This window comes from Triticum aestivum, chromosome 4A (genome assembly GCF_018294505.1).
Source record: "Triticum aestivum cultivar Chinese Spring chromosome 4A, IWGSC CS RefSeq v2.1, whole genome shotgun sequence".
NCBI lineage: Eukaryota > Viridiplantae > Streptophyta > Magnoliopsida > Poales > Poaceae > Triticum > Triticum aestivum.
The window spans coordinates 2,859,849-2,926,765 of record NC_057803.1 but is presented as its reverse complement, the minus strand read 5'-3'; the positions used below and the strand labels follow the sequence as shown (position 1 = coordinate 2,926,765).

The following is a 66,917-nucleotide window of genomic DNA, read 5'->3' as shown; positions in this document are numbered from 1 at the left end:
GGACTCCGTTTGATATGGATATTCTGCGAAACAAAAACATGCAACAAACAGGAACTGGCACTGGGCACTGGATCAATATGTTAGTCCCCAAAATAGTATAAAAAGTTGCCAAAAGTAAATAAAAGTTTTAGAATATTGGCATGGAACAATAAAAAATTATAGATACGACGGAGACGTATCAGCATCCCCAAGCTTAATTCCTTCTCGTCCTCGAGTAGGTAAATGATAAAAAAGATAATTTTTGATGTGGAATGCTACCTAGCATAATCTTGATCATGCATCTAATCATGGCATAATATTAAGACATGAGTGATTCAAAGCAATAGTCTATCATTTGACATCAAGACAATAATACTTCAAGCATACTAACCAAGCAATTATGTCTTATCAAAATAACATAGTCAAAGAAAGCTCATCCCTACAAAATCATATAGTCTGGCTATGCTCCATCTTCACCACACAAAGCATTCAAATCATGCACAACCCCGATGACAAGCCGAGCAATTGGTTCATACTTTTTAACGCGCTTCAGCTTTTTCAACCCTCACACAATACATGAGCGCAAGCCATGGACATAGCACTATAGGTGAAATAGAATATGATGATGGAGGTTGTGTGGAGAAGACAAAAAGGAAGAAAGTCTCACATCAACGTAGCTAATCAACGGGCTATGGAGATGCCCATCAATTGATGTCAATGTGAGGAGTAGGTATTGCCATGCAATGGATGCACTAAGAGCTATAAGTGTATGAAAGCTCAAACTGGAAACTAAGTGGGTGTGCATCCAACTTGCTTGCTCATGAAGACCTCGGGCGTTTGAGGAAGCCCATCATCGAAATATACAAGCCAAGTTCTATAATGAAAATTCCTACTAGTATATAAAAGTGATAACTCAAGAGACTCTCTATATGAAGAACATGGTGCTACTTTGAAGCACAAGTGTGGTAAAAGGATAGTAACATTGCCCCCTCTTTTTTCCTTTTTTACGGGCTTATTTGGCCCCCTTTTTTTATTTAGGCTTCCTTGGCCTCTCTTTTTTTCATAAGGCAATGCTCTAATAATGATGATCATCACACTTTTATTTACTTACAACTCAATATTACAACTCGATACTAGAACAAAGATATGACTCTATATGAATGCCTCCGGCGGTGTTCCGGGATGTGCAATGATCTAGCATAGCAATGACATCAAAAAACGGACAAGCCATGAAAACATCATGCTAGCTATCTTACGATCATGCAAAGCAATATGACAATAAATGCAAGTCATGTATATGATGATGATGGAAGTTGCATCGCAATATATCTCGGAATGGCTATGGAAATGCCATGATAGGTAGGTATGGTGGCTGTTTTGAGGAAGATATAATGAGGCTTATGTGTGATAGAGTGTATCGTATTACGGGGTTTGGATGTACCGGTGAAGTTTGCACCAACTCTCGAGGTGAGAAAGGGCAATGCACGGTACCGAAGAGGCTAGCAATGATGGAAGGATGAAAGTGCGTATAATCCATGGACTCACATTAGTCATAAAGAACTCATATACTTATTGCAAAAGTTTATTAGCCCTCGAAGCAAAGTACTACTACGCATGCCCCTAGGGGGATAGATTGGTAGGAAAAGACCAGCTCGTCCCCGACCACCACTCATAAGGAAGACAATCAATAAATACCTCATGCTCCAACTTTGTTACATAACGCTTCACCATACATGCATGCTACGGGACTTGCAAACCTCAACACAAGTATTTCTCAATTTCACAATTACTCAACTAGCACGACTCTAATATCACCACCTTTATATCGCAAAACTATTGCAAGGAATCAAACATATCATATTCAGTGATCTACAAGTTTTATGTAGGATTTTATGACTAACCATGTGAATGACCAATTCCTCTCAACTCTCTAAATAGATATAAGTGAAGCAAGAGAGTTTAATTCTTTCTACAAAAGGTATGCCCATGCTCTAACAAATATAAGTGAAGCAAAAGAGCATTCTACAAATGGCGGTTTTCTATGTGAAGAGAAACAGGCAATCTAAACTTCAACTGATATAAGTGAAGCACATGAAGCGTTTATAAAGCCATACTCAAAAGATATAAGTGAAGTGCAAAGAGCATTCTATAAATCAACCATGGACTATCTCATACCAGCATGGTGCATAAAATAAAAGTAAAAACTAAATGCAAAAGACGCTCCAAGATTGCACATATCGCATGAACGAAACGAATCCAAAAACATACCGATACTTGTTGAAAAAAGATGGGATACCTTCTGGGGCATCCCCAAGATTAGACGCTTGAGTCTCCTTGAATATTTACTTGGGGTGCCTTGGGCATCCCCAATCTTGAGCTCTTGCCTCTCCTTCTTATCCTCACATCGAGACCTCCTCGATCTTCCAACACTTCATCCACACAAAACTCAATAGAAAGCTCGGTAAGATCCGTTAGTATAATAAAGCAAATCACTACTTTAAGTATTGTTGCAAACCAATTCATATTTTGTTTTTGCATTATAGCTACTGTAATATAAATTTTCCATGGATTAATCCACTGATATAAATTGATAGTTTCATCAAAACAAGAAAACTATGCATCAAAAACAGAATCTGTCTAAAAGAGAACAGTCTGTAATAATCTGAACATTAACCATACCTCTGGTACTCCAAATTTTCTACCGAAATTAGGAAAAATAAACAACTTGTATAGAATGACAGTGCAAAAAATATCAGAACCGTTTGACGTTCCAATAAAAAATGTAAAATCACGCACTACAGCCAAAGTTTCTATCCTGCACCGCACAAACCAACAAGCAATGTAAACATCCTAAAGGCAAACATTGGCACATTATTTTTACTCTAAACTTTATAAAAGCACATAACGGAAATAAATGACTCTCTAAAACTTCCGGATTGTCTCCCTAGCAGCGCTTTCTTTAAAGCCATTAAGCTAAGCATATAGTGCTCAAGTAATGGATCCACCCGGATCCCAAGGTATATCAAATCCAATTTTAATTAATAATGATTTGTAATTTAGTACTGAGCACAAGTAACATATATCATGTAACAACTAAGTCTAACTCTCTTCCTATGCATCGGCATGTCATAAAAGAACAATTCATGCACACAAAGTAAAGGCCAATGTATAATATAAACAGTTTCTTGCAATTTTATCATGTTGGAAACATAAAGAGGCGGAGATGTAGTTCCTCTCTCATAATAATTGCAAGTAGGAGCAGCAAGCACATGCATATTATATCTATCAAAATCATCATGTGTAATAGTAAAACGCAACCCATCAATATAATCCTTAATGAGGGCAAACTTCTCCAATATAGTGTAGTCGGGAGAATTCAAAAAGATAATAGGACTATCATGCGTGGGTGCAATAGAAAAAATTTCATGTTTAACATAAGGAACTATAGCAAGTTCATCTCCACAAGCATAATTCATATTGGCATCTTGGCCACAAGCATAGTAAGCATCATCAAAAAGGGATATTTCAAGAGAATCAACGGGATCATAACAGTCATCATAGCATTCATCCTTCGGTAAGCACGAAGGGAAATTAAACAATGTATGAGTTGAAGAGTTACTCTCATTAGAAGGTGGGCACGGGTGATCAATCCGCTCTTCCTCCTTTTGTTCTTCGCTCTCCTCATCATCTTTTTTCATCCAATGAGCTCACAGTTTTGTCAATTTCTTTTTTCATAGACTCCTGCAAAATATTAGTCTCTTCTTGGATAGCGAGACTCTCTCAATAAAATCATCAATATCGGAATTGAATTCATAATTCTCATAGCAATATTTAAGGATAGCTAAATTTTCAGGTCTATAAACTGAATCATCAAAATTTTCACACTCTTTAAACAAAGATTCAATTTCATAAGCACCCATAAAAGCAACAAATTCTTCTATTTGTTCCACATCATAGTAATCATATATACCATTAGCATAATAAGCCAAGGTTTTATCATCATTAAATTTGCATGAAAAGGGAAGGTGTGGAGCCTTCATCCTAGAGCAACAAGTATAGTCATATCTCAAGCATAGTTCCCGAGCATACCAATGCAACATATGAATTTGATCCCACAATAGTTTCCCTTTTTGAGTCAAGCGATAATCCCTAAAGTATTCACGTTGATCCAACGTGTCTCCCATTACATAATTGAATGGGGTTTTCTCGGGATTATCAAAGTAGTACATAATATTTTTCACATAACCAGCATCGAGGGTTTTAGGAGGTTCCCCATCTCCATGAGTAACAGGTACACCTAATGTTTTTGGTATTTCATGTTCCATATCCATAACTAAAGATAGAGAACAACTTAGAACAACAAATAAAAATTACTTAATGATAAAGCAAACAAGCACACACGAGAATATTCACCCCACGCTAGTGCTCCCCGGCAACAGCGCCAGAAAAAGGTCTTGATAACCCACAAGTATAGGGGATCAATTGTAGCCTCTTTCGATAAGTAAGAGTGTGGAACCCAACAAGGAGTTAAAGGTAGAACATATATTCCCTCAAGTTCTATCAACCACCGATATAACTCTACGCACGCTTAACGTTTGCTTTACCTAGAACAAGTATGAAACTAAAAGTACTTTGTAGGTGTAACGGGACAGGTTTGCAAGAATATAAAGAGCACACGAATGAAAAGTAGGGGCTGTTTAGGTAAAGAAGCAATAAAGTTAGTATAGCGAGTGTGGAAAAGTGGTGGTAGGAATTGCGAAATTGTCCCTAAGCAATTGACTACTTTACTAGACCGATAGCAAGTTTTATGTGGGAGAGGCCACTGCTAGCATGTCATCCCTGACTTGGAATTCTATGCACTTCTGATTGAAACTATTAGCAAGCATCCGCAACTACTAACATTCATTAAGGTAAAACCCAACCATAGCATTAAGATATATTGGTCCCCCTTCAATCTCGTATGCATCAATTTCTATGCTAGGTTGAAGCTTCTGTCACTCTCGCCCTCCAATACTTAGTCCTATCAACATACAACTAACCCTATGGTGTGATCCACGCGCACGCTCATATGATGGGCACCAAAGGACAGCAACATAACCACAAGCAAATTAAACCAATCATAGCAATTTATCAACCATCGATAGGACAACGAAAATCTACTCAGACATCATAGGATGGCAATACATCATTGGGTAATAATATGAAGCATAAAGCACCATGTTCAAGTAGAGGGTACAGTGGGTTGCGGGAGAGTGGACCGCTGTAGATAGAGGGGGAAGGTGATGGAGATGTTGGTGAAGATGGCGGATGTGTTGGTGATGATTGTGATGATGATGATGGCCCCCGGCGGCATTCCGGCGCCACCGGAAGCGAGGGGGAGAGAGCCCCCCTCCTTCTTCTTCTTCCTTGACGTTCTCCCTAGATGGGAGAAGGGTTTCCCCTCTGGTCCATGGCCTCCATGGCATGGGAGGGGCGAGAGCCCCTCCGAGATTGGATCTGTCTCTCTGTCTCTCTCTGTTTCTGCGTTCTGGGATTCTGCCCTTTCATCATTTCTTATATATCTGGAGATCCGTAACTCCGATTGGATTGAAACCTTCGCCTCAATTTTTTTCGGAAATAGCTTTCTTGCGGCCAAAGAAGAGCAACAACCACCTTACGGGGGGGCACGAGGGTCAGGGGCGCGCCCAGGGGGGCAGGCGCGCCCCCTGCCTCGTGGCCTCCTCGGGCACCTTCTCGCGTTGATTTTTTCCCATATTTCACAAATATTCCAAAAATATTCTTCATCCGTTTTTATTCCGTTTGGGCTCCGTTTGATATGGCTATTCTGCAAAAACAAAAACATGCAACAAACAGGAACTGGCACTGGGCACTGGATCAATATGTTAGTCCCCAAAAATAGTATAAAAAGTTGCCAAAAGTATATAAAAGTTGTAGAATATTGACATGGAATAATAAAAAATTATAGATACAACGGAGACGTATCAGCTACCGGCGCAGGGCTTCACCTAAGCACTACGACGATATGACCGAGGTGGATTATGATGGAGGGGGGCACCGCACACGGCTAAGACAGTTGTTTGTTGTGTGTTCTAGGGTGCCCCCTGCCCCCGTATATAAAGGAGCAAGGGGGAGGCCTGTCGGCCCTAGGGTGCGCCAAGGAGGGGAGGAATCCTCCTCCTAGTAGGAGTAGGATTCCTCCTTTCCTAGGGGGAAGGAAGGAGTGGGAGAGGGGAAGGAAAGGGGGGGCCCCACCCAGTCCAATTCGGACTCAAGGGAGAGGGTGCACGCGGCCTGCCCTGGCAGCCCCTCTCTCTCTCCACTAAGGCCCATCTAGGCCCACTAGTTCCCGAGGGGGGGGGGGTTCCGGTAACCCTCCGGCACTCTGGTTTTCTCCGAAATCACCCGGAACACTTCCGGTGTCCGAATATAACCGTCCAATATATCAATATTTATGTCTCGACCATTTCGAGACTCATCGTCATGTCCGTGATCCTATCCGGGACTCCTAACTATCTTCGGTACATCAAAACACATAAACTCATAATATCGATCGTCACCGAACGTTAAGCGTGCCGACCCCACGGGTTCGAGAACTATGTAGAAATGACCGAGACGCGTCTCCGATCAATAATCAATAGCGGAACTTGGATGTTCATATTGGCTCCTACACATTCTACGAAGATCTTTATTGGTCAAACCGCATAACAACATACGTTGTTCCCTTTGTCATCGGTATGTTACTTGCCTGAGATTCGATCGTCGGTATCTCAATACCTAGTTCAATATCATTACCGGCAAGTCTCTTTACTCGTTCTCTAATGCTACATCCCGTAACTAACTCATTAGTCACATTGCTTGCAAGGCTTATAGTGATGTGCATTACCAAGAGGGCCGAGAGATACCTCTCCGATACACGGAGTGACAAATCCTAATCTCGATCTATGCCAACTCAACAAACACCATCGGAGACACATGTAGAGCATCTTTACAGTCACCCAATTACGCTATGACATTTGATAGCACACTAAGTGTTCCTCCGGTATTCGGGAGTTGCATAATCTCATAGTCATAGGAACATGTATAAGTCATGAAGAAAGCAATAGCAATAAACTAAACAATCATAGTGTTAAGCTAACGGATGGGTCAAGTCAATCACATCATTCTCTAATGATGTGATCACGTTTATCAAATGACAACTCTTGTCCATGGCTAGGAAACTTAACCATCTTTGATTAACGAGCTAGTCAAGTAGAGGCATACTAGTGACACTCTGTTTGTGTATGTATTCACACATGTACTAATTTTCCGGTTAATACAATTCTAGCATGAATAATAAATATTTATCATGATATAAGGAAATATAAATAACAACTTTATTATTGCCTGCAGGGCATATTTCACTCATCCCTACTACCATGTTTATCTTAACATGCAAACTGTCTACATCAGCAACCCAACCACACCAACAATTATAGGAGGGTCTACCAAAGGTTGATAACAAATCGTGTGATCAATTACATGTACCCATCCCATGAACCCTTGTCACCAAAAAGACTATTCAGTTACAACTACAGAACATGCACATCATAAGATGACTAGCGTACTGCACGGCCTTCTCTCTCCCACCATTGATCCCTCTCTCATGTATTTTCCCTATCATCGAGTCCTCCTTTCCTACACAAATTTGTTCCCATGGCTACAACAGCGTGCGGTCCTGATCCCATCTTCGAGTGAAGGCTCTCCTCCGGCATGACCGCCGGTCTGGCTCGCCTCCGCGGTTCTTCGTAATTCTCTTAAACTATATCCCCCTCTGGTGTGGTGATTGCCTTTGTGTAAGTGCATCTAGTGCCACCCCTAGTTGGTTTTGGAGTATTGACGACAAACCTAGTTGAGGGACTAATGTGTTTGTGAGAATTGCAGGATAACACAGGTAGAAGTCCCTCATTGATTCGGTTTTACTACCAGAGATGACCCCTAAAAATGTATGAAGACATTGAAGCCAAAGGTGGTATATGAAGATATTCACATTGAAGTCTATAACAAAAGAAGACACGTTATGAAGCCTATGGAGCTCGAAGACTTAGATCTTTCGTAGTTCTTTTTCTTTTGTGTTGAGTCATAGGAACCACCGTACTGTTAAGTGGGGTCTAGGAGAACCAGTCAGAATGACTGAAGTGATGCCTAAACCAAAAACCTATGTCTTCGAGTGAAGACAATGAGAGCGAATCTTGTCCAGAGCCGAACAAGTCAACTTTGCTTGTAGCCCAAGTAAAGATTGCCATGACAGCTTGAAATCTGACCGTTGAGACACGTGTCAGTTCCTTAGTGACCCAGGGTCATTTCGGACAAATCAGGTTGGGTTGCCAAGTGGCTATAAATAGCCCACCCCCTACAACCATAAACGGTTGGCTGCTCAGATTTTAGTGCACGGCTTTTGTCGTTTGAGAGCAACTCACCTCGAAGCCTTTGAGAGAAAATTCCTAGCGAGGAGAAAAGCCCTAACCACCTAGAGCCAGAGAACATTGGGCATCACTTAAGTCTTCTTGTCTGTGTGATCTGAAGACTTATTACACTTGAGGACTGTGAATCCTCCAGACGGTTAGGCGTCGTGTTCAGAGCATCCAAGAGACATTGTGGATTGCTAGTGAACAAAGTCTGTGAAGGTTTGGGAGTCTACCTTGAAGACTTACCAGAGTGATTGGGCGAGGACTATGTGACCTTAGCTCAAGGAGAATACGGTGAGGACTTGGTGTCCTGAGCTGCGTGTTCAGGACTGGGTGTCCGGGACTGTGTGTTCTAAGGTTTAAATACCTAGCCGCTCCAACCAGACGTACAGTTGTCACAGCAACTGGAACTGGTCCAACACATCATTATCTTCAACGAGTCACCGGTTTCATCTTCACTTCCTTTTTCTTACTGTTACTCATTGTGAAGCCATTGCATGCTTGCTATATCTTTTGTCTTCACAATGTAACTGTATGATTTGTTTGGCTTCATAACTTCTTCCTACCTGATCCTTATTACACTGCAGCTACTTGTCATTGTGCTTTCACTCTATTGAATACTTGACCATGGCTTGCCTAGTGTAATCTAACTTCCGCTGCATAGTGATAGGCATATCTCTACTGTTTGTCTTCATAACTTCCACGTTTTGAAGACTTTCATAAAAATCGCCTATTCACCCCCCTTTAGTCGATATAACGCACTTTCAATTGGTATCAGAGCAAGGTGCTCCCTTGTTTTGTGTGATTCGGTTTAACCACCTGGAGTTTTAGCTATGTCGACTGTAGGGATAATCAAAGTCTCTGTTGCGTGCCCCGTCTTCGATGGAACTGAATATCCCTATTGGAAGAATAAGATGCGTATGCATCTTGAAGCCATTGACGTCGACCTATGGTATGTCGTCGAGAACGGTGTTCCCAAGACTGGAGAAGGTTTCACTGCTGCTGATGTCAAGAAATTCATTCAACTGGACTGTACTGCCAAGAACAACATATGTGGTCATCTGACCAAAGGACAGTATGGTCGTGTGAGTGCTTTGAAGACATCCAAGCTGGTCTGGGACTGGCTCTCCAAGGTCAATGAAGGCATCTCAACCCAGAGAGATCAAAGAATCAGTGTCCTTCGCAATCTCTTCAACCGCTTCAAGCGAAATGACAATGAGAATGTCCAGCACACATTTGACAGACTCACACATCACAAATGAGCTTCAAGCCCTCGGCGCTACTGAGATCACCAAACATGAAGTCGTCAAGACGCTGCTGAGATCACTTGATAGTTCGTTTGACATCCTAGCCCTGATGATTCAAGAACGTCCTGATTTCAAGACACTCGATCCATCTGACATACTTGAGAGGCTCAACACACATGAGTTTCAGCTTTCTGAGAAAAGAGATATCTACGGTCCAAACTATGGGCGAACTCGTGCCTTGAAGGCAAAAGCTGTTTCCTCATCTGAAGAAGAATCTGACAGCTGTTCTGATGATCCTGAAGACATTGAAAGGGAACTTGCAATGCTAGTGAAGAAGTTCCAAAAATTCACCAAGAAGAAAGGCTTCAGAAAGTCTTCACGATCAAGCTCAAGGAATGATGAAGCTTCTGCTCATGACTACAAGAAGAAAACATGCCACAAGTGCAAAAAAACTGGACACTTCATCTCTGAGTGTCCACAGTGGGACAATGAGAACAGAAAGAAGAAGAAGAGCAAGGAATATGACTCTGACGACAAGAAGAAGAAGAAATACACAAAGGCTTCTTCCAAGTCTTCCTCAAAGTCTTCATCACACAAGAAGAGCTCATCTGGCAAGGCACGTGCGTTTGTTGGCAAGGAAATGGATTCAGAGGAGGAGTCCGCTTCTGAGGAGGCAGAGGTGGAGTCTGAGGAGGAGTCTAATTCTGGCATTGCGAGTCTGGCTACAGCATACGTCCCCAAGTCCATCTTCAACACTGAAGACAATGACTTCATCACCGACACCGATGCAAATGACAAGAACGACTCCACTCCTACCTACTGCTTCATGGCACGTGGTGCCAAGGTAAACACACGCACTACTCACTATCAAACATCTAGTGACGATGACTCTGACTGTGATTCAAAACCCAGCTACAAAACACTTGCTAAAATTGCAACTGAACAACAGAAAGCTATGGAACATATTCAAAAACTGTTAGACAGAAGTGATGATCTGTTGGGTGCTGAAATGACTCGATCTGAATCCTTAATTGAAGACATAAAAAATCTTCACGTTAAGTATCAAGAACTTGAAGATCGTCTTGATACTCTCTCAACAACTCATGAAAAGCTTTCCTATGATTATCTTCAAAGGAAGCAAGAACTTGGGAAATTGAGAGCGGCTCATGAAGATCTTCAAAAGGAAAACGAATCACTTCGCGCCGAACAGATCAGTTCCGCTCAGGAAGGATTTGAACCACCATGTCTTAAATGCATTGAGCGTGATAATGCTACTTCTGTTGCTGAATGTTCCACTGCTACTGCTGTTGCAATATCTTCAACTGTTGATGTGGTAACTAACCCCTCTGCTGAGGATACCACTGCTATTGCTAATGAGAATGCTAGGTTGAAGACATTGCTTGAAACAGGGATGTACAAAAGTCTTAAAGGACATCAGACATTATGTGATGTCCTCAAGAAGTAGATTCTGAACCGAAACCCTAGGAAAGAGGGTGTTGGGTTCGTAAGGAAAATAAATGCAGATGGCTCTTACTAGAAACCTGAGCAGTACCCCAAAACCACATGGGTTGCTGCAAAGGAACCTTCAGCAAATCCATCCAATTTATCTGGCTTCACATGTGCTAACCCCATTATTATTGATGAATCCTTTGATGCAAACTATAAACTTTTTAAGAATCAGAATGGTGAAGTGTTTGCCAGGTACATTGGTACTAACTGCAGGAATGGACCGCCTATGAAGAAGATCTGGGTTCCGAAAAAGTGTTTGGAAAATCTTCCTGTGAATGTCTTCATGACACCTCACTTGAAGAAGACAAACCTCAGACCAAAGGCTTCATACGGTCCAAAGGCTTCATACAAACAAAGGACTCACCTGAGTCACACTAACGCAAATGTTTTGCAGGGAAACCATACTCAGGCATATGAATATGAGAGCGGTTCATCGAACCGTCATGTTCATATGACCAAAAATTATTCTGCTTATTCCTATGAGTATTATTGTCCACCTGCAAGACTGTTTGCTAAGGCTTCAAAGCCAAAATCTCAGATGCTGCACTTAGACTTATTGCTTCTAACCCACCCTTGAAGATGTGGGTGGTTAAGAAGGCTTAACTCTCTTTTGCAGGGAAAGGTCTCCAGCAGAAAACCAAAATCTTCTGACGCTATTGCTGGGGACCTTAAAAATCTTGTAGGGCGCAAGATAAAATGCCCGAATGGCATCATTATGTACTTCGTTCCTGAATCGCATGCTACTCTCCCTATTAGTCCTAATCTGGATCTAAGCTTTCATAACCCACTGGTTCGTCAAATGTTTTTGCTTCACAATTCTCTTCGTGAAGCCTATCCCCCTAACTGCACTGTAGGGTACGACATCAGCGTCTTCAAAGTCTTCAGAATGGATTATTGACAGTGGTTGTACAAATCACATGACTGGCAAAAGAAGCCTTCTTATGGACTCAACCTAACGTCCATCCGACAAGAGCCACATCACATTTGCTGACACTGGTAAAAGTAAGGTATTGGGTCTAGGTAGAGTTGCAATCTCAAAGGATCAACACATGGATAAATTCATGCTTGTTGAATCCCTTGGCTTCAACTTAATGTCTGTCTCAATGCTCTGCGATTTGAACATGATCGTAATGTTTGGAAAATATCGTTGTCTTGTACTAATGGAATCTGACAAATCTCTAGTGTTTGAAGGGTATCGAAAAGATGATCTGTACGTGGTAGATTTCTCAGCAGGGCCACAACTTGCAGTATGTCTTCTTGCAAAAGCTTCAGAATGCTGGCTTTGGCATCGGAGGCTTGGGCATGCTGGCATGAGGAACCTCCACACCCTTGCGAAGAAGAAGCATGTCATAGGAATCGAGGGCGTCAAGTTCAAGAAAGATCACTTATGTGGTGCCTGTGAAGCAGGGAAGATGACGAGGGCAAAACATCCCTCGAAGACAATCATGACCACTACTCGACCCTTCAAACTGCTTCACATGAATCTTTTCGGTCCCACTCATTACTTAACTTTTACTACTACTGCTTGCCTCTATGGCTTCATCATTGTTGATGATTACTCTAGATATACTTGGGTGCACATAATCCTTTACAAGACTGAAGTGCAGGATGTCTTCAGACGCTTCGCCAATCGTGCTATGAACAATTTTGGCGCCAAGATAAAGCACATCAGAAGTGACAATGGCACTGAATTCAAGAACACTGGCCTTGATGCATATCTTGATACCTTGGGCATCACACATGAATTCTCAGCTCCGTACACGCCATAGCAGAATGGCGTCGTCGAACGCAAGAACAGAACACTCATTGAGATGGCCAGAACGATGCTAGATGAATACAAGACTCCAAGAAAATTCTGGACTGAAGCCATTGACACTGCATGCCATACAATCAATCGTTTTTATCTTCACAAGCTTTTGAACAAGACATCTTATGAGCTCCTTACTGGCAAAAAGCCTAATGTGAGTTACTTCAGAGTATTTGGCCCAAGGTGCTGGATCAAGGACCCACATCACACCTCAAAATTTGCACCAAAAGCACATGAGGGTTTTATGCTTGGATATGGAAAGGATTCGCACTCCTACAAAGTCTTCAATCTCTTTCATTACAAAGTGATTAAAATAGTGGATGTGCGGTTCGATGAGACAAATGGTTCACAAAGAGAGCAACTGCCAAATGTGCTAGATGAGATTCCAGCTAGTGAATCAATCAAGCTAATGGGAACTGGAGAGATTATACCTTCTGAAGCTCATCCTGAAGAAGAACTTATCATCTCAGCACCTGATCAACATGAAGACAATGCTCAGCCTGAAGACATTCCTCCCAACAACAACACAGATCAGCAAGAGCAAAGTCTTCGCCCTGTACATCCTCGCGTTGCCAATGAAGTGCAGATTGAAAGAATAATTGATAGCATCAATGCACCTGGTCCACTCACTCGTTCAAGGGCAACTCAGCTAGCAAATTTCTGTGGGCACTTCGCATTCGTCTCAATATCAGAACCCAAGAAAGTTGAAGAAGCCTTTATGGAACCTGAATGGATTCAAGCTATGCAAGAAGAGCTTCAACAGTTTGAGCTGAATAATGTATGGGAACTGGTTAAGCGTCCTGATCCACGGAAGCACAACATAATAGGCACCAAATGGATATACCGCAACAAGCAAGATGAGCATGGTCAAGTTGTCAGAAACAAAGCTCGTCTCGTTGCTCAAGGATATACTCAAGTGGAGGGCATTGACTTCGATGAAACATTTGCTCCTGTGGCTAGGCTTGAAGCCATACACATACTGCTGGCCTATGCAAATCATCATAACATACTTCTGTATCAAATGGATGTGAAAAGTGCCTTTCTCAATGGCAAGATTGAAGAAGAAGTGTATGTTGCACAACCGCCTGGCTTTGAAAATCCAAAACATCCTGACATGGTATACAAGCTCAACAAGGCACTGTATGGCCTCAAACAAGCCCCTAGGGCCTGGTATGACACACTCAAATACTTCCTGAAGAGCAAAGGCTTCATACCTGGTTCCCTAGATCCCACTCTTTTCACGAAGACATATGATGGTGAACTGTTTGTGTGCCAAATATATGTGGATGACATTATCTTCGGCTGCACAAATCAGAAGTACAGTGAAGAGTTTGGATATATGATGCAAGAGCAATATCAGATGTCCATGATGGGGGAGCTGAAGTTCTTCCTTGGTCTTCAAATACTACAACAATGCAATGGCATCTTCATATCTCAAGAGAAGTATCTCAAAGATTGCCTGAAGAAGTTCGGTATGCAAGACTGCAAAGGCTTCACAACACCAATGCCAGCCAAACATCATCTGGGTCCCGACGACAATGGTAAAGAGTTCGATCAAAAGGTATACCGCTCCATGATTGGTTCTTTGCTCTATTTATGTGCATCTAGGCCAGATATTATGCTTAGTGTTTGCATGTGTGCTCGATTTCAAGCGGCACCAAAGGAATCGCATCACTTAGCTATGAAGCGAATTCTTCGATATTTGGCTCACACCCCAACTCTAGGATTATGGTATCCAAAGGGCTCAGAGTTTGATTTGGTTGGATTCTCGGATGCTGATTATGCTGGTGATAAAGTTGATCGCAAGTCTACATCAGGCACATGTCACTTTCTGGGACGATCACTTGTATGCTGGTCTTCAAAGAAGCAAAACTGTGTATCTCTCTCCACTGCTGAATCTGAATACATTGCTACTGGATCTTGCTGCGCTCAGCTTCTGTGGATGAAGCAAACACTCAAGGACTATGGCATTCATCTGAAGCAAGTGCCACTTTACTGCGACAATGAAAGCGCCATCAAGATTGCCAACAACCCAGTTCAGCACTCGAAGACAAAGCACATTGAAATTCGTCATCACTTTCTCAAAGATCATGTTGTGAAGGAAGACATTGATATCATACACGTCAACACTGAAGAACAATTGGCAGATATCTTCACCAAGCCCTTGGATGAGAAGAGATTTTGCAAGTTACGGTGTGAGCTAAATATCCTGGAATCCTCAAATGTCCTGTGATCAGGCACACATCCTAACACTTATGCATATGATGACTTAGATGTGCAACGCACAAAGTAAAGTATATCTTCAATCAATGAAGACATACATTCTAAGTGTGAATACATTAATGTGGAATTTGACTTCGGAGCGCCACGATAATTGTGCGCCGTGTCTGGGTCTAATACTTCCTATACGGTGGGTAACGCCACCACCAAACGTTCTATTTTGAAGTGTTTCACTCATGGCGTTACCTTGCAATATCTTCACATTTGGTTTGGCTTCGAACTCAACATGTCTTCATGATTATCTTCACTACGTTGATTATATAGATGTATACATACTAGTGTTCTGTCCTCTACAGCATTCACTTATAGCTATGTCTTCTTGGTTGAATCTTTTGAACTAAGTGAATGTGATCGGACCCTAATCTCTCTATGCTTTCTATCTCAAATTCTATCTCTCCAAGTCATATGCATTCTATTGAAACTGTCGAATGTCTTCACTGCGTCCTTGTCAGCAGAAGATATAGAGACAACCATAAAGTCCGTTTTCAATGCTCATTCCTCCACATAAAATCCAGAGAAGCAGAAACAACCGCCCGACAATCCAGGCGTGCGTGGGACGTGGAACAAACCCCAAACTTCCGCAAACAGGCCACACGTTCCTCAGATGCGAATCGCCAGGGGCACCTGTGTAATAGCACAGTGCCGCCCCTGTGCCTATAAATTCACACTTACCGCGGTCATTACCTCCTTCTTCCACCCTCGCACGAACCCTAGCGCCACCGCTAGCTCTTGACGACGCCGGCAACGAAGCGCTTCGCTGCCGCAACCTCTCCGACGCCGTCCTCACGCCAACCGCGGACATCGTTCTCTCCACCGTCGCCGTAGGTGTCTTCCGTCGCCAAGTTAGGGCACGGAGGACTGAACTGCTCGGCATCATCTCCCACTTCCGTCTAGCAGTTCCAAGTGTGGTAAATAAAACTTCTTTTTACAGCCCCTTTTGATCTCATGGTTCTGTCACTTTCTACCATAAGAAGTTTATCTTCACACAAGTTAGATCTCTCAATCTGCATCTCATAACATGCCTAGTATATTCACTTGTGCTTCATGAAGTAGTTAGATTCCTCACTTGTACTGATCTGTGGGTTCGTACAAATCTGGAACCAACTTCTTATCTATGAGTGAATGTCTTCGCACGATGAGGTCAATGTCTTCTAAACTGATTAATCTTCAAAACCTTCTGAGAATGCATATGACCTCTTCCCCTTCCCTCGCACCTTAATGCTGTCACAGGTACATGTCCATGGGAGAATCCTTCGGTTCTCATAGTCTGCATTCATTTGCAGAATTCCTACAGCATCACATAAATTCTCCTGAAGCCAGTTCCTGTTGGTCCAGCAAAAGAAAGCCTTTGAAGCCTTTGAAAGTTTTGAAGCCTTTCAAGTTAAAGTTTATGGCTTCAGAAGCAGCAGCAAGGAAGGGGGGCAGACAGCGACGTGAAGGAACTTCCAAAGATCTGCCTGAAGACCTGGCAGAAATGTATAAAATAGATCCTGAAGAGAATTATGGGCAGCGCAAGACCCGAATCCAATGAATTTGACGCTATTGGGCTGAACAATGGTTCAAATACCGCTTCACAACCCAAGAGTATGCTGAGAAAAGTTCCATCAAAAGACCGTGGGGAGACATCTTATACAAAAACCTTGTACCCAGGTCCAGAGATGAAGCTATTGACCAAAGCTTCTATCCATGCATGGTTCGTGGGCCACAGCCTGATGATGCACATCCGTCGTCACTACTCTGGTGTCGTGACGACAATCTATTCAAGCGCAACTTCCAGTTTGCCCAACAATCAGCGAAGCAGAACAAGAAGAAGTTGGGGTTAGACTTCAACCCTGGTCCCTCAGCACCAAGGGCAGATGGCACATGCTACGCAGAACCCAATAGCATCGGTCTGTATGCCAATCTTGAGGGCCTCATCACCCGCATCTTAGTCCAAGGGACTGCCGTGAATGACCCTCCAGCTGACTCTGAGTCTGATGAAGCTCCTGCTGTACCAAAGCCAAAGCAGTCGAAGAAGCCAAAAGCTTCAAAGCCAGCCCCTTCATCAAAAAATTCAAGGGCGAAGCCATTGGCAACTGCACCTCCTGAAGACAGTGTGCATTCTGAAGACGTATCCCGCGTCTTCAAGCCCCAGAAGGCCAAGGTGCCTCAGCCACACACCGGCAAAGAGCTCACAGCTGCTGCCATTCTGCGCAGCGAAGCCATTGATCTATCAAGTGATGAAGATCTTGGAGATGACGCTCTAGAGCAGCTCATCAAGAGCAAAGAAGAAGTTGAAATCTTCAACAATTTGCCTCTCTTTGATGTCGCCATCATCCACAACTTCATCGATGAATGGTTTGCCACACCAAACATCAGCTTCGAAGATCTGCAGCTGCCTGTTGGCCTCAGCGTCGCCTTCCAAGGCGCAATTGCTTCAGAACTTGCCATTGCCCAGCGCATTGTTGAACTGAAGCAGAAAATTGATCATGAAAAGGCTCAGTTCAAGAAGAATATGGCCAAGCTCAGCGTGCAAGAAGTGAAGAGCTTCAAGACCATGTTGCATGAGCTCAAGGAAAATTTTCTGAAGAAGCGTGCAGAAGCTCAGGGCTCACGTGAGCGGATGAAGTCTCGGGCTGAAAGATGTGTACAAGCCTACAATGAGGCTGAGAAGCGCAAGGCACTTGGGCATCCTGGCATCGACCCCAAGATGGCCGCGAAGAAGAAGAAGAAGCCTGCTATGGCTGAACCAGAGGCACCTAGGCAAGAAGCAGTTCCAATTGTCTTCCCAACTACAACGACTGGCTCGAAGCCAAAGAGCCGGTCAACAGCTTCAGAGCTCAAGAATACAAGAACTGCTGAGGCTGAAGCCAGGAAGAGGAAAAGCTCTGAAGCCTCTCCTACTGCCCCCAGCAAGAAGAAGCGAAAGATCAAGAAATCTCGGGCTGCTCCCACAGAGCCCTTGATAGTTGAACCTATCTCTATGGTTCACCCCAACACAGAACGACAACTGACAGTTCATGAGCCTGCTTCCACAGAGGCTCCTGAAGCTGAAGACATACCAGCAGCCGACCCCATTGCTGCTAAAGACATTAGTCATCAGGACAATGTACAAGATGATGCATCCCTTCCTCAGTATGAACAAAGCGAGCTCATCAGCATTGGTCGTCCTCTAACGCCAATTGCACAAGATGCGTCATGGGAGGATCGCCCTCAAGAGGAAGAAGACAATGAGGCCCAGCCCACTCCAACCCCACAGGCATCGTCTGCATTCCGCAGGCTTCGCAAAGGTCCAAGGCCTCAAGTCTATGCTGAAGACATTCCGGCTGCATCAGTCGCAGAAGACGCACCACAAGAGCCTACTCCTATGCTCCACCAAGAAGCAGTTCTCCAGGAGAACGTGCTTGTGACTGTCCCTCCAGCTAGTCAAGCGTAGGCTGAAGATGTTGAGGCTGCCACAACCAACACTGAAGCCAATGTGGAGCCCTCCCCACCAAAAGCTTCAGCAGACAGCGAAGCTACCGATCCAGACACTTTTGTTCCTGAGTCTGCTGCAGGTCCTCAATTTGATTACCATGTTGAGCACATGCCTCATGTCCAGAAGCCAGTCCCAAGGCTGCCAAGGTTCCCAGGTCCTGCATCAGCACCTGGCTCCTTTGACATCAATAGCTTCAAGGCAGACAATACGTTCTTCAACAGCTTCAAGAACCCCTATTTAAGGGAAAGGATTTCATCAGATAGGTTCTGGAGCTATCCTCAGCGCAGCTACTATTCATGCATCCTATACAACCAAGGTCGCATCTTCCCGCACAAGCGCCTTGATGTTGAAGCCATTGCTGGTCTGCCCTGCTTAGAGGAAGCGCTGGATTGCTTCAAGCAAGTGGGTCTGCTGCAGTTTATAACTGATGAAGAGCACTGGAATGAAGAGCTTCTGTTGCAATTCTATGCCACCCTACACATCAAAGGATACAACAGAGATCCGAAGACTTGGGCCCTGGAGTGGATGACCGGCAATGTCCATCACGAAGCCAATGCATTCGATATCATTGAGCTCACCGGCCTGCCCACTCCTGGCGAACTCTTCGAGGAAGGCTGTCCACTACACACTGAAGCTCTTGAGAGCATATTCCAGAGGCCTGAACCAAATATGAGTCAGATGCATCCATGATGAAGCCATTGCCCCACGATGCTCCTTATCCAACAGAGTTCTTCGTTGAAGACTTTGAGTACCTGCCCAGAACCATCTATCACATTATCCGGCGGACTCTCTGGCCTATTAAAGGGCACTCTCCAAATGCCAAGATCGAGGGTGCAATGAAGACTCTGATATTCTGTATCCTTCATGGCAAATGCTTCAACGCACAGGATTTCTTCATACGCCAACTCGCTGCATCAGGCTCAGATCTGTTTGGTTTAAAGTTCTATGCTCCTTGGGTAATGAGACTGATCAAGCTTCACTCTGCGATCTCATATCAGCCCTCAGCCCGCAACCATCGGATCTTCTTGCCAGATGTGGATACCTCTGCTGAAGCTATATATCCTGAGCCTGCCAAGCAACCTTTGAGTCTTCAGAATGCAGAACACCAGAGCTTCACTCAAAATGATGAAGGTGTTGAAGCCATCTCTAGGGTGTATCCTTTGGCTGGCATTACACGTGTGCCACACCCTGCTTCAACTGAAGCCACTGATAGTGCAACTGCTTCCAGATCCAAGAAGCGCGCTCGTGTTCTCAATAACCGAGAGCTTCTTGTGGCCCTTCATAAAAAACAAGATAGGCATCACGCCTGGCTAAAGCGTCAGATGAAAAGCCTCTTGGTGGATGTTAATCGTCTTCGAAATCTTGCCACCAAGAATGCTTTCGTCACTCATGAAACCTGTCGTCGTACATGGAAAGGGCTATCAATGATGTGTACTGAAGCTGAACTTGAAGAGGATGGCTTCACTGAGCGATTCAAGTTTGACACCACACCTCCTAGAAGGGATGTGATGCGCAACACACCATCACTTGAAGACTCTGAGTTTTCTTCATCTGCTGCCACAGTCACTGCCAGAATCATTGATGAAGAAGACGATGCTACATCACCGCCACCTGCTTCAGCACCTCCAAGCTCTTCTGCACCGCCAAACACCTCCAACGACCCTGCTGCTCCTGGGAACGAGTAGACACTCTATGTCTTCAAACCTTTTTGGTCCTTGCTGACAAAAGGGGGAGAAGCATATGGATTGATAGTCTTCAAGCGGGTCTATATGGGCGGATGCTTTATGTTTTGCTATATTTTGCTTCGTGCTTACAACTCTTGTTTTACATTTGGTTCTTATGAGTTGTAACACTTAAACCAGATGGTCGTCTGCTACCTGTTTGCCACCCTGTTTTGCGAAGATAAATTCGGCATGTGCGACGATAAATTCCGCACTTATCTCATTCTGCAGACGTCCATTTTCCATTATGCATGTCATTATCTTCATATATCTTCACATGCATAGTGGATTGTCATCATAAGCTGAAGTGGATCTCCACAAGTACAACCTGCCATGTGCATTTGCATTCCAAAAGCAAATTAACTTATATGCACATCTTCAGGGGGAGCCCTTGAAACCTATGAAGACAATTCCTTATCCTTTACAATTTCACAGACTATATTTCCCGTTGAAAACTTCAACTAGTTTGTCATCAATCACCAAAAAGGGGGAGACTGTAAGTGCATCTAGTGCCACCCCTAGTTGGTTTTGGAGTATTGACGACAAACCTAGTTGAGGGACTAATGTGTTTGTGAGAATTGCAGGATAACACAGGTAGAAGTCCCTCATTGATTCGGTTTTACTACCAGAGATGACCCCTAAAAATGTATGAAGACATTGAAGCCAAAGGTGGTATATGAAGATATTCACATTGAAGTCTATGACAAAAGAAGACACGTTATGAAGCCTATGGAGCTCGAAGACTTAGATCTTTCGTAGTTCTTTTTCTTTTGTGTTGAGTCATAGGAACCACCGTACTATTAAGTGGGGTCTAGGAGAACCAGTCAGAATGACTGAAGTGATGCCTAAACCAAAAACCTATGTCTTCGAGTGAAGACAATGAGAGCGAATCTTGTCCAGAGTCGGACAAGTTAGCTTTGCTTGTAGCCCAAGTAAAGTTGCCATGACAGCTTGAAATCTGACCGTTGAGACACGTGTCAGTTCCTTAGTGACCCAGGGTCATTTCGGACAAATCAGGTCGGGTTGCCAAGTGGCTATAAATAGCCCACCCCCTACAACCATAAACGGTTGGCTGCTCGGATTTTAGTGCACGGCTTTTGTCGTTTGAGAGCAACCCACCTCGAAGCCTTTGAGAGAAAATTCCTAGCGAGGAGAAAAGCCCTAACCACCCAGAGTCAGAGAACATTGGGCATCACTTAAGTCTTCTTGTCTATGTGATCTAAAGACTTATTACACTTGAGGACTGTGAATCCTCCAGACGGTTAGGCGTCGCGTTCAGAGCATCCAAGAGACATTGTGGATTGCCAGTGAACGAAGTCTGTGAAGGTTTGGGAGTCTACCTTGAAGACTTACCAGAGTGATTGGGTGAGGACTATGTGACCTTAGCTCAAGGAGAATACGGTGAGGACTTGGTGTCCTGAGCTGCGTGTTCAAGACTGGGTGTTCGGGACTGTGTGTCCTAAGGTTTAAATACCTAGCCGCTCCAACCAGACGTACAGTTGTCACAGCAACTGGAACTGGTCCAACACATCATTATCTTCAACGAGTCACCGGTTTCATCTTCACTTCCTTTTTCTTACTGTTACTCATTGTGAAGCCATTGCATGCTTGCTATATCTTTTGTCTTCACAACGTAACTGTATGATTTGTTTGACTTCATAACTTCTTCCTACCTGATCCTTATTACACTGCAGCTACTTGTCATTGTGCTTTCACTCTATTGAATACTTGACCATGGCTTGCCTAGTGTAATCTAACTTCCGCTGCATAGTGATAGGCATATCTCTACTATTTGTCTTCATAACTTCCACGTTTTGAAGACTTCCATAAAAATCGCCTATTCACCCCCCCTTTAGTCGATATAACGCACTTTCAGTTTGTCAAGATGGTGTCCGTGGTGCGTTGGTCCTCCTCTCCCTTATTTCTCTCCGTTCAAGCCAAGGTACCTCAGGGCTTTAGCGTTGTTCGGGAGGTTGAATCCATTCAGTTCCACCGGATCAGATCGACCGCTGGGGTTCCGGAGTTGGCTTTCTTACCGATCCGGTGATGACGCCGACCTCAACCATGGATTAGACATGACATTGGGCAGGGCCATATCCATAGGGTGTAGTGATTTTCCTTTTGGCCTTGAAGGACCATGCTGGTGGCGATGCCGGATAGGGCCTCCATTATCAGTGATAACTTGGAGGAGTGTTGGCGCGGGTGTCGTCGGAGCTGATTCATAGATGAGCTCCTACTATGGCAATGGGTAGTTTTTTGTAAGTCGGCCTCAAGTCAAATCTTTGATCTCTAATTCCCTATACATGGAGGAGGGGTGGATCCAACTCCTTCCGCGGGTGTCATCCCGGCTGGTTCATAGACGAGCTTCTATTGCGGCAATGGTAGCTTTTTGGAAAGCCGACCTCCACTCTGACCTTTAATCTCTAATTATCTCTACAATATCCCCGGTCCATGGCTCCTGTTGGTACGCCCCCTCCCTCGATGTCATGTGCATCCATCATGATAAACGCCAATATCAGGCTCCCAGCAAGAAACCTTCCCTAAAAGCGGCGTGAGAAGCAATGATCGGCAAACGAGTGGATCTACTATTGAATCTATGCTCCAGCCAACTGGTCCAAAAGTCTAAACTGATGGAGAGAGGCGGGCAATCTATTTCAACACCCCCCTCACGTCTAGACTATTTTAGTCCTTAGACGTGGGATCAATGTACGCCGCAGAATCATTTTATTTAAGGGACTGTCTATTCTACATCCGGATGAAATCTAATTCGTTTTCAACCATATTTTTCAGCCAACTAAAGGATGACAAGTGGCATATGTCTTGTGTCCCTGTTCCTTTGTTCTTTCTGCCCCGCAAATTGCCTCTGTTCCGCAAATCACTTCTAAACAGGTCCATACACTAAACTATAAACGGGCACGCTCTGAGCAATTCAAACCTGTACAGAAAGCAGCTAAAAGGGTTAAAATCTAACAAAAGGTGGACTAAGCTAACTACAGGAGGATGAAAAGGACCAAAACTGATGGCATCTAACCACAAGCCGAATTACAGAAAAATTACAGTTGCTGCTGCTGTGAATCAACTATACAAAGGCCCAAAATTACACTAATAATTACAGTGTAAAAACCATGGAAATACACAGTAATTCCACTAAAAATGCCACTTGCAAATACAGAGCAAAAATCCACTAGAAGTACACTGTAAACCCACTAACATTTACAGTGTAAATTCCACTAACAATTACAGTGCAAATTTCACTGAAAATGCACAGTAATTACACTAAAAGTACACCGTAAATACCACTTAAAACACACAAAAGAATTACACTGCAATTCCACTGAGAAAGTGCTAAATTTACCCCAGAGAAGCGCCACCAGAGAGGGCGATTCCTCCATGATCTAGAGTTCTAGACACAAACGTGGCTGGAGAAGCAAAAAAAAATCACAGGTAACACCCCCCCGGTCTCCTGTGCATTCATCACCTCCTGTCGTCTCTCTCCTGCCTGAACAAATCTGGAAGAAAGAACATACCTCTAGCTAGTGAATCATTACATAGGATAAGTTAAGCACAAAATCTACACAGATCGAAAATAAGAACATAATCACACAAAAGCATGAAACAGGAGAAACCCTAGGAACAACTAGGATATGGTCGCATGAACTAGTTGTCTATGATCACAAGAAAACTGAAAACTACATGCCCAGATCATAGATTTCTGGATCTGCAGAAATAAACACACTACAGGGATCAAAACATGCTCAGGAAGCTAGCAATTCCATTTTGGGAAAACTAGTTAAAACATAAAAGGGGGAGGATTGCTCCAGTTGAGAGAAAATATGACTATTTTCACACCCTTTGGAAACTGAAAAACCAAACACTGTTAAGACACTTTAATCTACTTGTTTTAGACACTTTCTACCTGTTCTTAAATAGTTGTGATTGAAGGACTGAATTTAAGTAACTTTAGAAGTGTAAACTACTACGATCGGATGCTTGCTTACACTGAATATTGACATGCATTAGCATGAGCACTAAAAATTGAAATTAACATGAAAAAGGACAAACACAATCAGGCTAAAAACATTCACACTAGAAGGCACTCACACAAGTAGCAACAAACAAAAAGAATCTATAAAAATGATTACATATTTATAGTTCAGAACTAAAAGGAGAAATTTGTGACTGTTAGATCAAATTACTGGGACCTTCTCTGCAAAATTACTCTGCACTTATTTATAGTTCAAAACTGAATACTTGTTTGCATTAATAGATAATTTACTCAAAATATTGAGTGCAGGTGCCTACAATCAAACCAAATGCAATGAAATCCAGCATCAAAGGACATGCGATGTACCTCAATGAAGATGAAGTTGATTCCTTAACATATGGCTTTCTAGTAGCAGAAAACAATCCTGAAAACAAAAACAAAAACATGCTTTCTTTAACTAGAGTCTTGACAAATAATAGAGTGGATCATACTCTTTTACTGAGCCACTTCAGGTGGTTCATACCGCTTTTAAACAGACCCGCACCAAGATGTTATTGGATCCACACCCCAACTCTTTTCAACCCACATAGGCAAAGCAGCGAGAAAGGAGAAAAAGAACCCGGGCAATACTTTCCCATCTCTAATCTACTAACCACACACAATTAAAATGAAAATGACAAAAACCACTAAAATTACACTATAAAATCAACTAAAATTACACTAAGATTTACACTTTAAATACCGCTGTAAATCCAGTTTGAATCCACTGTAAAATCTACTACACTAAGAAAAACACTGAAAATACGGTAGGAATTACAGTGTAAATCCAGTAGGAATTACAGTATAAATCTACCTAGAATTACACTGTAATTCTACCTAGATTTACAATGTAAAATTGACCTGGAATTACATTGTGAATATAGTAGGAATTACAGTGTAAATCTAGTAGGAATTACAGTGTAAATACCTAGATTTACACTGTAAAATCGACCTAGAATTATAATGTAAATATAGTAGGAATTACAGTGTAAATCCACTTAGAATTTCACTGTAAATCTACCTAGAATTACACTTTAAGAATTGCAGTTTTGAACAAGCCAACAAAAATGAACACTAACCAACAGTAAGGAAGTGCTAAAATTACTATGTAAACTACTTTGTAAATTAGTGTGTGAACCCGCTAAAAATTACTATGTAAGACCAATTAACATACAGTGTAATTCCATTGGGCATTACAGAGCAAAATCAACAAATAATTACACTACAACCCATCAGGGACTACAGTCAAAAGACCGGAAGAGGACATGACCAGAAATAAATCCACTTCATCATAGCAGCACATGCCCTGAGCGGGTAACACCCCATCTTTATCAGAGCCAGACTAGAAAAAAGCAGCTAAAAAGCATAGCATAAGACTTTCTCGAAATCATGATCATCCATTTGACGTTCCTACAGTTAACAGATGAAACAAATGAATGAACTAGAAAACCGGAACAAATAAGCTACCAAACAAGAAATAAAAGAAAATAAAAGAAATAAAAAATCAAATTAGAAATATAACCTCCAAATCTTGAAAAGGATCATCCTCAGCAAAACCACTGGGGACAAAAGGATCCCCATCTGAATCATCACAATCTTGAACACAAGCAGCAGAGGTGCCCTTACCAAAAGCCTTCATGAGTCTCCCCATACTTTAATCTATAACCTAAATATGTACAAACACAAAGAAAAGGACAAAATGACTGAGATGAAATGGCAAAAGGGATAAAACATAACAAAAATATAAAGAAGAAATGCATTGATAGCATTTACTGTCTACATCTCTTTTATTTCACTACATAACCCACTAAGAATTACAGTGAAGAAATCCCATGCGAATTACAGTAGAAACCAACTGAGAATTACATTGTAAATACACAGTAATCACCCACTAAGAAAATACACTGGAACTCCGATGAAGATTACAGTGTACATCCGAATATAATTATAGTCTAAATCCTCAAGAAAATACACTGGAATCAGATGCATCACAAGAACATACAAACTAGCGGTGCATCACAAGAACAGTCACAATTCCTCTGCTACTCAATTAAAGTGTAAATTACACTGAATTTACACAGTAAAACCAGCTATGAATTACACTGTAAATTTGCTGACAAATACACTGTAAATCCAAAACGCAATTCCACTATAAAATTCAAGTGAATTATACTGTAATTCCACTAGCGAATACAGTGCAAATCCATGGCAATTACACTGTAAATCAGCTATCAAATTACACTGTACATCACTGAAAAATACACTGTAATTCCACTAACAAATACAGTGCAACCCCACTGACAAAAATACACTGCAATTAGGACATATACACTATTATTCCACTAGCAAATACAGTGCAAATACATTGAAATTACACTGTAAAATAACCGGGGATTACACTACAAATTGCTTTGGATTTACACTACAAATATACTACCTATCCACAAGAAAATTACAGTGGAAATCCAGTACGGATTACAGTGAAAATCAATGAAAATCCAGTATGAATTACACTGAAAATCACTCTAAAAAACAATAGGGATTGCACTGTAAATCCAAAATAGAAATTACAGAGTAAACCACATACCCACTAAACGATACCAGTGAAGAGAAATGGTCTAGGGATTAAAGGCCAGGGAACAGAATACATCCGTTCGAATTGACTGAATACATCAGAGTGCTACAACTAAGCAAGCCAGCCTCACATGAACAACTCGGACTCCAACATCCAATCAATTATAGATCAGCACATCGAACTGACACACATCCTAGCTACGGCAGCTACCGCGCTTAGCAGAACAATCAAACGCATCCCAGAAACGGTGCAACCTAAACAAATCTACACGGAAAAAAGCTGCGGGGATGGATACAATCATCAAATCAGACAGACAAAACCAACTCCCTACCTAACAGATCACAAGAACAACAAAAAGGGAGGGGGGGGGGCTGAATCCGACGAACAAAATCGCCAACGACGGAAATGGGGACGGATCGGTGCGGGGCCAAGAGATGCTGCAGATCCCGCCGGCAGGAACAGAAGGGAGGCGGAGGAAGCGGGGCAGCACGAGGGAGAGCGCGGACGAGTCACCATCAAAACACTGGATCGAGCGGTGAGGCGGAGCTCCAAATCGCCATGGCTATCTCTCTCTCGCTCGACTGTTCGGGGTTGCGTGTTCGGCTGGGAGGAGGAGGGCGACAGTGTCATCCACACAGACACGCGGGTTGAGATGGAAAAAATAACGGGTCAACCACACGGGCCCGATAAGAGAAACGAGACAAATAACGGGTCACACACACGAATCTCCACGCACAGATCGCAGGGCACAGAAAACGGATGAAGGCGAATTGTTTTCATCCGCATGTAAATTAGCAGATCCGTTATTTAATACTGCATTGGCAGGATCTTGAACTCAAGACCTCTTGACTCGAATACCATATTAAATTCATGCTTCAATCAACTCGTTTAAAAGTCCGAACTAATGGAAAGAGGCAAACATTCCTTCCATATAGACAGTGGTTTTCATGGCTGACTTCAACTCGGGCCTCACGACTACGACCCGGAAGTCCGGGTTAAATATTTTTTGTTTTTGAGCATGCATATATATGGCAATCAAATATTTGTTTCTCCCTTATGGCAGCATGTAGACTGCAGATGTGAGGTCCCATTTCTTATTCAGCTGCAATTCTTTTTTACCAATACCTTGTCCTTTGCTGCTTTTTGTTTTTTATGCAGTACACAGTTTCATACATACTAGTACATATATGTACTCACCCTGTAAACACACACATGTACATCATATCCCTACGAGCACCTCTAAGAGACTGAGCCGACACATCATCTTAAGATTGACGAAGTCACCACAGACGCCTTCATAGTTGACACTAACGCTCGCATTTCCTAAATTTATTTTAAACATTTCGGCGATGTTTTTTCGGTGGGAGGAGACGTTTCTGTCGACTATGAAATGTCTGTGGTGACTTCATCAATCTCAAGATGTTATGTCGGCTCAGTCTCTCGAAGAAGCTCATAGAGATAAGATGTGTGTGTGTGTGTTTCATATGGGTGAGTGCATACTCGTATATGTGACCGACTTTGATTGGGACTTTGATTGTATACTATGTTAAGAAAAAACTGCTTGACAGTTGAACATGGGACGCTGGAACTGGAAGAGACGTGCGCAGCAGGGATGCGTTTGGAACAAAGTCTCCGCCCCGCCGAATCGAACCCAACCGTCCCGGCGGAGATTCGTCGGTCGCGTTCATGCGCCATTTGTCGTGATTCCGTCCGTGCTCACTCCTGTCCGTCGTGTGTCGCGCACTTGCCAGATAATCTAGAGTTGCTGGAAACACCCCCGAGCAAAGGCTCACGCAAAACTGGCTCCTCCTCCTACCCGCGCCCGTGGTTTCTTCCCAGCGGAAGCCTCCCTCAAGCAACCGCCCCCCCTAGCGGCCCCATCTGCCTCCTCCTCTCATCCGCACCAAACCCCACGCCCCCCACCAAACCAGACCCGGCCGCCGCGCTCCAGTCGAGGGAGCGAGTCTGCGGGCGGGCGGGAGATGCTGCTGATGGCCGCGCCCGCCGCCGCCGACGAGCACCAGAGGGGGCGCCGGGGACGGCCGCCGCGCGCCGATCTGCTCCTCAACTGCGACCTGCCCCCTCCGGCCAAGCTCTTCGGCCCGCTCCCGGCTCTGCACCTGCAGAGGTAAGGCAAGGCGCCGTGCTCTTTTCACTGTCGCGCGGCGCGTTCGCCTCGACGGATTTGCGTTGCTCGGACTGAGTGGCCTCTCTCTCCCTCTCTCTCTCTCTCTCTCTATTTTTGCGCAGGGCGGGCCGGACCGACGAGAAGGGTAACGGCGACGGCAAGGACAGCCTGCTGCGGGCGCTGCGGCTGTCGCAGTCGCGGGCGCGGGAGGCGGAGGAGAAGCTGGCCGCCGCGGCCGCGCGCAGCGGAGGCCTCGCGGCGCTGCTCGTGCGCGACGCGGTGGCGCTCTCGGCGCACCGCCGGTGGGTGATGATGCTGGAGGCCGAGAACTCCGCGCTCAGGGCAGGAGGAGGAGGAGGAGGAGCCGCCGGCGCGGAGCCCGAGGAGGAGGAGGAGGATGGCGCGGGGGCCGCCGCGTGGTGGGTCGCGCTGGCGGTCTGCGTCGGCCTCGCCCTCGGCAACCTCCTGCTCTGAAACTAATCATCCTTAATTTGACTTTTGTATAAAAATCACCGGACGATCCACTGCTCCAGGACTTGTTTGAGTCACTCAAAATGTTACTGACATCCAGCCGATGCTTGGCATGGGAAACCTCGTGTTGTTTTGTGGATAAACAGACGAAATCAAGATGGGGAATCCTTGGAGGGTTGGTAGATTGGACCCTGCACGCTATCAGCACATTCGTGCCAGTCAGTTGTAGGTTAATGAGTCAGTTTGTCTGATTCACATCTACTTGCTCCGTTCTTAAATATTTGTCTTTTTCAAATGGTTTGCTTTGTATATGTAAGACACCGTGTAAAATAGCTCAATTTCACTTGTCTAAAACGACTTATAAAAGCGAACGGGGGGAGTATTTAGAAACAGAGGAAGTAGATGTTTTCTAAGGATGTTACATCTAAGCTCCCACAAATAATGCAGCAACAAGGAACAAAAAAAAAACTGGGACAAAAAAATAGACCACAAATATAGTGGAAATCAGGTTAGATGTGACATAACTATTTCACATCTAGATGTGTCCTAGACAGACCCTGTTATAGGGTTTTTTTTGGACGACGATAACTGCCACACGTGTGGCATCTAGGGGGTATGTGCCGCACGCCCCGTGTGGCATCGACACAGGCCCGCCCGCACGAGCACGTCCGCGCGCACCCCACCACAGCCCGCACGTTCGGTGTGCGGCGCAATCGCCCGCACTAGCACGTCCGGCCGAGCGACCTCACGGCCCGCACGACCCGTCTCGGCCCTCGCCCCTCCCCGCCTGCGAGCCACACGCCCCGCGTGGTAGTAACCACGCGTCCCGCCGCGATTGCCATGGTCCGAACCATGTTCCATGTTCGTTTAACTGTACTTGTCATGTTGCTGAACTGCAGTTGCCATGTTTGACAACTACAGTTGCCATGGTTGCTCAACTGCAGTTGCCATCTCAGGTCAAGTGTCGGATGCCATTTTTGGGCAACTGTAGCTGTTGCCATGTATAGTCTGGTCTACTACAGTTGCCATGATTTGAAAACTTTAGGATTTGCCACCTACTAACACTAGACAGTTGCCATATAGCACTACAAAAACATGGCAAAAAACATGTTCGGGTAAAAGAGAGAGTTGCCATCTGCTTATAAGCACACTAGGGCAGTTGCCATGTACCCTGCAAAAACACATGGCAACTGATAGCTTTGGGTGTGTGGGAGAGGAGACGGGCATGTGGGCGACGGTGGTATCTTTAGGAGTTGCCACCTACTAACACTAGACAGTTGCCATGTAGCGCTACAAAACAGACGTGTCAACAATAACATGTTCGGGGTAAAGAGAGTTGCCATCTGCTTATAATCACAAATAGGGCAGTTGCCACGCACTAGCACTGGACAGTTGCCATTTAGCGCTACAAAAACAGACGTGGCAACAATAACATGTTCGGGATAAAGAGAGTTGCCATCTGCTTACAATCACAAATAGGGCAGTTGCCATGTACCCTGCAGAAAACATGGCAAATGACAACTTGGTGTGGGAGAGTGGGAAAAAGGGCAGTCATGGGAGATGGGGAACAGAAGTCGTGCGCGGCGTGCGGGCGCGACAGCAGTTCCACCGCACGCCCTGACTCCCAACCGGTCTCGTCCGAGGGAGAAACAGCGTGCGGGCGAACTACCTACACACCACACACCGGGCTTGTCCTGCGTGGCACACCAAATCCATCTTTTGGTGTCAGGATTCGCGCAAAAAACAACCAACGACAATCCAGGCGTGTGGGCGAGTTGGAGACGTTCCACACATGTGGGCGTTAATGTTTCCGTTTTTTTTAAAGAGTCTGTTCTAGGTTAGTGAGTAGTACTACTAGTAGAGTCCTATCTCCGTCCCATAATGTAATAATAACCTTTTTCAAACTTCTTAGCATGAAAGATATTACTCCCTCGATCCCATAACTTGTTAGTTTGATAGTAAAATAAAATCTTACATTATAGGATGGAGGGAGTACTTGTTAGCTTCAAAAATATTTTTATATTATGAAACAAAGAGAGTACAATTTAGCCTGGTTTGGATGTCTGGGATGCCTTCAAGTCGTGTTTAATATGGGAGATGGTTTGGTCCTGGCTGCTGGCACAACGCTCCATGAGCCATGACCGCGACATTTCAGGTAACCGTGCTAGCTAGTTTTTCGACAATGCTACGAGTCAGCCACGCCATTGATCTTTTGAAAAGAACGGTCCGGTTATGAGCCGTTGGATCCATCGCAGGATGGTCTTGACGAGGTTTGCAACACGGGTCATGTTGCACTTGAAGGTTTGCAACATGACTATGTTTTGTTCGGTCCAATCCACTTGACGAGGTTTGTAACATGGGCCATGTTACGCTCGGAGATTTGCATGAAGAGTGTTTTGCAACATGAATCGTGTTGCTCTCAGGAGGTTTGCAACATGGTTGATGTTGCGGTCGTCGTTGATGTCGGTACATTCTGCGCTTCGATAGAGATTCCAACATGGTTGATGTTACAATGGTCGACTGGAGCATCGCCGATGTTTGCGGACCGTCTTTGCATAGCGCCGTCTCCCCATGCCTCCCTTGTCGTTACATCACTCCTAGATTGTTGGCCCATGTAGCTTGGTGCGTTGCCCCTATAGGCTTGCAACGGTGGGGGATGCGTTGCGGTGCTCGAGGTCAGTCCTCCCGATTTGAAGCGCGGTGGTCTGCCATGGGAGCCATCTCTTTCTTGTCGAGCCTGGTGGTGAGAGAGAGAGGAAGGTAGGGAGGGAGCGAGGAAGGGATGGATGGATGGATGGATGGAGAGGGGGGAGAGAGAGAGAGAGGCACACTCGAGCGAATGAGTGGATGAGAGGAGATAAGGCTGGGAAGGAAAGAAGATAAGGTTGGTGGGCCCATCGTGCATGTGTCGCACTGAGGAGGCGGCATATGCATCATCTTTTTTCAATCGGGTGAATCAAAGCGTTTCCCTTAGTTTTCTTATTCTTTTTAATTCCATCATTGTATCTTTAAAAAGATCTAGCATTTTGACTTTGGAGATCTTCACCTGAGCATTGTTGCCCCCTGTATCCTAACTGAAGAATGTAGTACGGGGATTTATGCCATTTAATTTTTCACGTCAATATGTGCATTGAGTAAGGACGTGTTTGGTTGCTGACAGTACACCCATGCAGGCTCTGGGAGTGCAATTTTTCCTCGTTTGGTTACTTGGTCTCATGGAAGTGGCCCACACAAACCTCAAAACACCCTCATAGCTTGCCCCACGCGGATCTCCCGAATCTGCAGTTTCCATAGAACCAGGATCGACGCATGTAGGGAGGGCTAACCCAACGCCAAATTCATGCGGGCGGGGAGATGGCATGAGCTAGCGTGCGTCCAATAAATATGGCGGGAGTAATTTCGGTCACATCCCATCGATTTGTCACCCTATCTAGCCCCCTTCAACTCACCTCTAAAACCCGTGCCATGCTACCTCTTGAGCTTGCGTTGGTTTTTCCCTTGAAGAGGAAAGGGTGATGCAGCAAAGTAGAGTAAGTATTTCTCTCAGTTATGAAAACCAAGGTATCAATCCAGTAGGAGACAACGCGACAAGCCACTGAATACCTACATGAACAAACACCAACTTGCACCTAACGCGATAAAGGGGTTGTCAATCCCTTCACGGTTATTTGCAAAGTGAGATATGATAGAGATGGATAAACGGTAAAGTAATATTTTTGGTTTATGGAACGGAAAGTAAAAGATTGCAAAGAAAGTAAATCAGAAACTAAAATTATAGATCGGAAACTTATATGATGGAAAATAGACCCGGGGGCCATAGGTTTCACTAGAGGCTTCTCTCAAGATAGAAATTATTACGGTGGGTGAACAAATTACTGCCAAGCAATTGATAGAAAAGCGCAAAGTTATGACGATGTCTAAGGCAATGATCATGAATATAGGCATCACGTCTGTGTCAAGTAGACCGAGATGATTCTGCATCTACTACTATTACTCCACACATCGACCGCTATCCAACATGCATCTAGAGTATTAAGTTCATAAAGAATGGAGTAACGCCTTAAGCAATATGACATGATGTAGAGGAATTAACTCAAGCAATATGATGAAAACCCCATTTTTTATCCTCAATGGCAACAATAGAATACGTGCCTTGCTGCCCCTACTGTCACAAAGAAAGGACACTGCAAGATTGCACCCAAAGCTAAGCACTTATCCCATTGCAAGAAAAACCAATCTAGTTGGCCAAACCAAATCGATAGTTCAAAGAGACTTGTAAAGATATCAAATCATGCATTTAAGAATTCAGAGGAGATTCAAATAATATTCATAGATAAGCTGATCATAAATCCACAATTCATCGGATCTCGGCAAACACACCGCAAAAGAGTATTACATCGAATAAATCCCCAAGAACATCGAGGAGGACATGGTCTTGAGAATCAAAGAGAGAGAAGAAGCCATCTAGCTACTAGCTATGGACCCGTAGGTCTATGGTAAACTACTCGCGCTTCATCGGAGAGGCAATGGTGTTGATGTAGAAGCCCTCCGTGATCGAATCCCCCTCCGGCAAGATGCCGGAAAAGGTCCCTAGATGGGATCTCACGGGTACAGAAGGTTGCGGCGGTGGAAAAGTGGTTTCGTGGCTCCCCTCGAAGTTTTCGGGGTATATGAGAATATATAGGAGGAAGATCTAGGTCAGGGGGAAACTGAGGGGCCCACAAGGTCGGGGGGCGCCCTCCACCCTTGTGGACGCCTGAAAGGATCGAGAAGAGGTGTCTAGAGGGGGGGGGGGTGATTGGACACTAAGTGCTAAAAGTTGCAGTTTTTAATTTTCTTAAGTTGAAGTGGAGTTTAGGCACAAGTTTAACAAACACAATACATATCAAGCAAGCATGCAAACAGTATATGAGCAGTGGAAAGTAAAGCATGCAACTTGCAAGAATGTAAAGAGATGGGATTGGAGTGTGCAAACGCAATTTTGAGACACGGAGATTTTGGAGACGTGGTTCCGATAGGTGGTGCTATCGTACATCCACGTTGATGGAGACTTCAACCCACGAAGGGTAACGGCTACGCGAGTCCACGGAGGGCTCCACCCACGAAGGGTCCATGAAGAAGCAACCTTGTCTATCCCACCATGGTCGTCGCCCACGAAGGACTTGCCTCACTAGCGGTAGATCTTCACGAAGTAGGCGATCTCCTTGCCCTTACAAACTCCTTGGTTCAACTCCACAATCTTGTCGGAGGCTCCCAAGTGACACCTAGCCAATCTAGGAGACACCACTCTCCAAGAAGTAACAAATGGTGTGTTGATGATGAACTCCTTGCTCTTGTGCTTCAAATGATAGTCTCCCCAACACTCAACTCTCTCTCACAGGATATGGATTTGGTGGAAAGAGGATTTGAGTGGAAAGCAACTTGGGGAAGGCTAGAGATCAAGATTCATATGGTAAGAATGGAATATCTTGGCCTCAACACAAGTGTAGGTGGTTCTCTCTCAGAAAAAGGTAAGTTGGAAGTGTAGGTTTGTTCTGATGGCTCTCTCCGCGAATGAAGAGGTGGTGGAGGGGTATATATAGCCTCCACACAAAATCTAACTGTTACACACAACTTTCCAATCTCGGTGGGACTGAATTGATAAACTAGGTCGGACCGATTCAGCAAAGCTAGTGACCGTTAGGGTTTTCGGTGGGACCGACTGGATCAACTCAGTCGGACCGATGTGCTAGGGTTAGGGTAAATCCAAAACTCGGTTTGACCGATTACTCAAGCTCGGTGGGACCGATTTGGGTAATAAGCGAAACAGAGAGTTGGCCAAGCAAACTCGGTGGGGCCGATTGCATATCTCGGTGGGACCGAAAATATTGCAACAGGTAACAGAGAGTTTGCAAGCCCATCTCGGTGAGACCGCGATCCCATCGGTGAGACCGAACTGATTAGGGTTTCTGGCAGTGGCTATGTCAACTGAACTCGGTGGCTCCGGATAGAAAGAATCGGTGGGGTCGAGTTGGATATTTGGCATGGGACATAAGTGAGAAGGTGGTTGAGGGCTTTGGAGCATATCACTAAGCACTTTGAGCAAGCAAGCCATTAAGAAACACCTCATCCCTCCTTGATAGTATTGGCTTTTCCTATAGACGCAATGTGATCTTGGGTCACTAAAATAGAAAATGTAGAGTCTTGAGCTTGGAGCTTGAGCCAATCCTTTGTCCTTAGCATTTTTAAGGGGTTCCACATCCTCTAGTCCATGCCACTTCATTGTTGAACTTATCTGAAACATACTAGGTAAAAGTGTTAGTCCAACAAGAGATATGTTGTCATTAATTACCAAAACCACCTAGGGAGCACTTGTGCTTTCAATTTCCCCCTTTTGGTAATTGATGACAACATACATCAAAGCTTTAGATAAAGATATAGAGAATGGTAAGTAAAGCTTTGGAAAGACATGTAACTTGCATGGGCTCCCCCTACATGTATGCAATCATGTGAATATGGAATATAGAGGCATGCGAATGGATAAACATGACAGAGTAAGCAATGTGTTACATGTATCTTGGCTATATGCATCAGAGCAAATGATGTGAATATGAGAAATGTACCTTCATGCTCATGAGTCCTTCTTGCAAACAGTATGTACATCAGCAAGAATTTCTCATACACATGATTGTGATGCATATACTTACCTTGTGGTCTTGAGTTGGCTTAGGATGGGATGAACCCGCGTAAACAAGGTTAGATAACACAGATACACCTACTGGCCAGAGCAAACAAGAGAAACCACAAGAGTACCAAGACTGGGATGACATGTAGAGTGAGTACTAAGTACCACATTGAATATAGACATGTCCCCAAAGGTAAATATGTGCAATAAATTCAAGGATTTCCTTCACTTAGATGTCTTGCTCCCCCTGAATCTTAGCATGGGATACTGGGAGAAGATAGGGATCATACCAAAGTCAGAGCTCAAAGAAATCTTAGTCAAAGGACATAAAGAGAGCTAATGCAAATGAGCAAATATGAACATGTCTTTCCCCTCTTGAAGACATGTAACTTCTCTCCTCTTGAACACCAAGCATCTGGGGTCCTTGATGATTACTCTTTCCTTCCTTGAGTATTCTCTCCCCCTATAGATATGATTAAGCTTTGATGTGTGATCTCTCTCTCCCCCTTTGACATCAATTTCCAAGAAGGGTTCTTCTGGATTTTTGTCATGATGGGTTTGGTCCTTGTGTCAAAGAACAAGGCAGCAAGTTGAATAGGATGTTGGTCGAGGACAAGATTCATTGAGTGGAGCTGGATCAAAAAGAATGCAGAAACAAGTGGCAAGATGTCTTTCCTGTAGTGAAATCGGCGACACCAAGTTGTATGGTTCGGTTGTACCGAGAGGATTCGGTTGGACCGAAAGCATCAGATCGGTGAGACCGAGTTCATCGCAGAGAAAACACTTGTCACCTCAGCTCACTAGACAAGTAAGATCTCACAAGGATTTGCAAGGAATTAACTGAAAGATTTGCAATGAATTGGATACAAGGAATGTAGAACAGAAAACAAACGAGAAGAAACTAAAAAGAAGTCTAGATGAAGTTGGAAACAAATATGCATGAGATAAATGCAAGAGCACAAAAAGAACACAAGAGAGCTTCATCTAGAAATGGTCGGCGACAAAGTCACCTATGTTAGAGTATATTGACTTAGGAGTCAACTGAGATCACTTGATCTTAGGTCATACTCATCGTTTAAGCTCAAAATGGGGTTACCAATTTTCGCTTAAGCTTTTTGATGTATTCACATCTTGTAGAGTTGCTTTGACTCATGGCTTGGAGTAAAGCTTCTCTAAGATGGAATAACATACCTTGGGTGGTGGTGTTGATCATGATCATGTAGTTGAACTTGTGTGGGTTGCTCAAGGTTGATGTAGCTCATCAAGAGTTGGGAGCACCACTTGGAGTTTGAGTTCATCTACCTACATGGGTTAGTTTTTGCAAGGAAGAGCACTTGTATCCAAAATGACAATCAGGAAACTCAACATAATTTTTTTTCCAAGGATATGTTTAAATGGTTGCGTGCTTCCTTGTCTTCATCCACCGTTGTGTAGAGACTTGGTGATATAGAAATTGCTCAATATGTGAGTGAGTTGCAATCTCATAGATTTATATTCATCCAAGTACCTACACGGGTTAGATAACATGCAAGGTGCAAAAATATCCAAGACATAAGATAGTCAATCACAAGAGAAATATCAAGGATCAGTCATCGGCTCATGCCTTGCATTTATCAAATGGAGTTCCTACTCCAAGTTTGAAGCATCAATGATGTTAAATTCACCTCTTAACCTGCAAAACACTTTCTCATCAAGTGGTTTCGTGAATATATCGGCTAACTGCTTTTCGGTGTGAACATGCTTAAGATTAATGTCCCCTTTGGCAACATGATCTCGAATGAAATGATGACAAACTTCAATATGCTTAGTTCGAGAATGTTGCACGGGATTGTGAGCAATCTTAATGGCACTTTCATTGTCACAAAGTAATGGAACATGTTTCACAGATATCCCATAATCTTTAAGAGTTTGGGACATCCAAAGTAATTGAGCACAACATGATCCAGCGGTAATGTATTTCGCTTCGGCGGTGGATAAAGATACCAAGTTTTGTTTCTTGGAAGACCAAGACACAAGAGATCTACCAAGAAATTGACAAGTGCCCGAAGTGGACTTCCTATCAACCTTGTCACCGGCATAGTCTGAGTCGGAGTAGCCAACAAGATCAAAGGAGGCCCTCTTTGGATACTAAATGCCAAAATTTGGTGTATGGATTAAGTATCTCACTATCCTTTTCACGGCCTTAAGATGACATTCTTTAGGAGCGGCTTGATATCGTGCACACATGCACACACTTAGCATAATATCGGGGCGTGAAGCACATAGATATAACAATGAACCAATCATAGAGCGATAAACCTTTTGATCAACCGGTTCACCATCTTTGGTTAAATCAAGATGTCCACTAGTAGGCATGGGTGTAGTCATACTTTGCATTCTTGCACATTGAACTTCTTGAATAAGTCCTTGGTGTACTTCTTTTGAGAGACAAAGGTACCTTCCTTAGTTTGCTTGATTTCAAACCAAGAAAGAATTTGAGTTCACTCATCATCGACATCTCAAACTTCTCTGACATTAGCTTTCCAAACTTTCACTAAAATGAGGGTTAGTTGATCCAAATATAATATCATCGACATAAATTTGGCACACAAATAGTTCTCCATTAACCCTTTTAGCAAAAAGAGTAGAATCTATTTTTCCAATTTCAAAGCCTTTTTCAATAAGGAATTTGGTCAAGCATTTATACCATGCTCTAGGAGCATGTTTAAGACCATAAAGAGCTTTGTGAAGTTTGTAAACATGATTAGGTTTCTTAGGATTGACAAATCCGGGAGGTTGCTTAACATAAACTTCCTCCTCTATTTCACCATTTAGAAAAAGCACTTTTAATGTCCATTTGGTACAAGGTGATATCATGATGATTAGCATAGGCAAGTAAGATGCGAATGGACTCAAGTCTAGAAACGGGGGCATATGCCTCACCATAGTCCATACCTTCGACTCGAGTGTAGCCTTGGGCGACGAGATGTGCTTTGTTGTGAACTAGTTGTCCATATTCATCTTGCTTGTTGCGAAACACCCATTTGGTATCGATGATGTTGTGGTTGTTGTCGGGCTTCCCAACTAATGTACAAACTTGATTTCTCTCAAAGTTGTGTAGCTCTTCATGCATGGCATTTATCCAATCCGGATCTTCCAAAGCTTCTTCAACCTTCATAGGTTCAATGCTAGAGATAAATGAATAGTGTTCACAAAAGTTAGCTAAACGAGTTTTTGAGCGAGTGATTCTCCCGGTTTGGATATCATTGTAGATTTGCTCAACGGGGTGGTCTTTAGCAATTCTTGCTCGAACTCGTGAAAGCTTTTGCTTGGATCTAGGTTGAACATCTTCTTCATCTTGTTCTTCTTCTTGGCCTTCTTCGTTGTTGACGTTGTCGTTCTCTTGTCGTGGTGGAGAAGGAGATTGTTGGCATTCATCTTGGTGCACTTCCTCGTTTTCTTCATTTTGGCGTGTCCCACTTGTGGATGCTTCCGTATCAACTCTTGGTTCACCTTGTCGTGAGGTAGAAGCTTCCACTTGGATGGACGAGGTACTCTCCTTCACCTCAGTTGGATGAATCTTACCAATAGACAAGTCTTGGATTGCTTCCGAAGGGTCTTTGTCTCCTACATCAATTGGAAATTTCTCTACTTGCGAGCCATTAGAATCATCAAACTTCACATCTACCGTCTCTTCAACCTTTCGGGTGAAATTGTTGTAGACACGGTACGTGTGAGAGTTTGAGCCATAACCAAGTAGGAAACCTTCATGAGACTTAGGAGCAAATTTAGAACGACAATGCTTATCAAGAATGTAGCACTTTGAGCCGAATAATCAAAAGTATCCAACTTGTGGTTTGTTACCGGTGAGGAGCTCGTATGCCGTCTTGCTGAGTAGCTTGTGAAGATACAAGCGATTTGTTGCATGACAAGCTGTCTCAATCGCTTCCACCCAAAAGTGCTTTGGCGTTTTGTACTCATCAAGCATCGTTCTCGCCATTTCGATGAGTGTACGGTTCTTCCTTTCAACAACTCCATTTTGTTGAGGTGTGTACGTAGCCGAGAACTCATGTGAAATCCCTTCTTCGTCAAGAAAGGTGTCCACATTTGCGTTCTTGAACTCCGTTCCGTTGTCGCTGCGAACCTTCTTGATTTTCACTTCAAATTGATTTTGGGCCTTCCTAGAGAAGTTTTTGAAGATCTTTTGGACCTGCGATTTATCATCGAGAAAGAACACCCACGTAAATCTTGAAAAATCATCAACTATAACTAGACCAAAAGAATTTCCACCGAGACTTTTGTAAGCGTTAGGACCAAAAAGATCCATGTGAAGTAGCTCGAGTGGTCTCCTTGTAGTCATGATGTTCTTCACGGGATGCCTTCCTCCAATATGTTTACCTGCTTGACAGGCACCTGCAAAGTCTATCCTTATCAAATATGACATCGTTAACGCCAAGGATATGATTTTCTTTAATAAGCTTGTCAAGGTTTCGCATACCAACATGACCTAATCGTCTATGCCATAACCAACCTTTAGAGGATTTAGCAATTAAGCAAGTTTTAGGTTGAGCCTTTTTAGTGAAATCAACAATGTAAAGATCACCTCTACGTATACCGGTAAATACTATTTTATGATTATCTCTACGAAACACTTGGCAATCTACTTCAGTGAATAGGACATTGAAACCGAAATCAGCAAGTCTAGATACTGAAAGTAAATTGTAGCCAAGAGATTCAACGCGCATGACATTTTGTATGGAGCTATCATGTGAGATGGCCACCTTACCCAGGAAAGCCACCTTACCCTTTGAGTTATCACCAAAGGTGACATACTTTCGAGGGCCATCATTTTCAGCAAGCTCACGGAACATATCTTTATCTCCGGTCATATGATTAGTACATCCACTATCAAGGACCCATTCCTTTCCTCCGCCATGTAGCCGTGAAGATTTTCCATAAGACCAAAATGTCTCATCGCATCATCAAGATCATAGTCACTATTGTCGTGGTTTTGTCACGGCAGATGTCCTAGAGAAAGGACTTAGTCGTGGAGCCATCGCGACGGGTTAGCTTGAAGGAGTTAAACCGGACACAAGGACGCAAGAGAGTTTATACTAGTTCGGCCCCTTCGATGAAGGTAAAAGCCTACGTCTAGTTGTGATGGAATTGATGGGGTTTCGATGACTAGGGAGCAAACAAGCTTCGCCTATGTCTCGAGTTGTTGTCTCTCGTCCCTGAATCGCCGCCGGGGTCGTCCCCTTATATACATGGGTGACGCCCGTCGGTTTACAGAGTCCCAACACCGGCTCATAGATGTGTCCGGTTTGATCTCTACTTATTCCTAACTTACAATACAAGTTACATATTGACGTCGGTTTACGGCTATAGGCTCTCAACCGATTATGGGTCTTGAGCCCTCATCTCCCTTCATGGGCTTTAACATACTTAACTACTGATGAAGTTAACCCGGCCCAGATAGGCCGGTTTATGCCCAGTAGTAATATCCCCAACATTAGGTCCCAGATTGATTTGAACAGGTTCATGCCAATCCTTAGTAAAAACTTCATCTTCAACATCTTCTTGTAGTTTGGTGAACCGCCGTGATGTCATCTTCTCTGATTGCTGTAAGCCGGCATGACGTCATCTGTCATAAAGAAACTATCCATGATACCTTCTTGTTTAATAGATCTGCGATAATCGAGGCGACAACTCTGTTTCCAAACTTGCGGCCCCTTGATTTTCGCGCCTGACCCATGTCCCTTGATATATAAATAGGACCGAAGGGTCATTTCTTTTTCCCCTTCGTGCCCTTCTGCTTCATCTTCCTCGCGCCGCCCAGCTTCGGAGCTCCGCCGCCGCCGTCGACCTATGCATCAACTTTGGCCACTGCGTCACCCTGAGCGTACCAGAGCACCGCGGTGACCTTCCGCTTCTTCCTCAGCTCCGGTAAGTCTTCTATCCTTTTCATCATAGATCTGTTCTAGGGTTTCCATGTTCTCTAGCGTTCATCGCTTGCTTCTTGTTCATATGATAGATCCTTAGAAGAGTCTGTGAATCTTCGCTCTGTGTAGCAGTAGTTTTTATCCTCCGTTTTCACTTTCGCATATTAAGACCATAGATCTTATACGTACCTTCGCTTATTGATTCGGCACTGCTCCTTTTGGGCCTTGAATATTTATCTCCTTTATAAACATGTTCCAGATCCAAAGCTGTAGTATAATCTTGTGAAATCTGTTTTTGTGTACTTACTCATCTGCAGTCTTGACTGTTCAATGCTTAGACCAGGCGGTTTAACTTTGTAGAAAAAATTGATACACCATTAGTCCCCTTGTTGAACCGCCAGATGTTGGTTGCTTCATGAAACTCCGGTTCAGATAGTTCTGTCTCCGGTTTAAAGTGCCCATATCAATGTACCTTGATCAAATGCATTTTTGAACTGGGATCTTCTACCTTGTAGATTCCATCATGGCCAAGTAAGTATATGAGTGCAATTGGGTTCCTTCTCGCGTCACAGAGGATCAACTGGACGATTTAGTCCTGATTGGCGCCTTAAGCAGCAAAGATACCATCCATTGGAGGGCTCCTAGCAAAGAATGCCCTCCCACACCTCGGGAAGGAGAGGTTGTTGTTTTCGTAGATCACTTAGCTCGGGGCTTTAAGCCGCTCGGTTCTAAATTTTACCGGGATGTTTTAGCCGATTTCCAACTCCATCCGCAAGACACCGACCCCAACTTTGTTACAAATATGTGCCACTTCCAAGTGCTCTGTGAGGTGTTCTTTCAAGAGGAGCCCACAGTGGAATTGTTTAGAGATCTTTTCCATCTAAACTGCCGTACTGAGTTTACTGATGGCTCTAATACGGAGTTGGGTGGCATGGCGATTCAGAAAAGGAAAGAGGTCACATACCCTCATGCCAAGCTGCACAGTCACCCCAAGGAGTGGAATCAGACATGGTTCTACTGCAAAGACACCTCCCCTGCTGGTGAGAATCCCTTGCCTGGCTTTCGTCCGGAGCGGTTCAGCAATACACACCCTTTTCCTCAAAGATTGACTACCCAGGAGAGAAGCAAATATGCTCCCCAGCTGTCAAAGCTCAGAGCCTTTATGGCTAACGGTTTAACAGGGGTTGATCTCGCTCGCTGTTGGATATCATGGAGCATACTGCCCCTTAGTCAGCGCTCCGGTTTGATGTGCGAGTATACCGATAGTGTTGATGACCCACTGCGACATTCAAAACTCCAGCTCTCCGGTGAAGAAATCACAGAGGCTGTGCGTAAGATACTGAATGAACCGGAACACGTCTGCACTAGAACCGGTCTGCTTCCCTTCTGTGCCACCAACAAACCGCCAGCTGTAAGACTTTGATTTTTCTCTTTGCTGAATTTGTTATTGATATGTCTGGTCATTGTTTTTAATATCAGTGTCTGCATAATTAGGGCGATGATCTGTTTTGGAGCAAAAAACTGCCGCAGGAGAAACCAGAAAAACCAGACAAACCGGAAAGAGCAACCCGGCAAAAGACTAAAGCTGTGAAGAAGACTGCCCACAGGAAAAGAACCACTGCATCTTCTAATCCGGCCCCTGATGATGAGGTGGATAATCCGGACTTTGAGGTAGAGCTTGACTCACTTGGTTTATTTTTCATGCGTCTTATTGATGATGATATTTGTCAGGATGATGCCGAAGCCAGCCACGCGGATGTTGCAGAGGTAATCATTCTCTCTTCCGATTCAGAAACTTTGCCTTCACAAAAAATCCGTCAGGCAAACCGAAAAGTTAAATTTTCTCATCCTCTTGCTTATTTGGATCCTAAACTTCTTATGAAGACCCAACAACACGAAGCTCGCCGCACCACCCGGCACAGCGGCCAGGTAGTTACCTCCGTCGGTTTACCGAACAGTCCGGTTCGGAAACGTCATTCCGAGGTCTCTAATTTGCTTGTCAGTGCTTGTCCTAAAGCGGGCTGCCTTCGTCAACCTCTTAATCCGTCTGACTCCGATTACCAGGTTATTTCCCACTCATCTTCTGGCGAGTCATCGGCTACTCAGCTCCCACCGCTCAAAACGGTGCTTGGGTAAGCTATACTTATTGTGATGTTTGCAGTACATTTCCTTAGAACATATGTTGTATTTAATTTTGTTATTCTTCTCAGGGCCAAACCTAGGCCAAGCAAGAAGGCCCGCCTGGACAAAGCGGCCGAAGAAGATGTCATTCTTGAACCAGGCAAGACACCCAATCTTGAATCGGCTATTCCTGAGGATATTCCCAATGATCCACCGCAGCCAGATGATGATCTTATTGCTGAAGAGAGACCTACTGATACCACAGGTCCTATCCATCAGCCCACAGGTTCCATCCGGATTGAAAGCTCCACTAGTCCAGCAAAACCTACTGACAAGCCAATAGCTCCAGTGCAAACCGGCGGTACCAAGGATGATGAGGTTGTCATTATTGGCACTAGACATATTGAGCCAAGCAATCCTGTCGCTTTATCCAAACATTCTGCCAAGGAAGAATTTGCTGCTTTTGGCAAAGGCAAGTGGAACATTGATCTGACGACTTACGCTGCTCTGAATGCCCAAGATGTCCATTCCGGCTATCTGAACCGGCTGTATACCAGCCATGACTAAGAAGCCGGTCTGGTTAATATGATGAAAGATAAATATGAGGTAACTTCCATATGCTCCTTCCCGCTTGTATGCTTCCATTCTTACTGACTCTCCTAGCCCCCAAGGGCCGGTTTGAAATATTCTTTCAAACCGGGACTTAATAATATAAATCTTGATGTTTTGAAATTTGCTAATGTAGCCCCCAAGGGCCGGTTCAACTTAGCGTAGTTAAACTGGTACTTTAAGTAATTGAAACTGCCGCATCAGAATATATATATGATCAAATAGCCATTAGCCCCCAAGTGCCAAGTTGAATGCTTGTATTGATCTTGGGACTTTGTAAACAATTGAAAGATGAAGATCGAATATGCATTAGCCCCCAAGTGCTAAGCGCATAACTTGTTATGTGGTTGGTACTTGAATCCTTCTACCGATTTGTTGAAACATATATCTGTATGCCTGCAGACGGAGCTGAAGACGAAAGAAAACCAAGTTATCGATCTTCAAGAAAACTTGAAAACCCAACAGGCTGAAACCTCCAAAGCAAAAGAGGAATTGGCCAGTGCTTTAAGTGCCATGGAACAACTTAAGGAGAACTTCAAGAAGAAACGGGCGGATTGGACCACTGAAAAGTCTGCTTTGATCAAACGAGCAGAGGATGCCGAGGCTGCACTAAAACCAGTGACTGATGAACTGACCAGCATAAAGCGGCATGTTCATGCCATGACCACTGCTATCTTTGGTAAGCCAGCTTGCCTTCTGAATTGGCTCTACCTTCTTACAGAGTCGCCGGTTTATTAACCCTTTATGGTATTTCAGGGACACGCATTGGTCACTTGGGGTCAGATGTGCGGAAGAAATTGAAAGCCGCCTATACATTGGTTGAACAATTGTATACTGGTGCCCAGTGGATCATCTGTACCACGTCTCATAACAAACCGTCGCCCACTTTGATTCAAGATACTTTGATGAAACTGTCAGTGCTTCCTGCCCGGGTTGAAGAGCTGAAGAAATCTGCTGCTCGAACCGGTGCAATCAATGCCTTAATCCGGGCAAGAGCCTGGGTGCCGGATTTTGATCCTATTGAAGCGGCTCAGGGCTATCCCAGCTTGAAGGAAGACGGGTCAGAATTTGGTGAAGAGGATTTGCGAGCAATAAACCGGGAGGTACGTCCGCTAGCTTGTCAACTGGCTGAGGAAGCAGACTTGTCTCATTATCAAGCCCAATATGACAGTCAGAACAAGCGAATAGCTGCACCAATCCATGAATCGGAAAATCTGATCCCTCCAATCCGTAAGCATACTTACGCTCCTGATATTGACCCGTCATTGCTGATCCATGATGAAGCTGTTTTTCAAGCATTAATGGGAATCGACTGGACAACTGTGGATTTCCAGCCGCTGGGTAGAGAAACGGAAGCTGAAGCGGCACAGGATGACCCACAACCATTAGGCCAGGCTGGTGGCCAAGCTTAAACCGGAAGCCAGTTTAAAAACTGCCTCTCCTTTGTGAAAAACAATTATGTTATTATGGGCACCATGTTGCCTTGTAATAGGCTAGCTGATACCTTTGATGTTGATATGCCTTCGTGCATAACTTGTTCTTCCTGTGGTAATGAACTTTCCAAAACACTTTCTGAAATAAGAAATTCGTCAAGTGCCACCGCGGTTGTACCGTTAGGCGGAATATGATGTCTGTATATATGAAATCAAAACATCCAAAATGAAATTTTAAGTATATGATCAAATTTTTGAGATACATAATACCTGCCACCATTGAGTGTGAAGTTGGCTTGGCCAACCTTGAAGCGGAGTTTTGCAAACCCACACTGTTGGAGGAAATAACAACTCTTGTATATATATATGACGCTGGTTACCATGTAAACCGTGTCGGGTTATAATAAACACCATGTTACTCCATAAGAGGATGTTAACAACAAGGATCAAACCAGATAAATAGTCTCCGGATTGACGTGAACTGTGTTCCGTCAATTGATTGGTTAAAAAACTTTGTCGGTTTAAAAAACACAATAAAAAGCAAAAAAAAAACCCTTCAAAGAAAAGTGTGAAGCAAAAGCAACGACAAAAACGTTTGCCAAAAAAGGTTTATTTAAGTTGATCAAATGGCGTTACCATGGACAAACACGACCAAGCTCCCGTTAGGTGTAACTATGGTTCTAGTCAGCCAGGTCCCCAAGTGATTCTGTGGCATTTATGCCGACCAAATGGCGTGGTCATGGTTCAGGTTCGACCAAGCCCCCAAGTGATTCTGTGGCCTTAGGCCAATCAAGAGGCATGATTGGTTCAGACATGACCAAGTCCCCAAGTGATCTGGTGGCTCTCGCCTATCAAGAGGCATGGTATTGGTTCGGACACGACCAATCCTCCAAGTGATATAACACGATGCTTTTAGCAAAGCGAACTCAAGGGGTAAACCGGAGGCCGCTTTAGAGCAACTCCGTGTAACCTCACATGATGTAAAAGAACAGATACCCCGCTTTAGCTGAGGCTCCGGTTTATTATATTTAATCATAATATATACATTGTCATAATATGTACATAAGTATAGCCAATGGCTCAGGTATAGTAAGGCCGAAGATGAGCTATATTCCATGGCCTGTTAGCCTCCTCCTCTGATGTACGTGAGTCCTTATGCTCTCGAATATCGATCAGATAGTACGACCCGTTGTGCAGATTCTTGCTGACCATGAAAGGCCCCTCCTAAGGTGGGGATAGCTTATGCATATCAGTCTGATCTTGGATGAGCCGAATCACCAAATCTCCTTCCTGAAAGGTTCTTGTTCTGACCCGGCGACTGTGATAACGACGAAGATCCTGCTGGTAAATCACTGATCGGGCGGCTGTGATGTCATGCTCTTCATCCAACCGGTCCAAAGCATCTTGCCGTGCTGTCTCATTGTCCGCTTAAATATAAGCCGTGACACGAGGTGAATCATGACGGATATCACTGGGGAGAACCGCCTCCGCTCCATAAACCATGAAGAACGGTGTGTATCCTGTTGATCTGCTGGGTGTTGTATTGATGCTCCATAAGACAGATGGTAATTCTTCTACCCAACAACCCGGCGTTCTCTGCAAAGGAACCATGAGCCGGGGCTTGATGCCTCTCAAGATCTCTTGATTAGCTCTTTCTGCTTGACCATTGGACTGTGGATGTGCCACTGATGAAACGTCGAGCCGGATGTGCTCCCGTTCACAGAACTCCTTCATAGAACCTTTGGACAAATTGGTACCATTATCTGTGATAATACTATGCGGAAAGCCAAACCGGAAAATCACCTTTTTGATGAACTGAACCGCCGTGGCCGCATCACACTTGCTAACAGGTTCTGCCTCCACCCACTTTGTAAACTTGTCAACCGCCACCAGGAGGTGGGTCTTCTTATCTTTGGACCTTTTGAAAGGCCCAACCATATCCAGCCCCCAAGTCGCAAACGGCCAAGTAATTGGAATCATTCTCAATTCTTGAGCCGGTACATGAGCACGTCTTGAAAACTTTTGGCAACCATCACATCGTCTGACCAGATCCTCCACATCAGCATGAGCAGTTAACCAATAGAAGCCATGGCGAAATGCTTTAGCCACCAGAGACTTTGAACCGGCGTGGTGACCACAATCTCTTTCGTGGATCTCACGCAAAATTTCACGGCCTTCTTCAGGAGACACGCAACGTTGAAAAGCTCCTGATACACTGCAATGATGCAACTCGCCGTTGATGATAGCCATGGACTTGGATCGCCGGATTATCTACTGGGCCAGAATCTCATCCTCTGGTAACTCGCCCCGGTTCTTGTACGCCAGGTAAGGAAGCGCCCAATCCGGAATAACATGAAGAACTGCCACCAATTGAGTCTCCGGATCAGGAATAGCCAAATCCTCTTCACCAGGGATCTTGACCAACGGGTTGTGCAGCACATCCAGAAAAACATTGGGCGGGACCGGTTTGCGCTAAGAGCCCAGCCGGCTTAAAGCGTCCACCGCTTCATTTTTCCGCCGATCCACGTGGTCCACCTGATAGCCTCTGAAATAACCTGCAACAATATCCACCTCACGACGATACGCTGCCATGAGTGGGTCCTTGGAGTCCCAAGTACCAGACACTTGCTGAGCCACAAGGTCCGAGTCACCGAAGCACTTAACTCGACTTAGATTCATCTCCTTAGCCATCCGGAGACCATGGAGCAAGGCTTCATACTCAGCTGCATTGTTAGTACAAGGGAACATTAAACGGAGAACATAACAAAATTTATCACCTCATGGGGAAGTTAATACGACTCCAGCCCCCGAGCCTTCCAACTGCCTGGATCCGTCAAAATGGATGGTCCAATACGTATTATCCAGCTTTTCTTCAGGTACTTGCATTTCCGTCCAATCATTGATGAAATCAACAAGTGCTTGAGACTTAACCGCTGTCCGAGGCACATACTTCAAACCGCACGGCCCCAGCTCTATGGCCCACTTTGCAATCCGGCCAGTTGCTTCCCGGTTCTGGATGATATCTCCCAAAGGAGCAGAACTGACTACCGTAATTGAGTGCCCTTGGAAATATTGTTTAAGCTTCCAGCTTGCCATAAAAACTCCATACACCAGCTTTTGCCAATGCGGATACCTTTGCTTGGACTCAATGAGCACCTCGCTGATATAATAGACCGGACGTTGAACCGGATGCTCCTTACCTGCCTCTTTTCGCTCCACCACAATAGCTACACTGACCGCCCGAGCATTAGCAGCAACATATAGCAGTAACGGCTCCTTGTCAATGGGAGCGGCGAGCATAGGCGGATTGGACAATTGCCGCTTTAAGTCCTCAAATGCTTCATCAGCAGCAGGACTCCAGATAAACTGATCCGTCTTTTTCAACATCTGATACAAAGGGATTGCCTTCTCACGCAGGCGACTGATAAACCGGCTTAGCGCAGCAATCCGGCCTGCCAGGCGTTGAACATCGTTGATACACTTCGGTTTAGCCACGGAGGTGATAGCCGTGATCTTCTCCGGATTAGCCTCAATTCCCCTGTTGGACACTAGAAAACCCAATAGCTTGCCCGCCGGTACACCAAAGACACACTTGTCCGAATTAAGCATCATCTTGTATGTTCTCAGGTTATCAAAGGTTTCCTTCAAATCATCAATCCGAGTCTCCTTCTCCCTGGATTTAACCACGATATCATCCACGTAAGCATGTACATTACGGCCAATATGCTTGTGAAGACAATTTTGTACACACCATTGGTAAGTTGCCTGGGCACTCTTGAGCCCGAAGGGCATAGACACATAGCAGAAGGCTCCAAAGGGAGTTATAAATGATGTCTTCTCCTGGTCCTTAACTGCCATTTTGATCTGATGATAGCCAGAATACGCATCCAAAAAACTTAAATGCTCACAACCCGCCGTAGCATCAATAATTTGATCAATACGGGGGAGGGCAAAAGGATCTGCTGGACAAGCTTTATTAAGATCTGTGTAATCCACACACATGCGCCAGGTGCCATTTTTTTTTGAGGACCAGCACCGAATTGGCAAGCCACTCGGGGTGAAAAACTTCAACAATAAAGCCAGCTGCTAAGAGCCTGGCTACCTCTTCTCCAATCGCCTTGCGTCTTTCTTCGTTAAACCGGCGGAGGAACTGTTTCACCAGTTTATATTTAGGATCCACATTAAGTGTGTGCTCATCGAGTTGCCTTGGTACACCTGGCATGTCAGAGGGCTTCCATGCAAAAATGTCCCGATTCTCACGGATGAACTCGATGAGAGCGCTTTCCTATTTCGGATCCAAGTTGGCACTGATGCTGAACTGCTTGGACGAATCGCCAGGTACAAAGTCAACAAGCTTAGTTTCTGCTGCCGATTTGAACTTCAGGGCCGGATCATGCTCCGTAGTTGGCTTCTTCAACGGAGTCATGTCCGCCGGATCAACATTGTCTTTATAGTACTTCAACTCCTCGGTGGCACAAACCGACTCTGCATAAGCCGCATCTCCTTCCTCGCATTCCAAAGCGATTTTGCGGCTTCAGTGAACCGTTATTGTCCCCTTGTGACCCGGCATCTTGAGCTGCAAATACACATAACAGGGCTGAGCCATAAACTTGGCGTATGCCGGTCGCCCAAACAGGGCATGATATGGACTTTGGATTTTCACCACTTCAAACGTCAATGTCTCCGACCTGGAATCATGGTCATCCCCAAAGGCCACTTTGAGAGCTATCTTACCAACGGGATATGCTGATCTGCCAGGCACTACACTGTGTAATACTGTATTAGACGGTTTGAGATTCTTATCTGTTAGTCCCATACGATGGAAGGTCTCATAGTACAGGATGTTAATGCTGCTCCCTCCATCCATGAGCACCTTGGTGAACTTATAACCTCCCACCTGAGGCGCCACCACCAGAGCCAACTGACCCGGATTATCGACCTGGGGTGGGTGATCCTCTCTGCTCCATATGATTGGCTGTTCAGACCAACGTAGATAACGGGGTATGGCCGGTTAAACAGAGTTGACTGCCCGCCTCTGAACCTTCCGGTCTCGCTTGTCCAAGCTAGTGGTAAAGACATGGTACTGCCCACTACTCAACTGCTTTGGGTTGCTCTGGTAACCTGACTGTTGCTGTTGTTGGTTGTAACCACCCTGGTTGTTCTGATTATTTTGACCATTATGTCCGCCCAGATTACCATTAAATCCTGAACCGGAACTTCCTCCACCGTAACCCGGCCCGGACCCTGAGCCACCGCCAGATCCGTGATCATACCGGAAATTATTAGAATTCTTGAACTCCTGCATAATAAAGCAATCCTTCCAAAGGCGGTTTGCTGGCTCCTCCTTCGTCCCATGTCTTGGACAGGGCTGGCTTAGCAGATAGTTTAGGCGGTTTGGGTTAGGGTTGGCTGCTCCACTACGGTTTTCCGGCCTACCCTTGCGCCGCTGGCCATTGTCCTGTGCATTGGTATTAGCCACAAAATCCATGTTACCATCCGCTTTACGCTTACCTCCTCCGCCATTGCCTACCCAGTGATGCTGCTGACCTTTGGAGCTGCTGTTCTTCTTCCCTTTCCCTGTCTTGTCATCATCAGATTCAGGATCCTTGGTACTATCGGAATCAGTATATTTCACCAAAGCAGCCATGAGGGTCCCCATGTCGGTGCAATGACGCTTCATCCGTCCCAACTTCAACTTCAGGGGCCCAAACCGGCAGTTGCCTTCTAGGGTTAATACCGCGGTGTCAGCGTTGATGCGGTCTGAGGAGTGCAACACTTGTGAAACCCGGCGCACCCAATGAGTCGTTGATTCTCCTTCCTCCTGGACGCATGCAGCTAAGTCCACTATCGACATAGGATGTTTACAGGTATCCTTGAAATTGCTGATAAACCGGGCTCATAATTGGGCCCATGAACTGATAGAATTAGCTGGCAAGCTTTTTAACCAAGTACGGGCCGTTCCTTCAAGCATCATGGTTAAATATTTCGCACACACCGTGTCATCCACATCAAGCATCTCCATGGCCATCTCATAGCTCTCCACCCATGTCTCTGGAGGTTGATCCGCCTTGTAATTTGGTACCTTGCGCGGGCCTTTGAAATCCTTGGGCAGGCGCACATTGCGTAAAGCGGGGATAAGGCAAGGCACCCCAAAGAACTAGAAGTAACACCAGGTTCGATCGAGATGGTTGGACGAACCGGCGTGAGCTGCCGAGCCTGATGCTGTGCAGCTAACTCGGCCTTCCTGCGCGCTCGGGCCCGGTTCACCACTTCCTGAGCGTCCTCAGCACCACCCGTTGGGTTGTTGCCACGGGGTGCTCCGCATCGTTCATTACTCGACACTGCTGGTTCATCCATATGCCTGCTATAGCTCCGGCTTGGACAGGGGGTCGAGTGGATCCGGTCGCGGCTGTACGAGTACGCCTCCTGTTGGGCCAAAGCTGTCCTCAGAAGTTCCTTGACCCGTCACGTCTCTACTGCCTGCGGCGAGTCACCTTCAATTGGAATGGCCTCCAGCCGTGCAGCAGCTGCAACAAGATTGTCCATTGGGTTGGAGTAGTGACCCGGAGGTGTTAAAGCATCCCAAGGTATAACGGTGTTTTGACGAGGCGGGTCCATCTGACGAGGCTGAACCGGTGCACCGGTCCCAGGGGCTTCTGCCCGGTTCCCCTCCAGCGGATTGCCGGCTCTTGGTCCTGGAGTGTTGAAAAGGTCTCTGGCCTTGAAAACCGGAGGTAAGCGGGATCGGTGCTTCCTCCTCATGACTTCATGCGACGCGCTCTGGTCCAACATAAGCCTGTAGGCCTGTGCGTCTAAAGCGGCCCGCTCTGCGGCCATCCTGGTGTCCTCAGCCGCTAGATCCGTCTTGGCCTGGGTGATTTGTTCATTTACCTTTGCAATCTCCATGTTGTGAATGTCCTGATCTGGCGGATTAACTTCCGCCATAAGCACAACCAACGCATCAAATAGTTCTGATAGAACCTGAGCCGGCGGGCGCATTGGGCCTCCTGCCCCGGCAGCCGTCGCCGCTGCTGAACCGGAGATCGTTGCCGTGGCTGTCGAAGAATGAAGCGCTGCTTGTGTTCCGGTCATGAATATTCCAACCCGGTTAGGCAGATCAGAGGGGTCCGGAATACTGTCGCCATCGGAACAGCTCTCAATCCGGCCATCTTGTAGTTGATAAAGAGATTCGGTTTCTCCGGTCGAAGATTCGTCACCGGAACAAACGACAGTCGCCCCGCGAAATTCCGATCCGTCCTCATAACTTCCTCCATGGATCACTCCCATGAAGGCACGCTTCATGGACGGTTTAACCCGGGCGGATTGCGCACGCTGAGCCATCTCGATGAGGTCGGTGCATATGTCCGGCTCAGGGCCCGGTTCACCGATCTTGCCAATGAAAATGTGAATGCTACCAAAGGGGACCCGGTACCCGTACTCAATTGAGCAGGCCTTGGGGCCCTAGCCTGCGTCGTCGATGTAGAGCTTGCCGCGACGGCTCTTAGTCATCCGGCCTACAGCGTAGCCCTCGAGTCCTTCAAAGCGGCCCTCCAAGAACCGGAAACCATCGTGCGATAGCCCCACGATGGGCACCAACTGTCGTGGTTTTGTCACGACAGATGTCCTAGAGAAAGGACTTAGTCGTGGAGCCATCGCGACGGGTTAGATTGAAGGGGTTAAAGCAGACACAAGGACGCAAGAGAGTTTATACTAGTTCGGCCCCTTTGATGAAGGTAAAAGCCTACGTCTAGTTGTGATGGAATTGATGGGGTTTCGATGACTAGGGAGCAAACAAGCTTCGCCTATGTCTCGAGTTGTTGTCTCTCGTCCCTGAACCGCCGCCGGGTCGTCCCCTTATATACATTGGTGACGCCCGTCGGTTTACAGAGTCCCAACACCGGCTCATAGATGTGTCCAGTTTGGTCTCTACTTATTCCTAACTTACAATACAAGTTACATATTGACGCCAATTTACGGCTACAGGCTCTCAACCGATTATGGGTCTTGAGCCCTCATCTCCCATCATGGGCTTTAACATACTTAACTACTGATGAAGTTAACCCGGCCCAGATAGGCCGGTTTACGCCCAGTAGTAATATCCCCAACAACTATCATCGTCCTCATCATAGTATCCATGTTCAACATCATCTTGTGATTGATCAACTCCTAGAGAGGGTAATTCATTAGATAAATGATCATTTCTATGGTCATCTTTGTGAATTCCAATAGCTTTGGAAATGATATTGCTAATGATTCCAACATCTCCTTTGGCACTCGTAAGATTTGTAAGCTCAAATAAGCAGTCACCAAATTTGGAATTATTGGAATTCATCTTAATCAAGGTAATGGACTTATGGAGAATTTCATCTAGATCTTTCAAGTAATAATTTGGAAAGAGTTCCTCAAGAAATTTCCATATGGTGTAGGCACACTTAAGAGTAGGCAAACATCCAATCAAGTTTCTAGGCAAGCCTCTAGTGATAAGATTAACAGTTCTAAGATTGCGAATCATGTCAATTGACTCATCAAGGATAGTGTCGGGGATATACCCCGCGGTGTAAACCGGCCAGAAGTATAACCCGGCCGGACTAGGCGTTTCATTGGTAAACCGCCAAAGGATTGGCGGTTTACGTGTCTGGCGGTTTACGAGCCTGAAGACTCATTGGTGACCCGGAGCGTGTTCCGGATGGATGACAAGGCCCAAGGCCCAGCATGCCGGTTGATGTTAACGGTGGGCCGGTTTAAGAGGAAAGGCATGAGGAACATTTATCTTACAAAGGAGCTAAGACCTGGACTTGTATCCGGTTTGTATTAGAGATAGACTAGTCCTAATCCTAATAGGACTCTACATGTAACCCACCCCTCCAACATATATAAGGAGGGGCAGGGCTCCCAAAAGGGGACAAGATTGACAAGTTCCACAAGTTGGACAAGTTAGGTTTAGACAATAGCTCTCGAGATAGAGCACACTTGTAACCGTGATCATCATCATCAATATCAATGAAGCAGGATGTAGGCTTTTACCTCCACCGTGAGGGGCCGAACCTGGGTAAAACATCGCGTCTCTCATCCCGCTCAACCCCTCTCAAGCTACCACATAGATGCGTTGGCCTCACGACTAAGTCCTGACACTAAGGACATCTGCCGTGACAATTCCACGACAGTTGGCGCCCACCATGGGGCCTGCGCACGGTGGTGTTGAGTTCTTGAAGGGATCTCATCTAAGGATCGACGAGCTCGAGATTTTGTCGGATGAGGAAGATCCGGCAAGTTGGTGTTTTTTTGATCAGGAACATGATTAGCTTTGGAGCTAACAGATACGAGATTAATTAGAAAAGAAAGATTTTAGGGTTTTGTGTGCGCCGCCCCATGCGTGGCTCAGCGACTCGCCGGATCCGAAGACCGATCTGTTGTTGTGCACCGCAAGTCGGAAAGCAACCGACCTGTCCAATTACGCTACCATGTACCTTTTGCTGGTTAAGGTCTTGAGGCGACAGCGATGCAACAATTCACCAGGAGATTTGATAGATCACTGTTGCCTACTAACTGCGGGAAGGGATCTGAGACGATCTGTTACGTCGTTGCAAGTAGTACTGCAGGGCTAAGAATTGACCTCATATAAAGCTTTCCAAGTGGTTGCTCACGTCCGTTTTCGGTTTCCAAAAACTACACCTGGCTTTTAAAGAATCCAAAGATGATTTCCAACTGGGCTTGATGCGTCGATCTGCTATCCGAAGGATGCTGCTATTGTTTTCCCGTGTTCGCGGCTGTTGCGACCCCAGAGAAAAAAAAATATACAACAACCCAGATGCGGATACAGCGACGACCCGGATTTGACAACGCTGAACCGCAGCAGCCTCAAGTCACGGAGTTGCCGCCTCTCCGATTTTCGGGCCTCGCCTGGAAGACGCTGCCGCCTGGAGTTGACCCTATCAAGCCAAATCGCTTCTACTTCGACGCTCGCGGCCCTGACCAGCGCCGTCCCGTGCGGTTCCACCCCGCCGGGTCACAACTTCAACCAGTATATCGGGTTTAGCCCCTTCTCTGAATCGCCTTGAGCCGGCCCCGCCGGGCGGCGTCAAGTCGGCTGCCTGCCTATGCCGCTGCTGGCGGGTCACCGCCATCTACAACTGCTGCAGCAAAGGGCAGCCACCTTATCGACCCTGCAGGTCAGCGCTGTCGACCTGCCGTCTCGGGCGGTTTGGAGTTAAGCCGGATCTCTGCCGCCCTGGCCAAGTCAACTCTAGCTCTGAAGAAATACAAAAAGGGACGGGTGATAACCGGCCAGGGTGGAATCATGTTGACTCATCACAACAGACCAAAAAGTGCCTCACGTTCTCTGAGCCAATAAATAATGAAGATTAAGATAAGGGGCTCGCACAAGGAGGGCGAATGCCACAAGCATGGGAACCAAGACGCATGCAGATGCCAAAGAAGATACAGTACATAAGAAGTTGTTGTGCGCAGAGGCTGAACCTCACACGTCATACAAAGATGCATGTTTTATGGTCGCTGGACCTACAGCTGTGCCGTATCGCTGCTATCTCAAAAGTCCCGGAAGAAAACAACTTGGACGCTTGGTGGATGTGGAGGCCCTTTTTACTTCAATCCCTACATCCAAACGAATCAGGTGATATCCATCCAAGTTTGTTTTTGTTGTTTTTGTCAAAAAACAAGTTTATCTTTGCCTCGGTCTGCAATATTGTTTATGCAGAGCAATGATTTATGACAAAAGGTGATATTATACCGCGGAGATGGAGGCACGCCAACATCTTTTGGCACGGGTGGTCGTCGTTACTCGACGAACTCCCGCGCCGGTTTACAACGCCGTGGCCGTCTCTCGCGGCCGCACCGGTTCACAACGACACGGACAACTCGCCCGTCCACCCTCGCGGCCGGTTCACGTGTCCGCGCCGGTCTACAACGTGGAGGACAATTTGCTCGTCCGCGCCGATTTACAACACCGGGCCGGCTCATCTGCTTAGCTCCCGCGGCCGACTCACCTGTGAGTAATTTCAGCTTCACCCGGTGATCATCAACTCCGCAGTGATAATCTCTGACCTGACGCATCAGGTGAAATCCATCCGGTATATTTTTATATTATATATTGCTTTCTTTTAAAAAAGAGGAGCCATTACTTTGTCTTGCAAGTTCTTCAATGTAGGACAGATTAAATCACAAAGCTATGAAGCTCTCAAATCCAGTTTAAGAATTTCCGGTTCAAAAAGGAATTAACTTCTCGCAAATTCGAGTTTAAGAGGCCGTCAGAAAATTTCCGGGTCATCAGAAAGTATTCTGGTTTACAATCCGATTCAAGGGAAAGATGTCTTCCACGAAGCTTTGAAGCTCTCAATATCTGGTTTAAACATCCGGTTCAAGAAGGATTTATCTCTTGCAAAAAGTTAAAGGGTGCCAAAGAGGACCTGCTGCCATGATGCGCGGTTCAAACATGGGTATCATGCCTTATTGGCTTATCATATTCTTGATCAATTGGGGGCTTTGGTCGTATCCGAACCATAGTCACACCTCTTGATCGGCGCAATGCCACAATATCACTTGGGGGCTTGGTCGCGTCCGAACCATAGCAACGCCATTTGGTAGGCGGAAAGCCACAACATCACTTGGGGACTTGTGGTCATGTCTGAACCATAGTCACGCCTCTTGATCGGCCTAGTGCCACAGCATCACTTGGGGGCTTTGGTCGAACCCGAACCATCGCCACACCTCTTGATCGGCGTAATGCCAATGCATCACTCCACAAAATCACTTGAGGGCTTGGTCGAACCCAAACCATTGCCACACCTTTTGATCGGCATAATGCCACTATTTCATTTGGGGACCTGGCTGACTTGAACCATAGCTACGCCTATCGGGAGCTTGGTCGTGTCCGACCATGGTAATGCCATTTGATTGGCTCAAATAGCCTCTTTTTGCAAATGGTTTTATCATTGCCTTTGCTTGAAATTTTGTTTTGATAAATATTTCTTTTGTTGCGTTTTTAAACCGACAATTCTTAAACCGGTTCGACTATCAAATTACAAATTGACTGAACACGGTCAAATCTTAATCCGAAGGCTATCTGCCCAGTTTGATTTTCTGTTACCATCCTATTATGGAGTAAACCGGTGTTTATCAACCTGGCTCGGCTTTCAACTACAAGTTGTCAGTACATGATCAAGTTATAATCCGGAGACTATCAGCCCGGTCTAGTTTGACTACGAGTCGCCAGTATTATATGTGGTTAAACCGATGTTTATCATAACCTGATACGGTTTTATCATAAACCGACACAATATGGAAGGAGTTATCAGTACTCAAAATCTGGGTTATTACCCCTATTACAAAAAGTTGGTAAACCAACGATGTGATTCAATGTCACAGGTATGATATATTTCATATTTGATTATTCTTAAGTACATCATTGGTTATAAATCTAGGTTATATGTTGGGCATTATGACCCGTCTGGTGGTAAACCGCCAGGACACTTTAAATTTGTTGTATGCAGAAACAGGTTGAATAAAGCATGATTATAAATCACCGGTGTTTATTAAACCGGCCTGGCTTTCGACTATATGTCGCCAGTATGATGATAAATTATCAGGTGTTTATTAAACCGGCCTGGCTTTAAGACGATAAATCGCCAGTCTATGATGAGAAATTGTCCGGTGTTTATTAAACCGGCTTGGCTTTGGACTATAAGTCGCCAGTATATATTTGGATTGCGCCATTGGAATCATGCGCTTATAAATCATTGGATTATATTATTCAAATAGCCAACATGGCTGGATTTTTATTATGGTTATTAATATTATTGAGGTTTTCAAAGTCGCTTTAGCGCAATGGATATGAATATGATTTATTCTGCAATGGAAGGAATAGTCTCAAGTCGCTGCAGGCTCACGACCCGACACTTGGGGGCTACATTATTCAAACTGAGATTACATGCAAGTCTCATGTCGCTGCAAGCATGCACCATGAAACTTGGGGGCTAATGCAAAGTCATTTTTACTAGTCTTATTGAAGACCCGACTCATCATATTATAATGAGTCGGCCCTTGGGGGCTACCAATTGCTCCTGTCAACAATTCAAGGTACACAAGTTTTCGTCCATAATATTGAAGGATCCATTGCTCAGTTGGTAAAGCACAAAGCTCTTAACCTTGTGGACATGGGTTCAAGCCCTACGATGGAAGCTACATTATAAGATGTTATTTTCATTGAAGTATATATCAAGTCCCGGTTCAGTATTATCTTACTAAGACGGCCCTTGGGGGCTACACATCACTGCTCAAGTCTACATGATTATATTTACAAAGTCCCTGCTAATTATTGCATAATGACCCGGCCCTTGGGGTTACACTGATTGAAGTTTTTATAAGCAATTACAAGTCCCAGGTTGCTGCAAGCATGACAACCCGGTCCTTGGGGGCTACATATATGGAGTACTCAGTTTATATGATTGAGATGAACAAACCGGATTTCGTCAAGGTTGAAACACTTATTGGAGCAAGTCTTAAGTTATCACTATGTTCTCCCCTTAAGACTTGGGGGCTACAGGTATTATGCATATAAAGGAGGAACATCTTCATTTTATCAGTTTTGAGCAAATCAGGAAGATCAATTACATGACCCGGTGTCGACAACAATTATGACCCGGTGCCATCAATATTTATAAACCGGCCATTTTGGTAATATTAAACTGGCAAGTTTTACATCTTCAAACCGGCTGAATATCAGATAAGTATTTCAAGACCTATATTTCTTAAACTGGCGCTTTGGGAGCTGAATCAAAGGGGTTATTCTTCACAATATTTCTCTATGACAAACCAATGTCGACAAATTGATTATGAAGCTGGTCTGTTGACCCGGATTTCCTAGAAGGAGGAAATAACAAGGACTTAAGGGTGATCAAGTACCGGTTTACAAGAATTCTTAACCCGGAGCACAACCTGTCAAATTTGTTCTTGTGTTTATTTTGCAGCATAAGTTTACCATGGATAAATCCAAGCTAAACTTGGGGGCTAATGTCGGGAATATACCCCGCGGTGTAAACCGACCGGAAGTATAACCCGGCCGGACTAGGCGTTTCATTGGTAAACCACCAAAGGATTAGCGGTTTACATGTCTGGCGGTTTACGAGCCTGAAGACTCATTGGTGACCCAGCGCGTGTTCCGGATGGATGACAAGGCCCAAGGCCCAGCATGCCGGTTGATGTTAACGGTGGGCCGATTTAAGAGGAAAGGCATGAGGAACATTTATCTTACGAAGGAGCTAAGACCTGGACTTGTATCTGGTTTGTATTAGAGATAGACTAGTCCTAATCCTAATAGGACTCTACATGTAACCCGCCCCTCCAACATATATAAGGAGGGGCAGGGCTCCCCAAAAGGGGACAAGATTGACAAGTTCCACAAGTTGGACAAGTTAGGTTTAGACAATAGCTCTCGAGATAGAGCACACTTGTAACCGTGATCATCATCATCAATATCAATGAAGCAGGATGTAGGCTTTTACCTCCACCATGAGGGGCCGAACCTAGGTAAAACATCGCGTCTCTCATCCTGCTCAACCCCTCTCAAGCTACCACATAGATGCGTTGGCCTCGCGACTAAGTCCTGACACTAAGGACATCTGTCGTGACAATTCCATGATAGTTAGGATGCATGGGATCAACATGAGGTGCACAAGGGCTAGCAATATACTTGCTCAAATGATATTCATTGAAAATCTCAAGCATTTCATTTTTCCACTCATGAAAATATTCTCCATCAAGAATAGGCACTCTACGTCTAAGACTCCCCAAAGTAGACTCATCCATCTTCCTCCAATGGTGTTTTAAACCAAGGCAATGGAGACCAAAGCTCTGATACCAATTGAAAGGATCGAGAAGAGGTGTCTAGAGGGGGGTGATTAGACACTAAGTGCTAAAAGTTGCAGTTTTTAATTTTCGTAAGTTGAAGTGGAGTTTAGGCACAAGTTTAACAAACACAATACATATCAAGCAAGCATGCAAAGAGTATATGAGCAGCGGAAAGTAAAGCATGCAACTTGCAAGAATGTAAAGAGATGGGATTGGAGTGTGCAAATGCAATTTGGAGACACGGAGATTTTTGAGACGTGGTTCTGATAGGTGGTGCTATTGTACATCCACTTTGATGGAGACTTCAACCCACGAAGGGTAATGATACGTTGATGTCTACTACACAACCTTCTTCTTGTAGACGTTGTTGGGCCTCCAAGTGCAGAGGTTTGTAGGACAGTAGCAAATTTCCCTCAAGTGGATGACCTAAGGTTTATCAATCCGTAGGAGGCGTAGGATGAAGATGGTCTCTCTCAAAAAAACCTGCAACCAAATAACAAAGAGTCTCTTGTGTCCTCAACACACCCAATACAATGGTAAATTGTATAGGTGCACTAGTTCGGCGAAGAGATGATGATACAAGTGCAATATGGATAGTAGATATGGGTATTTGTAATATGAAAATATAAAAACAGCAATGTAACTAATTATAAAAGTGAGCGTAAATGGTATTGCAATGATAGGAAATAAGGCCTAGGGTTCATACTTTCGCTAGTGTAAGTTCCCTCAACAATGATAACATAATTGGATCACATAACTATCCCTCAACATGAAACAAAGAGTCACTCCAAAGTCACTAATAGCGGAGAACGAACGAACAGATTATCGTAGGGTACGAAACCACCTCAAAGTTATTCTTTCCAATCAATCCATTGGGCTATTCCTATAAGTGTCACAAACAGCCCTAGAGTTCGTACTAGAGTAACACCTTAAGACACAAATCAATCAAAACCCTAATGTCACCTAGATACTCTAATGTCACCTCAAGTATCCGTGGGTATGATTATACGATATGCGTCACACAATCTCAGATTCATCTATTCAACCAACACAAAGGACCTCAAAGAGTGCCCCAAAGTTTCTACCGGAGAATCACGACGAAAACGTGTGCCAACCCCTATGCATAGGTTCATGGGCGGAACCCGCAAGTTGATCACCAAAACATACATCAAGTGAATCACGTGGTATCCCATTGTCACCACAGATACGCACGGCAAGACATACATCAAGTGTTCTCAAATCTTTAAAGACTCAATCCGATAAGATTACTTCAAAGGGGAAACTCAATTCATTACAAGAGAGTAGAGGGGGAGGATAAACATAATATCCAACTATAATAGCAAAGCTCGCGATACATCAAGATCGTGCCAAATTAAGAACACGAGAGAGAGAGAGAGAGATCAAACACATAGCTACTAGTACATACCCTTAGCCCCGAGGGAGAACTACTCCCTCCTCGTCATGGAGAGCACCGGGATGATGAAGATGGTCACCGGAGAAGGATTGCCCCCTCCGGCAGGGTGCCGAAACGGGTCTAGATTGGCTTTCGGTGCCTACGGAGGCTTCTTACCATGGAACTCCTGATCTAATCTCCGTTCTGGAAGTTTTACGATACGTAGGTATATATGGGTACAAGGGGTACGTCGGTGGACCGAAGGGGGGGCCACGAGGTAGGGGGGCGCGCCCCAGGGGGGTGGGCACGCCCCCTACCCTCGTGAGCACCTCCTTCATCTTCTGACGTAGGGTCCAAGTCTATCCGGTAGGTTTCCTTCCAAAAATAACTTCTCCAGTTGATTTCGTTCCATTTCGACTCCGTTTGATATTCCTTTTCTTCGAAACACTGAAATAGGCATAAAACAACAAATCTGGGCTGGGCCTCCGGTTAATAGGTTAGTCCCAAAAGTAATATAAAAGTGGATAATAAAGCCCAGTATTGCCCAAAACAGTAGATAATATAGCATGGAGCAATCAAAAATTATAGATACGTTTGAGACGTATCAAGCATCCCCAAGCTTAATTCCTGCTCGTCCTCAAGTGGGTAAATGATAAAAAAAGATAATTTTTGATGTGGAATGCTAGTTGGCATAATTTCAATGTAATTCTTCTTACTTGTGATATGAATATTCAGATCCGAAAGATTCAAGACAAAAGTTCATATTGACATAAAAGTAATAATACTTCAAGCATACTAACTAAGCAATTATGTCTTCTCAAAATAACATGGCCAAAGAAAGTTCATCCTACAAAATCATATAGTTTAGTCATGCTCCATTTTCGTCACACAAGAATGCTATCATCATGCACAACCCCGATGACAAGCCAAGCAATTGTTTCATACTCTAGTAATCTCAAACTTATAAACCTTCATGCAATACATGAGCGTGAGCCATGGATATAGCACTATGGGTGGAATAGAATAATGGTAATGGAGGTTATGTGGAGAAGACAAAAAGGAGAAAGTCTCACATCAACGAGGCTAATCAATGGGCTATGGAGATGCCCATCGATTGATATTAATGCGAGGAGTAGGGATTGCCATGCAACGGATGCACTAGAGCTATAAATGTATGAAAGCTCAACAAAAGAAACTAAGTGGGTGTGCATCCAACTTGCTTGCTCACGAAGACCTAGGGCACTTGAGGAGGACCATTGTTGGAATATACAAGCCAAGTTCTATAATGAAAATTCCCACTAGTATATGAAAGTGATAACTCAAGAGACTCTCTATATGAAGAACATGGTGCTACTTTGAAGCATAAGTGTGGAAAAAGGAATAGTAGCATTGCCCCTTTTTTTGGGCCTTCTTTTGTTTCTTTGGCCTTTCTCTCTCTCTTCTTTTTTGGGACAATGCTCTATTGAATGATGATCATCACACTTCTATCTATTTACAACTCAATGATTACAACTCAATACTAGAACAAAGTATGACTCTATATGGATGCCTCCGGCGGTGTACCGGGATATGCAATGAATCAAGAGTGACAAGTATGAAAAAATTATGAACGGTGGCTTTGCCACAAATACAATGTGTGACGCCCCTGATTCAATCGTACACTAATCATGCACGCAAATGTGTACGATCAAGATCAGGGACTCACGGGAAGATATCACAACACAACTCTAAAACATAAATAAGTCATACAAGCATCATAATACAAGCCAGGGGCCTCGAGGGCTCAAATACAAGTGCTCGATCATAGACGAGTCAGCGGAAGCAACAATATCTGAGTACAGACATAAGTTAAACAAGTTGCCATAAGATGGCTAGCACAAACTGGGATACAGATCGAAAGAGGCGCAGGCCTCCTGCCTGGGATCCTCCTAACTACTCTTGGTCGTCGTCAGCAGCCTGCCAGTAGTAGTAGGCACCTCCAGTGTAGTAGGAATCATCGTCGACGGTGGCGTCTGGCTCCAGGGCTCCAGCATCTGGTTGCGACAACCAGGTAGATGGGAAAGCGGGAAAAGAGGGAGAAAAGCAACCGTGAGTACTCATCCAAAGTACTCGCAAGCAAGGAGCTACACTACATATGCATGGGTATATGTGTAAGGAGGCCATATCAGTGGACTGAACTGCAGAATGCCAGAATAGGAGGGGGATAGCTAGTCCTTTCGAAGACTACGCTTCTGGCAGCCTCCGTCTTGCAGCATGTAGAAGAGAGTAGATTGAAGTCCTCCAAGCAGCATCTCCAAGTAGCATCTCCAAGTAGCATCTCCAGGTAGCATCGCATAGCATAATCCTACCCGGCGATCCTCTCCTCGTCGCCCTGTGGAAAAGTGATCACCGGGTTGTCTGTGGAACTTGGAAGGGTGTGTTTTATTAAGTATCCGGTTCTAGTTGTCATAAGGTCAAGGTACAACTCCAAGTCGTCCTGTTACCGAAGATCACGGCTATTCGAATAGATTAACTTCCCTGCAGGGGTGCACCAACTTACCCAACACGCTTGATCCCATTTGGCCAGACACACTTTCCTGGGTCATGCCCGGCCTCGGAAGATCAACACGTCGCAGCCCCACCTAGGTAGAACAGAGAGGCCAGCACGCCGGTCTAAACCTAAGCGCACAGGGGTCTGGTTCCATCGCCCATAGCACACCTGCACGTTGCGAGGGTGGCCAGAAGCAGACCTAGCCTAGCAGGCATTCCAGTCCAATCCGGCGCGCGCCACTCCATCGCTGACGTCTGAAGTGCTTCGGCTGATACCACGACGTCGGGATACCCATAACTACTCCCGCGTAGATGGTTAGTGCGTATAGGCTCGTAGCCAACTCAGATCAAATACCAAGATCTCGTTAAGCGTGTTAAGTATCCGCGAACGCTGAACAGGGCCAGGCCCACCTCTCTCCTAGGCGGTCTCAACCTGCCCTGTCGCTCCGCCACAAAGATCCACACAAAGGGCCGTCGGGACAAAGGTCCTTTCAGCCCCCAATCCGTGAATCACTCGTGGGTACTCTTCGAGCTGACCCGACTTTAGTCACCATTTGTATAGTATGTATGTATGTATAGTATATACCCGTGATCACCTCCCGAGTGATCACGGCCCAATAGTATAGCAAGGCAGACTGACAAGAATGTAGGGCCAATGATGATAAACTAGCATCCTATACTAAGTATTTAGGATTGCAGGTAAGGTATCAACAGATGTAGCAACAATGTCAGGCTATGCATCAGAATAGGATTAACGGAAAGCAGTAACATGCTACACTACTCTAATGCAAGCAGTATAGAGAAGAGTAGGCGATATCTGATGATCAAGGGGGGGCTTGCCTGGTTGCTCTGGCAAGAGAGAGGGGTCGTCAACTCCGTAGTCGAACTGGGCAGCAGCAGCGTCGGTCTCGTAGTCTACCGGAGAGAAGAGGGGGAAGAAACAATAAATATAATACAAACATAAGCATGACGGTGCATGACAAGACAAGTAACGGTGCTAGGGGTGCCCTAACGCGGTATGAGGTGGTACCGGTTAAGGGGGGAAACATCCGGGAAAGTATTCCCGGTGTTTCGCGTTTTCGGGCAGAGGAGCCGGAGGGGGAAAGTTGCGAGTTCGATAGGTTAGGGGGGTGTGGTGGACGAACGGGCTGCGTATCCGGATTCGCCTCGTCGTTCTGAGCAACTTTCATGTAGAAAGTATTCCCATCTGAGCTACGGTTTATTTTATATTAAATTTAAAAGATTTAAAACATTTTTAGGATTAATTTAAATATTTTAAATCAACATTATCCAGCACAGTGTTTGCTGACGTCATCATGACGTCAGCATGACATCAGCAGTCAACAGAGGTGTTGGCTGGGTCGCTGATGTGTGGGTCCCACTGGTCATTGACTGTTAACTAACCTAACAGATTAATTAACTAAACTTAGTGATTAGGTTAATCTACTAGGATTAATTAAGTTAATTAATTCTTTAATTAATTAACTAATTAATATTTTAATTATTTACTTATCTATTTTTTTTTAAAAAAAAATCTTTTTTTTTGTTCTGGGCGTGGGCCCCGTTTGTCATAGGCCCATAGGGCTTAGTGGATTCGGGCGCCGGTGAAACGGGGCAGAGCCCCGGGTGGGCGGGCGCCGGGCGCCCGACTGGGCGCTGCGGGTGCCGGCGGTCACAGAGCCGGCCAACGAGTGTGTCATGGCCGCGGCGAGGTCAGTGGCCGAAGTGGCCACGGGCGGCAGC

The 66,917-nt window shown here is 44.9% G+C and overlaps 1 protein-coding gene across 1 annotated transcript; it reads left to right on the top strand.

The window, feature by feature from the left end:
• Positions 1 to 28,617: 28,617 nt before the first annotated feature.
• LOC123088680 (forkhead box protein C1) lies at positions 28,618 to 29,762 on the top strand. The gene is made up of 3 exons (XM_044510912.1): positions 28,618 to 28,659; positions 28,804 to 29,171; positions 29,294 to 29,762. Exons 1-3 carry the CDS (start codon positions 28,618 to 28,620, stop codon positions 29,643 to 29,645), a joined length of 762 nt encoding a protein of 253 aa, XP_044366847.1. The 3' UTR covers positions 29,646 to 29,762.
• Positions 29,763 to 66,917: the final 37,155 nt, after the last annotated feature.

Excerpts from the sequence above, each read along its gene's own strand:
- LOC123088680 (XM_044510912.1), top strand. The coding sequence starts at position 28,618 with ATGGGACGCTGGAACTGGAAGAGACGTGCGCAGCAGGGATGC. Across the intron at positions 28,660-28,803 it reads GACGTGCGCAGCAGGGATGC|AGTTGCTGGAAACACCCCCG; the intron begins GTTTGGAACAAA and ends CAGATAATCTAG. Across the intron at positions 29,172-29,293 it reads CCGGCTCTGCACCTGCAGAG|GGCGGGCCGGACCGACGAGA; the intron begins GTAAGGCAAGGC and ends ATTTTTGCGCAG.